The following is a 72,089-nucleotide window of genomic DNA, read 5'->3' on the forward strand; positions in this document are numbered from 1 at the left end:
TATACTGGTATATAGAATTTCAAAAGAGTTAAATCCTTGTCCGGGTTTATGAGTAATACCGAGGTTATCCTTATAAATTACTGCGACGCCACCTCCTCTTCCAGTTAAGCGAGGTTGGTGTACATAGCTGTATCCAGGAGGACTAGACTCGTTCAATGCTACAAATTCATTTTGTTTTAACCAAGTTTCGGTCAGGCACAGTACATCGAACCCCTGATCTGTAATCATTTCATTGACAATGAGCGTTTTAGGTGTAAGGGATCTAACATTTAATAATCCTATTCTTATGTTGGGGGTGCTGGTGGTAGGTTCAGAAGGAGTGATAGTAACGGGTAGTAAGTTCCCGAAACAGACACCCCGCCCAGTCCGTGGAACAGACACAGTGTCAGCATATTTATGAGTTTTATTAATGTTTCTTGTAGAATCTCTTGTTTTAATAGAGCGAGGTACAGACACAGTGTCAATATTGTACACGATGGGTGGCGGCTCTACGCGAATGGCAGACACTCAGTTTAGCCGGTCTGTCTGCTGCCTGGTCTCGGCTCTGGCGAGTCAGTTTTGTTTTTTGGTTCTAAGACTATGAGCCAATTTTTTAGACAACTGAGTGGCACCCGCCCAGTTGGGGTGGATGCCGTCTCGCCCAAAAAGACCAGGCTTCCCCCTAAATATTGGCCAGTTATTAATAAAACCCACTTTATTTTTTGGACATGAAGGAATAAATTTGTGAGATTATTGGTCTTCTCCGCGGGTCCTTCAACCCAGGTTCTTTGTTGGAGGATGCATTGCTCAAGGCTGAGAAAGAATGAAGACTCAAGACTCAGTCTGCGCAGAAGGGGGAATCTTTAATGTTCACAGAAGACAACCACTAGCACTCTGTGTACAGATTCCGATGTTTCAGTGCGTGCTCAGCTCTTTTATAGGTACTGACAAACAAAGTCTTTTGGGGTGGGGTCTTCTTTTGGGGTCTTCTGGTTGTTTGTACTGTCTTCTGGCAGGGGCAGATAACCCCTTCAGCAGGGTCAAACCACAAGGTGCGAAGTTGACAGTTTTAACACGGTCGGGTACGGTTGTCTTGTTTCACTTCCTCTTTGAGTGATATGTTCCACTTCCTCTTTGAGTGAGTCTTTTGTTCCTTTGTTTGCACAACATCTGATAACAGATGTTTTACCAGTCTTTAGCAAAGTAACATATGTCAAAGCAGTATATTTCTACAATTCCCCCTTTTGAACTATATTTAATAGTTCAATAAAACAGAACGGACATATAGTCAAGCTGGAACATCTCCTCTGGGTCTTTTAAGGTTATAGTGAGGAGTAAACAGACATGACAGCCACCCTGCCCTGGGTCGGCCTGAATCGTCCGTAACCTAACAGGAATACATGATAAGAAAATGACCGTAATGATACAAAAAGAAGGAAGAAACAATCAAAAGAGTATTTAGACATAAGACCACATTACACCTTCTTCGTCATCACTGGCATCCGGCGGTGGGGTGGAAGGACTGGTAAGCAAAGTTATAGAGAAAATATATAAAACAATATGAACACTGAGTAAATGCAAATTAAGAGTAGTAAAATGTAGGAACTAGTATAATAGGACGCGAAGTAAGGTAATCCCCCTTTGGAAATGTACAACCAGCCGGTTGTATCTTGGGGTCAGTTGTGTCCAGCATCTGCTCTTAGGGCATCCTGGATCTCCGGGACAGTCCGGCCTGGTTCAGGTGCAGCCGCACACTGGGAGAGGTGAAACCAGGTGTCTCCTTTTCCTTTGAGCCGAACAGCATGTGACGTCCTCTCGGTGATCTGGTAGGGCCCTGTCCAACGGGGTTCACTCCATTTCCGTTTGGTCACCTTCAGGAGTACGTATTCTATCCCTGGACTCGGGGGGTTGCCTGCAGGCGGCTGGGACCCTCGGCCTGTGACCTGCGTAGAATGCTGGGAGAGAACACTTTGTAAAATGTTAAAATATGCTTTTGGAGACAGTTTTTCAGATGCTTCAGTAGTCATAAACAGTCGTGACGAAGGACCAGGAAAGGGACGTCCATGTTCTAACTCAAAAGGCGTGTACCCCGAGGTTTTATTCACCGAGCTACGAATAGACATTAAAGCCAATGGTAACGCGTCAACCCAGGACATTTTGGTCTGTGCACAGATTTTTGCCAATTTAGTTTTGAGTGATAGGTTCATTCTTTCCACTTTACCTTGTGATTGAGGATGGTAAACCGTGCCAAACTTGTGTTTTAACCCTAAGGCAGATTCAACTGTTTGCAGATCCTTATTTTTGAAATGAGTTCCATTGTCTGACCTAATGGTTTCAGGAAACCCGTGTTGCGGGATGTAATGGTTAATCAGGCACTTGACCACCGTTTTGCTATCTTCTCTAGTCACGGGCCAGGCTTCTGGCCAGCCCGAGAATGCATCTACCATGACCAGAAGGTACCTATGTCGTCCTACCCGTTCAACCATATCCGTGTAGTCAATCACAATTTCTTTTCCTGGGCACAGTGGAATTGGGAAGATGCCCAACATGGGTTTCAATGTGGGTTTTATTCCGTACAGGTTGCATTCCGTGCAGGTTCTCACTAGGTACTGGGCCATATCATGTAATTGCGGATGCCACCAGGTGGACAGATTCCTCATCATTTGGGTTGCCCCCACGTGTCCCACCCCGTGAGCTTCTTCCATGGCCGTTTGTCTTACGCCCGGAGGTAAAATGGGTCTCCCATCCGGGCCTCTCCATAAATCGGTGTTGGTGGCTCCTCGGGCCAACCAAAGAGTTTTTTCTTCCGGACTTGCTTTCTCCTGTAATTCTTTTAGGGTGGCTTTGGTCAGATCGAGTGGTGTGTCATCCACAGGAGGTTGTGGTTGGGAGTCCATTACCATGATGGATGAGGGTATGTAACCTGCAGTTTGTTTCGCTATGAAGTCAGCTTGTCTGTTACCTTGGGCAATCAGGTCCGTTCCAGTGCTGTGACCTTTACATTTTATGACTGCCACCTTTTCTGGCTGTAACAGGGCTTCGGCTAATTCTTTCATTTCTTCCTCATGTTTTATCGGTTTTCCACCAGCTGTGAGAAATCCTGCTCTCATCCACTGCCTTAGCTCTACATGGACTGCCCCTACTACATAGGCCGAATCACTGTAGATGTTAACCTTTCGGCCTTGTGCCAATTTCAATGCTTCAATGACTGCTCTTAATTCTGCTCTTTGTGCGGATTGAGGTCCTTCCAGTTTTTCTGCCTTGACCACTTCCCATTTCATTTCCTTCTGTTCTACTATTGCCCATGCTGCCTGCAACGTTCCTTGGTCTGTTCTAAAACAACATCCGTCGGTAAACCACTCAGTTGTAGCATCTACAAGTGGTTCAGCTTGTAAATATGGTCTAATGTTCTCCTCTTTCTGTACATTCTTCTCACATTCGTGTGGGGTATCTGATGCCATGTGATCAGCCATGTTTATACCTGCATGTGAGTAGCTAATGTGTGGAGCAGTGAGAATGTCCATTAATCGCCTTTGTCGTAGTGGTGTGAGTGTGAAGGCCTGTGAGGTTACATAGGCTACGACGCTGTGTGCCGTCAGTATTTTCAAAGGATGGTTCATGACTATGTGAGCTGTTTTAGTGATGATTTTAGCTAGTCCTGCCGCATGTTGGGTGCATGATGGATGTCGTTGTTCAATATTGTCTAGCATGACACTGACATATGTGAGTACACGTCTCTCTCCCCCTTTTTTCTGGAACAGTACACCATTGACGTGAGTATCTGTTCCAGAAACATCCAAATGAAAAGTCAACGCATAGTCCGGGATTGCTAGGTCAGCGGCCACGGAAAGTCGTTGTTTGAGAGTGATAAAACATTGTTCAGTTTCATAGGTCCATTCTAATGGTGCGTGGAGGTTTTTCATGCCTTTTGCGTTCACAAGAGCCCTGAGAGGGGTAGTGAGACCCACGTAATCAGGGATATAATTCCTACTAAAGCCAGTCAGACCTAAGAAGGAGAGCATGTCCTTGACAGAATGTGGACGTGGATGGTGTAGAATAGAATTTCGATGGTCTTTAGATAGAGAGACCCCTGTCTGAGCAACCATGCGCCCCAAGAAGGAAACTTGTTTGCGGCAACATTGTAGCTTGGACCTACTAACTTTGAAGCCGACTTCTGCTAGAAAGGTCAATAGTGAGCGAGTTGCTTGTAGGCAAACGTCTGCCGTGGGGGCAGAAAGTAGTAAGTCATCAACATATTGGACCAGGAAACAGTCAGATGGGAGTGGGCATTTAGCTAGGATAGCCTTCAGATGTTGATTGAAAAGACCGGGCGAGAGAGCAAACCCTTGGGGTAAGCGAGTGTAGCGCCATTGGTGGCCCCTGAAAGTGAATGAAAAGACATCTCTCAAGGACTCCGCCAATGGAAGGCAGAAGAAAGCGTTGGCTAAATCTATACATGAGAACCAGGCGTGTGACGGAGGCAGGTTGGCCAGGGCAACATAAGGATTGGGCACCGGGAGAGATGTAGTTCCCAGGAGAGAATTGATTCTCCTGAGGTCATGGACCATACGATATTTATCCGTACCCTTCTTTTCGACTGGGAGAATAGGAGTGTTCCAGGGGGATCCAGACGGTTCGAGGACCCCAGCATCGATTAGACCCTCAATGGTCTCGGCAATGCCGGCTTCCGCCTGGGGTTTGTGTGGATATTGAGACTGCCACACGGGAGCGGAAGTATGCAACGTAAAAGTGACTGGAGGGATGCCGACACAACCAACGTCGGTAGGTCCTTGAGACCACAGGGAACGTGGAATGGAATCAAGAATTGACTGTGAATCGCAATGGTCCGTCATTTCTCTACCATGAGACCGAGACAAGGTGTCATGATGCAACACAGCGGAGTTGATCAAGGACGAAGTGGGCAAAATTTGGTAAGTTGAAGTGGATTCCGAGAATAAAACATATGGTAATCTAGTATTGACCCAATCGGTTGCTGCAATTGCTCGTTTTACTATTCCACCTAATTCCTTGGCCTGATGTCCAGGGTTTAGGGCTAACGAAATGTGTGGGACTGCCTCAGCGGACATCATATACCACTGTTCCTGTTCCGGTGTGAGAGTAACAGCCGCCGCAACACCCTCCGGAGCCGCAAAAAGGCATGTACTAGTGACAGACCACTGATGACCCTCACAATTATCCTGGAACTGGTGCTGATACCAGGTGGTGTCATGTCTGTCATAAAAAAGAGTGAGATGGGGTGGGTCAGGAGGAGGCACATAAGGATGGAGTTGGGAGAGCCACGGTTGCCACTGTTGGAACATCGTCAGTACACCTGGGGACGCACTTGGTTCAGAGTTCAGCATAGCCCAATAGATGTCCGCTGTGGGAGACACATCCTGAGCGGGATGTAGAAGAAACTGTCCATTGCCTTCAACCATTTCGCGACACGGAAGGATCGTTCCTGCTGGCAAGGACACAGTTAGGCCCTGTGGGGAGCAAGTGATACTGGCCCCCAGTCGTATCAATAGGTCTCGGCCGAGGAGGTTGACCGGTACGTCCTTGGAACAAATGTAACTGTGTAACAGTGTCTGGTTGCCAACGACTGTAGGAAGTGGTGTGGTGAACGGCAGAACCCTTGGATCCCCAGAGATGCCCACGACTGTAGTAGTGAGGTTGGAAAGTTTACCTCGCGATACGGACCGGACTGTGGAGTGTGTAGCCCCTGTGTCCACCAGGAAGTCTTTTTGCAGTCCGTCTACAGTTATAGACAGCATGGGATCCGCCGTAGGCACCACACTGTCTAGGGCAGTCTGTGGGGTGTCCTATTGGGTACCACCCTCAAAGTGGTCCCAACTTGTCATGGGCATTTGTGGGGCCGGAAAGCCTCCCGGACCTCCACGCGGCTGTTGGAATCTCCCTCGCTGTGCAGGACGGTGCTGATATGGAGTTCCCCAGGCTGGCGGGCCAGTGGACTTGTGAGGGCAGGCTCGGGCCCAGTGACTGGGATCTCCGCAAGTGAAACAGCCTGTGGTTTGTCCCCCGTTTCCACCCCTCCGTTGACCTCTCCCTCTGAAACCACCCCTTCTTTCCCCCCTAGGGGGACCAGCCTGTCCATAAGGAACCGGCGGAGGGTAAGCTGAATGTTGGGGGTACTGTGGTGGAGGCTGCCATCCACCAGAAGGGAAGGACGGCATTGGCTGAGGGGGGTGCGGTGCAACTGCGGCCACTAACTGCTTTTTTGGTTTTTCTGGTTTACCACCTAATTCTTTTTTTGCTTGTTGTATTTGCATTCGGAGTAACTGTTGTTGCAGGTCTTCCACAGTTTCTCCCTTACTGGAATCCTTATCCTGACATTTGTTGAGATTAAATAGCAGGTGTTTTTTCCATGTGGAGAAATCGCTATCCTGCAAATCAGGGTTGTCTTCCATTTTGTCCGATGTAGCCTCTGGGACCCCCTTTAACACTGCCTTCCTGAACAGAATTGACATTGGACCCGGTGTCCCTGGGTGTTGCCCTGTCCTACCCGTCCAATCATCTATTGCTTGGTCGAGGTAAGCAGGTGGGTTCTGTTTGCGGTCCCATTTAATTCTAGTCATTCCACCTGCCGCGTCTTTTAGTGGAAAGGACTGTCTTAGGGCGCGATTGAGGTTGTTGAGGACATTGTATATAGGAACTTCATTGGGGGTCTCGAGGGTCCCGGCGTCTCGTTCTACCGCTAACAGTTGAGATTTGGAGGAACACATGGTCAATATTGCTCTAATGTCACCCAAGGCTAGGTCGACGCCGGCAGTGTGTTTTTCCAAGGCCACTAACCATGGATGTGCTCCGTCGTGTATGTTTGGTAATTTGTGAACTAGCCCTGTGATGTCCCCTAAAGTGTATGGCTGATACACAGGCCTTTCCCCTGGTTTTCTCTGAATCAGTGGATAAACCCCTGCTACCCTTACCAACTCAAGTCCATTATTTTCCTCATCTTCCTCTTCTTCACCTTCGTTCCTGTCTATGTCATGCCCTTCCCCCTTAGGTAGTTCCCAGCCAGACCCTTCAGTTCCAATCCTCCCTCTAGTTCTATGAGCTATTGGTTCCCTGATCTCATGTCCTTGTCCTGCCTTAGCTTCCTCAACTGCCTGGATCATTAAATCTGCAATTTCTTCTCCCGTGGTGTTTAGGCTTTCGAGTGATTTTGGTGCCTGCTGTACTTTGAGGCATATTGTAACTGTTTCAGGTTTTTGACCTTGTTCAGGTTGTGTTGTGGATTGTTCCCTGTAGGTAGTTTCTGATCTTTCCTCTGTCGAAGGAACCTGTTGGGGCTTGCTATGTTTGGCCTGGTACCGGGCCCTTGCATGTTGGAATGGTGCACCGGGTTGCAGTACCAGTGGATCTGCTTTTACGGTGTCAGTTCCTAATGAAGGTGTGGTAGACGATACACCTTCAGCGGGACAGGTTAAGATGCCCCCCGTGACTTCCAGGACAGGATATATTGATGCAGGCACCCTGGGAGGTGGAGGCGCTGTTGGGTCAGGGGTATATGGAGGTGGTGCCTCTTTTTCCTTTTTCATGCGAACTTTGGCGAGTTCCCACCATCCCGCGAATTTATTGTATTTTATCCTTTTGTTCTTTTGTGTTTCTTGTTCCTTCTTATGTTTTTGTCGACTAAACAGCCCAGCACTTTCCAACATTCTTCCCGCTTCTCCCTCTTTTTTCTTAGCTTCTCGCGCTATGGAGCGAAATATTATGCCCCAATTCCCACTACTCTCTTTGGTCTGGCCTTTTTCTATCAGTAGTTTTGTGGTGGTAATGTCGAGTAATTTCTTTTGTTCCGCTGCTTCCTTAGAAGGGTAAGTGACGTCTATCACAAAGTGCATCTCGATCAATTGTTCGCCGAGCGTACTGAGAACCCTTCCGGGAGCCCAACCATCTCCTACATCTTTATCCAGTTCTCCTTCCATGTTATTTCCACGGAAAGGCTTGTCTTTTTATTTTTTATGAGAATTATGTCCAGCTGGGGTCTTGCCAATAGGTGGCACTAACAGCTGGGGAGTACCGTTTTTAAGTCAGTGAGTCAGCACTTGAAATATCCCCCTTTGGTGGTATCAAGCTTCTACCTGGGAGTAAGACTTCCCAGGCGGATACACCTTGCCTCTGCTTCCAAATGGGGGTGCTAGTTGTTCTCACTGTTATTATTCACAATCATTCATTCCCATGTGGTGCAGTATGTAAATGTGATTATGTGTTTTTACACTTTTAACATTAACAGGGGAATACCTGATATTCACCCTTTATTGAAATGAATTGGGAACAAAAAGGAATCTAATTCCCTTTATTATGTAATCTGTGAACACGGAAGAACAGACTGTCTTTCCCAGTGTTTCACAGCATTCACACCGTTGTGTATTTATTTGGCCATGTTAACACAATATATTCATATATCACATGTATAAAAACCTCTTCATACCTTTTAACTAATATTCTGGAAATTTAAGTAACAACCTGGGTGATTACTAGGGACTCCAACCCGTACGATAATTCTCTTTAATTATTCCTCTGGTACTTTAAGAAATAACTTCTGGTATTTCTAGGGACTCCAACCCATAACCTCTGGTAATTTAAGAAACAACTTGTGTTATTTCTAAGGACTCCAACCCATAACAAAACACCCTTGTATTTAAATTTATTAAGGAATTTAGAAGTAATCTAAAATTACTCCAGGGCCTCCAACCCACTACTGAGATTTCACGCCGGACCCCAAATTGGACTCGTCAGTGCCAATAGTGGTCCGACCTCAGTATTCTTTTGTCACCGTTCTTTTATTGTAATTCCAAATTTTCTATCGTCTTTTAACTCGTATTCAATTCAGTCTTTTTCAGCCTTTTAGAACAATATTCTAATACAGGATACTCGGAGTCTGGACACAAAGTTTATTTAGAGTAGTCAATTGAAGCAGAATGAAAGGTCTGCTTACCTTTTGTGATTCGACCGGTCGCTTTCTGTCCAAACTCCTTTCACCTGGCCCTGTCCAATCTCCTCTGTTGATCCAGAAGAAGATCCTGTTCGTGACGCCAATTTGAAGGAATAAATTTGTGAGATTATTGGTCTTCTCCGCGGGTCCTTCAACCCAGGTTCTTTGTTGGAGGATGCATTGCTCAAGGCTGAGAAAGAATGAAGACTCAAGACTCAGTCTGCGCAGAAGGGGGAATCTTTAATGTTCACAGAAGACAACCACTAGCACTCTGTGTACAGATTCCGATGTTTCAGTGCGTGCTCAGCTCTTTTATAGGTACTGACAAACAAAGTCTTTTGGGGTGGGGTCTTCTTTTGGGGTCTTCTGGTTGTTTGTACTGTCTTCTGGCAGGGGCAGATAACCCCTTCAGCAGGGTCAAACCACAAGGTGCGAAGTTGACAGTTTTAACACGGTCGGGTACGGTTGTCTTGTTTCACTTCCTCTTTGAGTGATATGTTCCACTTCCTCTTTGAGTGAGTCTTTTGTTCCTTTGTTTGCACAACATCTGATAACAGATGTTTTACCAGTCTTTAGCAAAGTAACATATGTCAAAGCAGTATATTTCTACAGACACCACTCCGACAACCAGCGATTTATATCGAGGAGCCTGCTACAGGTCTCGTCGCTACGCCGAAACTGCGGTAATGGGCCAGAGCAGATTACTGTATCCGACATCGTTTTAGCCAGTTCAAGCATCTCTATAAAATTATCTTTAGTTATTTCCGACTGGCGTAGCCGGGCGTCGTTAGCGCCGACGTGAATCGCTATACTAGAGTACCTGCGGTTATTTTTTGCCAGCGATTTTAAATTTGCGCGGATGTCGGGCGCTCTGGCTCCAGGAAAACACAGGATTTTATTCGCTGGTGCCTGTATCCTCACGTTTCGAACTATAGAGTCGCCAATGAATAGAGCCGGTGGACTGTAGGACCCAGCGGATGCCTCGCTGAGGGGGGAGAAGCGGTTCTGAACAAAAACTATTTTTAATGACAAGGGGAAAGCCTGACACCAGTATTTATTGGGCTTGGTAAATGAATGCGATAGTGAGTGTCATCCAACCTACCACTGCAATGATCCAATAATGTGTGTTAGGATGCACAGTGAGGAGCTGTGAGCTGATGGCCAAAATCAGACTGAAAAGCCATTAAAGGTTATCGACACCTCATTACACTGCCATTCACTGCCCATGTGTGTATCTATACCCAACCAAAAAAAAAATGCTGGTGTGTGTGAAATTTTGCTTGCCAACATCCGTTTGGCAAGCACACACATATCAACAACAACAACATTTATTTCTTATTTAGCCCAAAATCACATACAGTATGTTTAATCGTCAACAACACATATACACCAACTCAGCTGAGCAGGTCTGACAAATTTCTCTTAACACCACTGAAAAGTGTGCCTTTTGAAATACATTTGAATAAAGGGGAGTGATGAAAGGCCACTTAATCACATCAGTTCTGTCAAACTTTCAACTGAAAAGTAGACATAAACACGTTTGACACTTACAGAAAGTGCTTTTTTTCCCAGACAAATGACTAAATATGCATCCTTGGTGGTGGTCTAATACATCCAGGAATATAAATATCAAAGTAAGTATGCATGTGCTTGTACATGCTCAACATCAAATCTCATTTAATATTCATACATATAGTCAAGCAAGTACAGATAGGTCATAATATGATGACCATATGAACTGAATAACATTGATCACCTACAAACCAGATTCCAAAAACGTTGGGACACTATACAAATCGTGAATAAAAACTGAATGCAATGATGTGGAGGTGCCAACCTCTAATATTTGATTCAGAATAGAACACAAATCACGGAACAAAAGTTTAAACTGAGAAGGGAAAGGGAAAAATATTAAGGGAAAAATATCCAAAAAAAAAAGTTTGGACAAGGCCATTTTCACCACTGGTTGGCATCTTCCTTTCTTCTTACAACACTCAACAGACGTCTGGGGACTGAGAAGACCAGTTTCTCTAGTTTAGATGTAGGAATGCTTTCTTGTCTAATACAGGCCTCTAACTGTTCAATCCTCTTGGGCCTTCTTTGTCGCACCTTCCTCTTTATGATGTGCCAAATGTTCTCTCTGGACTGCAGACTGGCCATTTCAGTACCCAGATCCTTCTCCTATGCAGCCATGATTGTTGTGATGCAGAATGTGGTCTGGCATTATCTTGTTGAAAAATGCAGGGTCTTCCCTGAAAGAGATGACGTCTGGATGGGAGCATATGTTGCTCAAGAACCTGAATATATTTTTCTGCATTGAACGTGCCTTTCCAGACATGCAAGCTCCCCACGCCACCCCATACCATCAGAGACGCAGGCTGAACTGAGTGTTGATAACAACTTGGGTTGTCCTTGTCCTCTTTGGTCCAGATGAAATGGCGTCCCAGATTTCCAGAAAGAACTTCGAATCGTGACTTGTCTGACCTCAGAACAGTCTTCCATTTTGCCACACTCCATTTTAAATGATCCCTGGCCCAGTGAAAACGCCTGAGCTTGTGGATCTTGCTTAGAAATTGATTCTTCTTTGCACTGTAGAGTTTCAGCTGGCAACGGTGGATGGCACAGTGGATTGTGTTCACTGACAATGGTTTCTGGAAGTATTCTTGAGCCCATTCTGTGATTTCCTTTACAGTAGGAAATCCTGGTTGTGGTGCAGTGTCGTTTAAGGGCCCGGAGATCACGGGCATCCAGTATGGTTTTACGGCCTTGACCCTTACACACAGAGATTGTTCCAGATTCTTTGCATCTATCATCAGCAACTGTGTATAACATCATCCGAAGATTCAAAGTCTTTGCAATTTTTCGCTGGGTAACACCTTTCTGATATTGCTCCACTATCTTTCAGTGCAACATTGTGGGAATTGGTGATCTTCTACCCATCTTGGCTTCTGAGAGACACAAATTTACTTTTTCCATCCTGTTATGGCTACTTGTCCCAACATTTTTGGGATTTGTTGACACTGTGAAATTTTGAATCAACATATTTTTCCTTTAAAATGATACATTTACTTGGATTAAACTCTATGTTCTATTACAAATAAAATATTGACATTTGCCATCTCCACATCATTGCATTCAGTTTTTATTCCCAATTTGTTTAGTGTCCCAACTTTTTTGTAATCCGGTTTGTAGAGACAGTGGCAGTTTAACCCTTTAACTTGATAAGTCCTTGGTCTGTGGTGGTCAGTACCTTTTTAAAGTGATCCAAGAAGATATCATGGGTGGTCAAAGTTCACTGATGCACACAAGAAGTGCAGTATGGAACCTATACTTTATATCACGTCAATGGTCTTAATGTCATGAAAGATCAATGTATATGTTTTTCATCCTCTATTAATCACTTCTTAATGGTGACTAAATAGGAAAACACATAGAAATATTAAATATTTTAGTAATGCGACCATGGGTTTAATTAAAGGGCACAGCTGGGATAAAATGGGAAAATGGTCAATTTAATAGAATTTTACATAAAACAACCGGAATTGCATCTAGAGTTATTATTCTATACTTTTAATCCATCAATTTTATGTAAACTCTTTTACAATTATTCCAACTTACATAAACTTGTCATAAATAAGCATTAGTATTGCTATTTTTCATAACAATTTATAAATATAAATGTTTACTAACATGTTAACTCCTTTATTTCTATAATGCTCATTTTTATCAGGTGATATTTGATTAACATTCTGCATCATAAACATTTTTGTACTAGTCATGAGCAGCATTCTCATTTCAGATTCAATTCACATGCCAAGAACTATTTAAAGAAATCTCTTCAATATCGTATAAGACCTATAACTGATCAAAATTATTTTGTTTAACTAAACATGGATAAAGTTCTCATTCGATACTCGAAAGGCTGGCAGGATTTGTCAACATTCACCAGATCCACCCTCCAGCAACTTCCTTTGCATGAAGATATAAATAAATAAATAAATAAATAAATAAATAAATGCATACATACATACATACATACATACATACATACATAAAGCTCTCATGATAATTTAACAGGTTCTCCATCATTTTCTGCCTCATTTTTGAATCCAACATCACACTGCTGGGATGGTGGGATTTTTAATGGGCAAGAATCCCTTTAAATTGAGGCTGTTGCAGTGAGAGTGCTTGACCTTGTCTTCCATAAGAAAATGAGAATAGACAGAAGGGGATTTTTTTCCCTGCTCTGTTTTCCCTGTTGTTATAAGTGTGATGACTGCTTTGTTAGCCTTTAACAACAGGAGGAAATGTTTGTACAACCCCAAATCAGAAAAAGTTGGGTGAGGATGGAAAAGGTGACTAAAAAAATAAAGCAGTAATTCAAAAATTTCCCTTAACTTTTATTTCATTGCAGACAGTATGAACACAAGATAATGTTTTTTTTGGTCAACATCATTTGATTAGTAAATAAACATCCATTCAGGCTTGCAACCCATAAAAAAAAAAGTTGAGATCGGGGCAATTTAGGGGTAGTAGTAAGGTATTATAACTAAATAATGATGTGATTTGAAACTAGTTTTGCCATCAAGTGTGAGCAAAAATCTTTGAAATGATTTTCAAAGACAGATAGGAAGAGATTTGGGCATTCCTCCCTCTACAGTGCATAACATAGAAAAATTACCGTGCGCAAAGGCCAAGGGCACAAGCCTAAACTGAATGGCTGTGATTTGTCTTCTATAGATAATGTCTCCTATAGAGAATGTTTTTAGTTTCAAAATGCATCAGCGAAGACCCCGTACAGATGTTGCCGGACCCTTTTTCCACCTCTGTCACTCCTACTGTAAGTAAGTCCCAACATTCAGCCCTTACACAGTGGCCACGCCATCCCCCCTGAACTGGACTCTCCCTTAAATGCAGAGGACACTGTCATTGTGAAGCCCAACGAAATATCACTTCACTTTCCCTTACTGGATGCAGGATCACTTGTGGAGCTGTTGTTCTAGAATTGGAATACAATTAGAACAGTATGTGTTGTGTATATATATATATAATCACTAAGAAAAGGCAAATTCAAATGAATTCATCAATTTGCATCATTTGGTTTTGTAGCTGGAAGGTGAGAGCATCAGTACACCCACTCTTCCCTTCAACATGCCGATGTGCTGTTGTGAATTCTTTCTGGAGACTTTCAGCATAAATGCCTTTTAAGTGAGCTGCCGTTCTGACAAGCACCATAAAAGGTTTTGACAGAAGAATTTGATTGACCAATTGCCTGGTGTCAGCTGCCCGTACCAAAGGCAGACAACACAGCGCCACATGCTAATATGTACAAAAGCACAGAAATTGAGGACAAATATTTCCAAAATCCGTTCTCATATTCAGGGGTGTGTGTGTGTGTGTGTGTGTGTGTGTGTATGAGAGGGAGCATGTAGCTTACTTCAGGCAGTCAGGTTGGTAAATGAAGATTCTTGTCCTTGTTGGTGTTAAGTATGGTTGGTGTTAAGTATTCAGACCCTTTGCTGTGACGCTCATATACTCTACTCACAATAAGAGTGATTTTTCTTATTTGCTCTGAATTTTAATGACATAAGTAAGTTCATTTTGATATTATTAATAATGTATGAGAAGAAAACACAATTTTCATTAGTTTAATATTTATTACCAATAATGTTGACAACAGGGATAGCCCCAAACAAGAAAAAAAAATAGTAGAAGATGTTTTCACCATTTGCCACAATGAGGTTGAAGTTTATTGTCATATGTACAAAGTACAGCATACAGAGCACAATGAAATTCTTACTTGAAAACCTCTCCCACGTAGACAGAACATAGAACATGATACATAGAAGACAAAGTGAAGCAGCAATAAATAAACAAGTCACAGATGGGTGAATATATCTAAGTTGCATAAGTGATTGTGCCTAATTTAAGTGAGCATACTATGTGTTGTATAGCCTGATGGCTCTGGGGGAGAAACTGTTTCTGAATCGTGATGTGCGTGTGTGAATTGTCTTGATGGCAGGAAAGTAAAAAGTGACAATGGAGGGTGGCTGGTGTCCTTCAGGATGCTCTTTGTTTTCTTGAGACAGCGTGTGGTGTAAATTTCCATTATTGCTGGGAGTGGTGTGTCTGTGATCCTCTGAGCTGTTTTCACCACCCTCTGCAGAGCTTTCTTGTCCTGAGCAGTACAACTGCCGTACCAGGACGCGATACTGCCAGAAAGGATCGACTCCACAGCGCACCTGTAGAAGCTGGTGAGGACAGAGGTGGATACACCAGCCTTCTTTAGGCGTCTGAGGAAGTGGAATCGTTGGTGGGCTTTTTTGGTGACCACTGTAGTGTGTTCTGAGGACTTGAGGTCGGCACTGAGGGTGACAGCTTGACAGCGATGCCTCATGCTCCTCACTAGCCTCATGATGTTGTTCTGAGTCAATGCATTCCACTGTTCCACAAGTGCTACATGCAGTTCTACCAGGTCACGTGGGGGTGGGGTACATTGCACCTCCTCCACCAAAGCAAACCCTGAGGACCATGTTGACCTCAGCCTATTGGTCACCTCACCTTCTCCACAATGCTGATGCGACACTCATTAGTGAACAGGATGGTACACCACTGCTGCATTGTCCAGGTCACATGGTCTTGTGCCTACTACAAATGTTCATGGCGGAGTCTTGGTGTCAGCAGTTACCTGCAACTGTCGTCGGTGGAGTCTGTTGTGAATGGTTTGTCTGGAAATCCTAGTACCCTCGCATCTTGTAAACACGTCTGCAGCTGTGTGGCAGTTGCATAACAATGTCTGAGTGCATAGGTACTGGTCATCATTGTTGTCTGTCACTCGTGGGGCTCCACTCCTGGGTCTGTCATGTCTGTCAGTAGTTCTGTGTGTTGAGTCGGATGATGAAACATTGAGACACACCAAGTTCTGACTGCCTACCACCAACCCGAAGGCGCGCCATGGCCAGGTGACGCTGCTCATCCGTTAAGTGACGTTGTGTGTTTGAATAAACTTGGAATGCTTTACTGACAATACCAGCTTTTTATACCCACAGAATGTTAAAACTGATGCCACATTGAGAAAGGTTGTCTCTTGGTATTGGCCCCAATATAAGGCACACCTGTACACAATAAGACCATTACATGGAAAACACAAAATGAGCTGTGTCTGTCACCCCAATACAATTGCCTTCCTATCCCAAAATTGTCTGAAGTGAAGAAACATGTTATGTATGACATCCACTAAGTCCTTCACAATATCCTTAACTTTTTTATCCTCATACTTGAGATGGTTCTACAACTTCATTTGATTCCAGCTATGTTTGATTATACTTGGACTTTGACTTGATTAGGAAAGACACACTCCTGACCTTACAGCTAACAATGCATGTCAGAGCAAATTTGAATCATGAAGTCAAAGGAACTACCTGAATATCTCAGAGACAGAATTGTGGCAAGGCACAGATCTGGCCAAGATTACAAAAATTCTGCTGCATTTAAGGTTCCTTTATAATCTCCTCAGACACATAAACACCTGCATGGAGTAAAAAACACCTGAAGGACTCCAAGATTCTGGGCAGTGGTGGCCTAGTGGGTAAGGAAAGGAACAGTAATCAGAAGGTGCCACTAAGCAAAGCACACTGCTCCCTGAGCGCCTTTCACTGCTCTCCAAGGGTGATGGGTTAAAAGCAGAGGACACATTTCGTTGTTTGCAACATGTGCTGTGCTGCAGTGTTTCACAAAGACAATCAATTCATTTAAGATGTTTTTTTCCCTGACAAGACAGAAACGCTTGTACTTGGGCCTCAAGCAGCCAGGCATAAGATGGCTGACTACACAATAACCCTGGATAGCCTTTCTATCTCACCGAGTATTGAAGTGAAGGATCTAGGTGTCATCATTGATGCAGGTCTTTCATTCAATTCACACGTAGACAATGTCACTAGGATAGCATTCTTTCACCTTAGAAATATTGCGAAAATAAGAAATATAATTTCAATGCATGATGCAGAAAAGTTGGTCCATGCATTTATTACATCAAGGTTAGATTACTGCAATGCATTACTGTCTGGATGCTCTAGTAGGTGCATGAGTAAACTCCAGCTAGTACAGAATGCTGCAGCCAGAGTTCTAACTAAAACTAGGAAATTTGACCACATCACCCCAGTCTTACAATCACTGCACTGGTTACCCATCAAATTTAGGATTGACTACAAAATCCTACTTTTAACCTATAAAGCTCTAAATGGTCTCGCCCCACAGTACCTGAGTGAACTTTTGGTTCTTTACGAACCGCCACGCCCCCTTCGATCAATGGGTGCGGGGTCACTACTGGTACCAAAAGTACAGAAGGTCACAGCTGGGAGCAGATCCTTCTCCTATAGAGCTCTGCAGTTGTGGAACGGCTTGCCTGTCAGTGTCCGGGACTCAGACACAGTCTCAGTGTTTAAATCCAATCTCAAAACCTATCTGTTTTCTCTGGCTCTTTGTTAAAATCCTAGACCCTCATTTCACTTCACTTTGACGCAGTGTCAATTACAAAGTCCAGTTTATCACAGTCCCCCTGTTAGACACAGACAAAGTTAAATTCACCAGTTAGGCTGTCCGAGTTAGGGTACCGGGCCAATATACCACCAATATACCACTATAACCACATATTTCAGTATTGTTCGTACAGTGCAACCGTCTGCCGCTGCTTCAGTTTGTTTTCGCCGAGACACAGAATCAAGCGCCCAGACTACTGGCAGACCCCAGTGAAGAGACCAGCAAATAAATCCTGGTTCCTGACAACTGCTAAACAAGGACATACCATGAAACAAACCAGAGGGTCACCACAGCCACCACCACCGTTACAACTACAGCTTCAGGGATCTTCAAATGGACCAATAACATCATTATGGACACATAATCTAGACCATGACACTGACTACATCCTGGACTCCTCCAACCCTAAAACTGTAGGACTTATTATTATATCATCCCCAACCCTGCACTGACACCATTTGTAGGCTCACTATACCCTGGAAGGGGGTCCCTCTCTGTATCACTCCTTCCCAAGGTTTCTTCCTTTCTTTTTTTCTCTCTCCTAGAGTTTTTTGTGTGGAGTTTTTCCTTGTGTGCAGAAGGGTCAAGTGTGGGGGGTGTCAACTGTAGGGCCTGTCAAAGCCCATTGAGACATACTGTATGTGATTTTGGGCTATATAAGAAATAAATGTTGTTGTTTATGGACTTAAAGTCCAAGTGGTATTTGTGGAGAAAACCAGGCACTGCTCATCATCTGTCCAATACAGTCTTAAGAGTGAAGCATGGTAGCATCATGCCATGGGTGTGTTTTGCAGCTGCAGGGACAGGACAACTCGTTCCCAATTGAGGGAAAGATATCCTGGATATATCCAAGGATATCCTGGACTAAAGCCTTCTACAGAGTGCTAAAGAACTCAGACTGAGCCGAAGGTTTATCTTCCAACAAGACAATGACCCTAAGCACACAGCTAAAATAATGACTAATCTTAAATGGAGCCAGAGCCCTGACTTAAACCCAATTGAGGATCTCTGGAGAGACCTAAAAAGGGCTGTCCACCAACGTTTACCATCAAACCTGCCAGAACTGGAGAGGATCTGGAAAGAGGAATGGCCAAAAAGTTGTTGCATCTTTCCTAAAAAGAGTAATGGCTGTATTTGATCAAAAAAGTGATTCTACTAAATACTGAGCAAAGGGTCTGAATACTTACGACCTTGTGATATTCCGTTTTCTGTTTGATAACAAATGTGCAGAAATCTCAACAATTCTGTGCTTTTTGTCAATATGGGGTGCTCATTAATGAGGGAAAAAATGAACATAAATGATTTTAGCAAACGGCTGCAATAAAATAGAGAATGAAAAGCTCTGTGTGAATAAGCTCTAAATACTTTCCGTACTCACTTGGCAAGATGGACGGACATGCCGGATTTAAAATGGGGCTTTAATACACAGCTGACAAGACAAGAGGAACATCACCAGATCAGATACAAACAGGGCAGTTTTATACATTTAGACACAAGTGATAACACTCAAGAAACATAATAAAACAAGACTAACATGAAGCTCTGGTCCGAACTCCGCACCCGGAGTAACCCCTGCCAGACCGGATCATGACATTATGTCGTCCGTATGCGTCTTGCTTCCTTGTCATGTCCAGCCATCATGACAGAATGACGCGACCATATTCAGATGGTGCGGACGCCACCCCGCAGAGATTCAAAGAGCCATGGTTCGTCGGGAGGACACCTGACCCATGTCTGGTGATGTTCCCTTGTCTTGTCAGTTATGTATTAAACCCCCGCTTTGTGATGTCGTGCGTATGCGTCCTGCTTCCTTGCCATGTCCAGCCAACGTGACACCGCTGTATTAATTCTAATGTACAGCTGGTATGATGGTAACACATTTAAAATAACCTATTCGTTTTAATTCAGCTTAAAACAATTTATCAATAATACACCAGAGGGAGTGCTATACCATGAGTACGACTAAATAAAATGTCAGCACACCCCTGGCAACATATATAAAACTACCAAACTCCCTCTCATGCATGAGGTTTTAAGGGTTTAAGACAGGGGGTTTTATATTAAAACTACAAAAGGACAATCATGTGCAGACCTTTAGAAAATCAGTCTCCAACTGTTTAGAGATTTGCTGTAAACATTAATGAGCACTTTGAAGCAGAACATGACATAGAAAACCTCTGTAAACACATTTATGACTTCCTATAAAAATGGATCTGCAGATGAAAAAACCTACCAGATATGAGCTCAGAAATGAACCTCTAAAAAACAAACCTGGTTGAAGAGATCTTGATCATTTCTTGATCATTTCACTGAATAAAACATTTGCAATTGTTCAAGTGTTCAGTGCTAAATAATTAGAATGAATTAATAATTAGAACCATAAAAAATAACCTATGCACTTAATTTCACCTCTGAAGGTTTGAAGTTTCACAACAAAGCCTTTTGAATTCAGATTTGTGCAGACATATTGCTAAGGATTTAGTTTAGTTCTTGATAGCTATGTTGTTGTTCTTTAAATTCCTATTCATCTGACACATTAAAGATGAATTCTGCTTGATGTGGACCCTCTAACTTATATCTTGTGGTTCTGTTGTAGCCCTTTTGAAATCTTCATTTCGTTGAAATTACAGCAGCATGTTAAGCGCTCTGTCGCTTACTTGATGTGGAAAGTTGCACCGACGATTTTCAGATATTCACTTACCTTTTCAGAGATGTCACACCCATTTGCTGGTGAACCCTGCCTTAGGGAAACTGGTATCTTCTCCAGTAAATAAAATCAGATGAGTAAATAATTGGCCTTTCATTGTTTATTCACTCTTTTTAGAGACCTATTGTACAGTGTAATAACTGTATCCTTTATTTTTACCACTATAATTCAAGTACAGCATAACAAAAAAGGGCCAACTGCAAGCTGTAGCCATCCAAACAATGAGCCTACAGAATGCACAAAAGTTATTACGTTATAAAAAGCAAATTGTCAGCATCGGTAATGACCAGAGTACACTTTCTTCCAAACACAGAGGCAGCACAATGAGCAGGGACAGCAGCAGCGTCGTTCTGGGAACAGCATGCATATGAGGTGAGGGACCTGGAAGCGATTGCAGAGGGAGGCACGGCTCATCCATCCTAATACTCTGAGCACTACAGCAGAGCGACTCAGCCATCTGCAGGATCTAGCGGTGGGGAGGGGTTCCAGGCTTATTCATCATTGGCATTTAGCATCCTGCTCAAAACATGATGGCGCGGCATTGCATTCCAGGCCTTTTGGGGTTTAATTACAGGGGGAGAGAGTGCGGGAGGGAAAAAATGACTTCTGTTCCTGGCAAAGTTTCAAATTCAGCATGACTCGCCATGGGGCTCAATGGAGACAAACGGTCCCAATCAACAAGAGCACTGGAAGAAGGCAGATGGTGTGTCTGTTGGTACACATGCATGTTATTAAGGGGAATGAGTCCTAAATGAATCTTGTGCCACTCGGGCCCAGACCTACCTCTTTAAGGGGCATAGCCACAGGAAGTCACTACAAGTGACTGAGTGACCAGAATTTGTACTGACAACATCTGGGGATGAGAAGTGGGTTGGCAACAATAAACTGAGAGGTCCAATACAAACCAAACTATGATATGTAAATTAAGTATTTTTTGTGGTGGGGGAAAACATTTCCCAAATTTCCATTCCTTGTATCTCCTGTTAATTTTTAAGCCTTTTAAAATTACAAATACAAATTCAAGACCATTAATCATACTGCACATTAACTTGAATGACAAAGAACAGGAAGCATTTTTCTCTCTCTCTCGTGTCACTGCCTACACAGCTCCAGAACCTCCATGACAACAGAAAAAACACAGGTATAAATGCTGGTATTGTTGGCTCATAGACGAGCAGCACAAAGAGAAAAAAAAGGAATGAAATGGAGCATGTGGCTCTCCCCCAACTCCCACTGTTTAGTGATGGTGCAGGCCACCTTTTCCAAGGTCCCCAGAGCTCTAACAATAAGAGACTCCCATGTCGGCTTACAGTTACACGCTGCAGAACTTGCTAGACATTGAGGCTTTCCACCTCATGGTGTCATTTGCTTGTTGTGTTCTGCATACACCAAAACTACAATACAGCTCAATGCAAGGTGGGTAATGAAAGGTTTATCAGATTATTGACAGATTCAAGTGAAATCACAATCAACCATTGTGAGCTGGGTTATACTGGATGGGTATTCCAGAGCAAAAATTTGCAGATATCCAGACATGCATCTGGATATATGTAGGATGTAAATCTTGAGCAGCTCCACAAGAGCTAAATCTTCAGTAGGACCCAACAACCTTTACCAGTCATGCTTTCCATTATTTAGCACTCATTAAAGGACTAAAATCCTTACATTTGTCCATTCAACACACACATCAACCTGAAAAGACAATGTTCACTGCTGCCACTACCAGGTTATGCTCCGTCCCTTCACCTGTCAGTGGACATAATGTTATGGCCAACCACTACACAAACAGATTCCCTACAAAAATCATTTCGGCAACCAAGGATCAATTATTTAAAACAGAGCTGGACTGAGGGCAGGCTGGAGTCATTTTTGTTTTGAACTCTGGGTAGCTGTGTATTCTGTGGCTTATTGTGCTACATTCATGTACATGTCATTTAGAATTAATTAAGCAGTGCTCATGTATTATTTCAGCACTTCAAGCACAGTTATTCAGATTCCAGCCATTCTTGGACTGACTGGCTTATGCATCAGTCAGTTGGGATGTGTCAGAATGACACATCCAAACCAAGGCCTTACAGAATTCTGGCAGTTCTGCTGAATAAAAGTGAAATAAGGAGCCCAGCATTGGTGAAAACACCTTTAATACAAGATTTCAACATACAGTGTGTAGTGGCATAAATAAAACAATGCTATTAAAACACAGAAAAAATGCATTTCTATGCATTCGCTGAATTGCTTGATACAAAAGCATTCAGTAGACCCTCTTCACTAGGCAGCAGGCTATGGTCAGGCTTCAAATGGTGTACCATACAGTTCCCCTGCCCCTTTACCCCTCGGATTCAACCACTTCCCGTTTCAGCGGCACACTGCAGAAGAGCCCAAAAAGGCGCTGGCCTGCTGTAGCTGCCCTGCACCAGGGCTCAGTGCAAAGAGCAGTGAAGCATAGGAGACCAACTCCACAAATGTGTTCTGGGAAGTGGGACAGATGAAGTGGGGGCTGGGGTTGACGAACACAACTTTGTGTATATATATATTTCAGAAAATGCTGCAGAACATAAGACAGATTAAACCAAAAACACCATTGTTGTTACTGTTGCTGTCTTTTATGAACAGTATTATTATAGAATTATTATTAATTCATCTTCAAAACAAAGCAAAAAGACATTTCAGTTTGAGCAGTCATGTACCATGGGGAGGGGGATTAAAAAAATTCTAAATCAAACCATGACCCTCTACACTACAAACTGAGAAATTTGCCCACTGACAAGAGGAGCACTGCATAACTTACAAATAAGGCGTGGAGGATTTGACATTTTTTCTATTGTATGTATGTTCAAACAGCCAACACCAGGCCAAAAAAAAAAAAAAAACCTTCTAGCAATTGGTTGCTTCCAGTCTGGCTTTGAAAGACCTCACACAGTAGTTCAGGAATGTTCCACCATCTCACACTGGGGGATGAGGTCTACAGTAGTTTGCAGTAGAATACTGCAATGAAGAGGTCAGAAGTACATGTGTTTGAAATTGATTATTTGTGCTATCATTTGTATGCAACTAAGATGAGAGCATGAGCATTAGTCGAGGGGGAAAAAAAAAAAATTCAAATGACAATCATTTATTTTTATTTTTCTATATTTTACATAACCCTGCCGTATGAACAGAGAAACGAAGCCAGGTATTGTGAACAACAACTACTTCACATATAGCATCTTTGGTTTCCCACCTTGAAGCTTCGCAGCAACAGGTCCTTCACACTGGATTATGTGTAAAATTGTGGAGGTGTTACGTACGCCGACTCATCGCTAGCATGATGACGCAGCTCTATGCATAATAATGAAGAAAGGAAAACTGTAAAACTACACTATTAAAAAACCAAAGACAATGCACATTCAGTCCCCCAAACTCAATCTCTGAGAGCGTATAGCTTGCAGCAAGACTCTCCAATTATCTAACCTTGAAACTGAACTTGAACCAAAGCCTCCTGTTTTCCGTGGAAGTGTTCATGACATTCAGTAACAGCTTGGCAACAAAGATGCATTAACTTAACAAACATGGCACAAATGTCAAAACCGTGGCAGAAAGAAACTCAAGAGATAAAGAAAAAAACATTAGTGAACAGTGACCTTGATGGTTACAAACACGTGGAAGTGGTAGCACTAAAACTGATACATAAAAATAAAGCTATGTAGATGTTAAGAACTGTCCCTAAAGAACGGTTATGCTGGCTACAGGTGGGAATATACTTGAAAAAACATGAAATGCTATTTAGGATCTGTCATCTTCTGAGCCCAGCAGCCACCTCACCTGCTGAATGGTCAGTAAACTTGATGCTGCACCGTTCATTATTGCAAAGGGTCACTTTCAAGAGGAAAACCAAATTACAAAAGCTAAAAAGAGCAAATGGTCAGTCGGTCAGTCAATTTACCAACTCATTATTTTAAATTCAATTATATATAAATTAACAAAAAAAAGAAACTACAAATTGCTTACCTATAAAGAAATTTTGCAAATGGCAATGAGCTATTTTTAATACTAATTCTAACACAATGAGGCTGTAAAATAAGGTTATTGGAGATTTTTGTTTTTATGACTGACTTCTTCAGTATCCTTTCCAGAAACACTCACTGAACGGTCAATTAAATTTAGTTTGCCTACAGGTATTTCTTAATAGCACTGAACATTTTGTCCACCCATAAAAATGTTTAGAGCATCACTACATAAAAAATTATTATCCCCATCTAAAATAATCTGCAGGATACTTTTTCCGCCCCCCTCATTTGCAGAATCCTTTCTATAACATAATACTATTTGAACAGGCAGGACAATATGTACAGAAGACACTTTGTTGCATTACCACCAAGGCAAAAATGGCACTCTATTGCAAATATATTATATTCACCTGAGGATGCCATTGGAAAAAAAAAAAAAAAAAAAGTAGCCCATTTCAATCTTCCAAAATGTATTAATGCGTGGGATTTTATTAGTTTTATTGTCTCATTTCAATCATGAACTATATGTTTAAAATCATAAAAATAGAAAAAGAACAAAAAGTAGTCAATTGAAGTACTCAAGTCTAGACCATTATGGGGTGGGGAAAAATGTATAGTAGCATTACAGTACCATTATTGGCAGGGAGAAAAATTCCTGCAGGTTATTTCAGTCTTGTGCCTCCCACACCTAATAAAAAAAAATACAATCTAGCAGAACATCTCTCAAATTTACAGTGGATTAAAACAAACAACAACAAAAAAAATTCTCTATATACGGCTTAATCTTTTTGGCTACCTCTTGTTATTCTCATCTTTACTAGATGTGTGAATAAAGATAAAAACAGTACAATTAGTGTTAAAAGGCAAACCAAAACACCAGCCCATTGTTTGTTGTCCAGGCTCCCCATAATGACCTTTTTTTTTTTTCTTCTCCATCTCACACCCACTTCCCCCACCTTTGTTATTCATTGATTTTCTTTAAGAAACCCTTCGCCCAGTCATATTGTCTTCTCATATTATTTAAAAGTAAGTGTTCAGAAGATAAAAAGAGTGCGGTTAGGCAAATTGTATTGATTTGAAGTCAGTCAAAGAAGAAGAAGAAAAAAAAAAAACAACATAAAAGACCAAAAAAAATAAAAATGCACTCGGATAGGAGGGTGCGTCTCCCAACTAATGGTTCAGCGGAGGCCAGAGCAAGCTGAGACTAGAGTTGTTCTTGTCGCCAACTCATGCAGGCCACCACTCCATTCTGCCCATGTATTCCAAACATCCACCCCATCCCACCCCACCCAAAGCCCCATGTTACAGTGTCCTTCCAATATCCCATAACTCCAGACCAATAACGCGGGTGTGGAACTGCACATGTCCACTCTCCTTCTCACAAGGAGGCCTCTGCAAACATTAGGGGGGTACGTAAGGTGGAGGGGATCTGTAGGGGGTCATGTTCTTTGGCCGAGATCCTTTGCCTTCCATAGGGGCTGTGAAGGGGGGCGGGGGCTGATAGGGAGGGGCGTTAGGATCCTCGTCCCGGAGAGCCGTGTACTCTCCCAACAGGTCCTGATTGAGGGGAGTGGTCTCCGGACTGGCCATGTTGGGGTACTCTGGTGGAGGCAGTGGTGGTTTCTCCTCCTGCAAAATTAGGGGCATACTGGAGGAAGGAGGAGGCTTGGAGTCATCCAGTTCATCTGCAAATATGATTGGCACTCCCTTCTTAATGAAGGTTGCCTGGTCCTCAATAGTAAGCTTGCCTTTGCGCTTCTTACGGTAGCAAATCATTGCGATGATGCCGGCGATTAACAAAATGGCTGCAACCACTACAGCTGGGATGACCGTGTGAAGGTAAACATCGTCCGGTCTCTGTTGTCCTGTGGCAACGGATGGAAATGTGGCAGCAGGTGTGGTTAAAGGGATCTCACCTGGAGGCACAAACATAAACATGCGGCAACTGCCGGTGCCTTTAACGGTGATGTTGATGGGTTTGAAGTCAGGATCCATGGCATTGTTGAATGCAGGAGATGGCCTGCCTTGGTTATCAGAGATTCTACGACTCATTGCCTGGATTTGCTCCTTTGGACAGGGGCTATGCGGAAGGCTATTGTTTGTCCACTCTACCACAATGGAACCCTTGGTGATGTTCTTCAAGGTAACGGTGCTGCTGTTTCTATCCCCAAAGGAATAGGCCAACTTCTTAACTAGGAGAATCTTCTTGTGGATGTCATGACTGACAATGCGGGGCTCGCCAAAAAAACGAGCAGCAAACACAACTGGTTGCTTGTCACTGGGCGCCACTTGTTTGACACGGACCTCAAAAGCATCAATTGCATTCAGTCCACCCTTGTCCGTTGCCTGCATGAAGTATTCGTGTTTGCCAATGTGCTGCATTTCAGGCAATCCATACAACAGCTGGCTTGTGCTATTGAACTGTATCCAGGAGTCTTCTCCAACCAGATCACTGTGGTTCTTTTTCAGAGTCAACTTCAACTTGTCTGTTGTGCCATCCTCCTTGTCAAAGAATGTGTCTGATGGAATTTTAACTTCAAAATAGGTGCCAACCCATGCATTTACCTGATCAATTGGGTTACGTAAGACCGGTTTGTCATTTGCACCTTCTGGTAACCGAGGCGAAGGAGTAGTACGTCTGGGTGGCTTGGTTGTGGTTATTTTTGGAACCGGGGATGTCTTGGGAGGCTTCTTTGGTCTCTTGGGTGGTTTTTTAGTGGTAGGTTCTGGTGGTGTGACTGAAGGTCCAACAGGAATAGGCCTGGTCATGGTAGGCTGGATGGCAATAGTGCTTGTTGTCTCCATGATTCTTGTTGGTGGATCAGGGCCTAATGTTGGCGTGTGGGCAATGGGGTCTCTGATACGGAAGGTGGGCTTCACAGGTAAGGGCATTGGCCCTCTGACAGGAAAAGAAGAGGTGTCTGTGGTGGGGGCAATTGAGGGTGATGTGGGAGTTGGAATAATGCGAATTGCGGGTTCAGGGTATGTGGTGGGAGGAAGTATGGATGGCACAGGTGTTGGAGTGTTGTTGATCTGTCTACGCACACGCTTGGGAACATGAGGTTTCTTGTTAGCAATGTGCCATCCAACAACAGGGTAGCCCAGTTGGGCTGACATAGTTCCCTCCTTTGCTGGTATTTGAACGCTGCTAATGTTTGGCACAGAACTTTGATCAAGGGCACAGCCCAGTTTCCAAGAAAGAAGGGCACCATTTTCCACCACCTTCTTGGCATTTCCTGGGCCTGCCATGAAGGCAGACATGTCAAAGAGACGGTTGTTGACTACAGGTAGGATCTTCATGTGCTGGAGCCCCACACCAGAGAACTTCTTCATGTTGGAAAGCAGTTCTACTCGCTGCCTGGAATTCATTTTTGTGAGGTCAGCATCAAGAATGACTGTGAGCACGGTCACAGGCTCCTCATTGCCACAGACAAAAGACTGCATTTCATTGCTGGCAGACTGCACAGCAAACTGAATGGGATCTGTGTCTGCATGCTCCTCGGGATGCACCTCAATAGAGAAGATATCTGGGTTGTGGACAGGCTGACCACCACTAGAGATGAAGACTGATATGTAGTGGACACCCTTGTCTGCTTCCAGTGGAAGGCCCTGAAGGGTGCTACTCTCTACATCCCAGTGTAACCATGAGGGTAACGTATCCTTTCCAGCCTCAACAATCTGCAAAGAGAAAAAAAAAAAAAAAAACTAAATCAGACTGACTTTTTACAAAATCTCTCATCAGAATCTGTAATTACAAGACCATCTATGTGTACATGTAAAGCCTGATTACACTCAATAGTAATAATGTTCAATGAGCCCATGCAGTTAGAAAATTGGCATAATGCATCAGAACATGACAAAACATTTAAACAAAAAACAGGCAGAAAGCAGAAAAAGTTTCCATTACTCCAAACCCTGTTAATTCAACAGTTAATAAATACTGGTTGATAAATTATGTAGAGCTGGAGCTCCCAAGATAGATCATTAATGCGCGTGCTCACCAGCGCTCAGTCGTCACAAGGGAAGCTTACACTACAGCAGCTGTGCTTTTTATTCCCATCCCTGAGCTTTCAGGCTTTTAGAATTCGACCCTCCTCTACCCCACCCATCTAGCTTTCAGAGACAGAAAAGGGCCATTTTGGCATCTGTTGGGAATGCAGTGTCACATGCTGGATGTATAGAGGTTTTCTGTTGATTCATGGGTTTTGCAGAAGCCTATCGAGCAATGACTTTTAGAGTCAACATTCAGGCAGCTATAAATATCCAAAAGCACAAAAGACGAAAAAAATTATATATATATATATATATATATATATATATATATATATATATATATATATATATATATATATATATATATATATATGAAAAAGTGTATCTCACACACACACCTATACAGCAAACACAAGTAAGAATATATCTATAGACGACCATGTTTTCTTACTGGTAGCTATACTGCATAAACTGCTGAAAAATAATTCTAAAAGTAATTACTGTACACTTTTTCATGAACACTAATTTAGCCAAGTATGACGGGTATTAGAAAAACAAGCATGAATCAATTAATTTCTCCAGAAACGGTCAGTAACAATAAACAAAACAATAAATAAATAATTCAGCAGTTTGTCTAACTGATGGGTGCATTCATAAATATTTGAGATTTACTAAATGTATGACCAAAAAAAATTACAGTGGAATATGAAAAGCCCTCTGGGCAGGGTAAACAAAGGGCCTTGTTGTTGTTGGAAGGTCGAAGTGAAAGGAAGCCATTGTCACTGTGACAACACAGGCAGGATGATTTGGAGGAGGAGGTTGAGGCACATCCTTGTACTCGCCCTGTTGAAATGTAGGCTGTGTAACGAATTAGCTCAAGAGGAAATATCTAGAATTAATTATAACTGGTTATAATTAATAATAGACATTTAGACTAGATTTGGGGATAAGCTGTAGCAGAATTAATGTTACAATTACTTGATCTGTCCGTTCACGGAGCAGATAAATTAATTATCCATCAATTCTGGGAACGATCATCCCCCCTTTTGGCCAGGAAAGGTAGCTTTCCTGACTCTGCGTGCTAGCAGTAACTTAGCATGTAGCTTAAAAGGTCAACGTTCAGTGACTCAGCTGTGAGCAGCACACAGAAACAAACGATTGTGAATTTAAAGATTTTAATAAACACGGCTATAGCTAACATACAACAATTAGACAAACATATACATACAGGGTAAAGGAAAGTGATGAAAAGAGAATGGCAGTATTACACATCAATTAACCACAGCCTAATGAGAATCGTCAGAGAATTCTTAAGTTCACCTTAAAAAGGGGTTTACACGTGCATCTAAATAGTTACTTGCATTGGTCCTTGTTTCATGTAAGGGAGTCCTGATGCGGTAGGGTCACGATCCTCGATCCTTAGGTCTGGCGCTGGAAGTTCTTCTTGAAGGTAAATTTTGCCAAAAGAGTCAAAGTGTTGAAAGAGGTGTCTCGGAAGGAAGAAGAGAAAATCTGAGCATTCGTGCCTGTGTGACGCTCCTTTTTGAATGTTTTCTGGCACGCCCATCATGTGGCCTGAATAGCCAATCACAAGTGTGACATTTTGGCGGGAGAAGTTCCCTTTGTCCGGGTTTACGACTGACCGGAATGTTTATGGCTGGTCCAGAGAGAGACTGTAGTTTGTTGCAGTTACAATTTCTACCTTATAGAAATTGTATGATGTATTTTGTGATCACATGGTATGCATCACTGTTCCAGTAGTAACGAGAAGTTCCTTCTGACACCAAGAAAGGGACCTTTAGGAGGTAGGAAAGTAGAGATACACTTATACACTTAATTATAGGTAATTAAAGTTTACCTAATGTACAATAGAAAGTTGTAACTAGTATAATTCATACAAGGGAACGTACACACAACGCGTGCATATACGGGATCCACTTATAATCACATATTCCTAGCACAAGATACAGACAATATGTTTTAAGTGTGTGCGTGATTGTGTATTGCGACGGTGGAGCCAGGCAGGAGGTCTTTGGAATGCTTTGAAGCTTGGAGCCCCGATGAGCAGTTTGCAGACCCCGTCTGTTTTGCATCGTCTTGGTGACAGTGGGGGCAGACGGGACAATCAGGCTGAGGGTCCAGGTTGTAATTTGTATGTAAATGTCAAAGGTTAAAAGGTTCTTTGAAGATCAACCATCTGTGATCCTACGCAGACGCTACAAATCCCCCCTTGTGGCTGAAAAGTGTTCAACTAGAAACCTTATCAGACACATTGGATCATGAAGGTGGGATGACAGATGGATCCTGTAAGTCAGATGGCAGGTGGACCAGCAAGCCTTTGGGTCTTCCACCCGGGTGTTCCCTTGGTCAAGTTCAGCACTGCCTCTGCCTGGGGTACTCTCCTACGGCGGTTTTTCTTGAAAGGTCCGGGGAAATGCAGCCGTGCACCGGTTCATGGACCTTTGCACCAAATTTACTCTGTTAAACAGGACGGAGGCAAGGCCGAGAGTTAGGGTGCAACTGATCGCTGTGGCGAGGCAAAGAGCTGTGTCGGCCGCAGTCCAGGATCGGGCAACAGGAAAGTTGGTCTGGACAGGTTGCCTAGACAATGCTTGGAGGGCTGTGTCGATTGGGGTGATATCAATTATCTGAGACCCCCCCTTCCTCAATGCTCTGTTCCAATTCGGGCTCCAGGGTGAGACTGTGATCCTTGAAAAAAAAGATGGAAGTTCCACCTCGGACTGGTACTCATCGCTCGGAAGGTGGTACAACGCCAGGTATACTTGTGGGTTACGGTCGTTGGTGATGAGAAGTCCATGTTGGTCCCTCAGTGCAATGCCGGATGCTGGACCTGGGGATGTGATCTCAGGTTGTGGTTGTCCTCTGGTTAGCTGGAGGCATAGCAAGGACAGCCACAGCAGCACCCCCCTTTGTCTTTCCCTGCCAGAAGCCACATGTCTCTTGATCTGGTTACGATGGAACCATTTGAACGCTGGTTCTTTCTGTCCACGGCTTTGCTTGATCTTGTCGCCCACGTCCAGTTCTTGGTGTGATGCCTTCCAGTTGTAATATGCTTTCTGGCCGTCTGCACTCTTTTGGAGTCGTTGTTGGGCAAAAGCAAATGCGGTTCTCAAATGCCGGTGCGGTTCCTCAAGGTACTGGTGAGTGGTGTAGTTGGTGTCTCCTGGCTGGTATAGCAGGTGTACTTGTATTCCCAGAAGTTTCCAGGTTTGCTGTATAATCTCAGCTGTGAAGTTGGTGCCCTTGTCTGAGTTGACTCTCAGTGGCAGCCCGAACTTTGTGAACTGGAATACGACTGTGAGGAAATACTTGTAGCCTCTAGTTGACCTAGGCAGGGGTCCAACCCAGTCACTTTGGAGGTCTGACCAAGGAGGTGTGACTCCTCTGCGCTGCAGTGAGGCTCTGTGGTTTGTTTTTGTTGGTTGGAATTGGTAACAAGGAAAGAATTCTTTCACATACTCTGCCAAATCTTGCTGCATGCTGGGCCGGTATGCCGCTTGTTCTAGTGTCTCATACGTGGTACTTGTGCCGTGGTGTCTCGCGCTTGGTGTGTCGTGAGCATATATTAGCATGACCCCCCTTAGGCACTGTGGCACCACAAGCCTTGGCGCAGTGACGTCATCAGGGCAGTACCCAAGAATATTGTGCGTCACACACCGCATAGGTTTCACGTTGAGTAGTGCTTTGAGGGTTGGCGTATTGGCCATTTGTGCAGCTGTGATAGGGCGGTTGGAGGGGTCAGAGAGGTGGTGAGGGATAGTGTGTATAGCTGGGTCAGAGGCCTGCATGTCAGCAATGTCCATGGTGGTGATTTGAGGAGCCAGCGTAAGCGGCTGTGAGGCGGTCATTGAAGTGGGCAGAGTCTGTTTGCTGCGGGTTATGGCAGCCACATTAAGGGTGGGTGGGTGGGAAGGTGGATGCCATAACTCGCCGTGTAGTGCACCTGCTGTAGCCAGCTGGAAAGTGCATAGTGATGACCTTGAACCTTGCTCTTGGGTCGGTGTGTTCCCGCAGTTGTTGGCGAGACCTTCTGTGGCCTTTGTGACCTGGCAGTCTGTCTGGCGTGATCTTGGTGACTGAGGAGGCAGAGGTTCTCGCACTTGAGCCCAAATTTTTAGATGTTTGAAGTCCAATAGGGGCTCAAAGCGGTCTAGCAGGTCTTTTCCAATAAGGAGAGGGTATGTGTCAAATGGAGAGATGTACACCGGGTGTACTAAGGTCATAGGGCCGATGGTTAGGTGAATGGGAGCTAGTTGTTCTAGTTGTACATCATTTTGGCTGTATGATTGTACGTTCAGCACACAGTTCTTATATTCGAGAGTTCGATTCTGTCTCTTGGCAGCAATCTGAAGTCTGTCGAAAAGCTGGGCTGACATCAGAGTCAGGTCTGCTCCCGTGTCCACCAGGGCCTCTAGCCTTACCTCATTCTCCAAAGTGGTGGTCAGGTACAGTTTCTTGGCTACCCCCCTTTCAATTAGGTTCCCCAACAGTCTTGGTATTGGGGCTTGTGTGGTAATCGGTAAGCAGTCAGGACCAGTCTCCCGTGACTCTTCCGGCAGACAGACCACCAAGACAGCACTCTCAGGTACATCAAGGTCCTGGCTTGAGGTGTGATGCTGGGAGTTGGCTGGTTCTGATGGTTCCATAGTAATCTGCTGTGGTTGCGTGATATCACTTGGTGGTGGGACCTCTCGTTCTGTGGTCAGCAGAGGATTATGTTTGAGTTGGTTAGGAGGATTATGTTGAGGGGACTTTGATTGGGTGATAGGGTCAGACTGCACGCTTAGTCATGCCTGATCTGACTCATCCTTTTTGCCCCCCCTCTGGTGCCTTTCCTGGAGGAGTTCCTTCAAAACTCTCATGATCTCTGCTGCTTCAGATGTGGCTTCCCAGTTTGGTCCTGCTGGTGATTTAAATCTGGACTGATCCAGAGAGTGTTGAGAAGGGTTCGGCTGCTGCCAATCTGATCTTGACGCTTGTGTTGCTGAAAATTGGCTCCTTCTGGGTCGTCTCTTTCCTTCCCATGTGGCTTCATCCCTTGGGTTGGAGGGTGGTTGTGACCTGTCCCAGGATCTTCCGGAATGACCAGTTTGGTGTTTGTGTCGGGCCCCGTCATGTCCACGCTGCCCCCTGTTGGCTGGAAATCGTGACCATCTGTTGTCATGGTGGCTTTGCTCGGCGCCCTCTAGAGTGAGTTCTGCACTCTGAGTGGAGACAGGATAGATGGTGTGGGTTTTCGCTGTCTTTTCCGAGACAGCTCTTTGTTTGGCGAAGGCCTTGTGGGCCAAGTCTCTCAGCTGTTGGGTGGACATCGTCCGTGGGCATGCCAGAACCCCCAGATAGTGACTTACTGTGGGGTGCAGGTTCCGGAGGAACAGGGATCTGAAATTGAAATCGTCCTCCATTCCTGGCTCGTTGCGTGCTCCGAAGTAGGCCTGTCGGAGTCTGTTGTAGTAGGCTTGCGTGGTTTCCTGTCTGCCCTGTTTAAGGTCCATGGCAGTGATCAGTCCATGCTCTGACTCTGGGTCAGAGAACTCCCTGATTAGCGCTTGCTGCAGTTGCTGATGATCCATTTTGACGCTCTCTGGCTGTCGGTCCAGGAAACTGCGCACCTCACGGCTAGCAGTGATTCTGAGCAGATAAAGTCTGTCGCGTGTGGTAGCGTTAGCGACAGTTTGCAAGTGGAAGTCCACATCATCGAGGTATGAGTGGACATCATGGCCTCCTGCAGGGTTAGGAGTGAAAATGGGAATGTTCCTCGCCAGCTTATCCAGTTCCTTGGTTGACACACCATGACTGGAATGTAGTCTTTGAGAGGGTTCCCACCCCCTTGCTGCTGGCGGGGGGTTTGGGATGCTGGCAGGTGATGTCCTGTGCACTGGGCTCTCCTCCCTTTTGCTGCTGGTTAGGGGAAACTCTGCGGGGTGCATCTCTCTTCTAGGGTCATCGTGCAGTCTGTATGAGTGCTTGAGCTCTCTGCGAACTGTGTCAAGTTCATGTTTCAAATAGTCTCTTTGTTGGGACAGAGTACTGACCTCGGCCCGGGCAGTTTGCAGGTGGCCCTCACAGGCCCTGGCCCTGGCTTCTCTTTCTTTAAGTTCAGTCTCTGCTCTCATCAGGAGGGTCTTAGCCTCGTTGAGTTCTTCCCTCAGCTCTTCTCTGGCGTCCTTTTCCTGCTCTTCCCGGTGTGCTGTGTCCGCGCGGAGATCAGTCAAGGCGTTCTGGAGTCTCTCCAATTCCTCCTGTAGCTCTGGGTGCTGTTTGTGTGCTGTCCTGTCCTGAGTCTCCAGTTGCTCCAGTTGTCTTCGAACGAGCGTCAGATTCCTCTGTGATCTCTCATCCTGAAGCTTTAGTGCTGCAGTCTGTCGTTCCTGGTGGTGGATTGTTGCTTCACTCAGTTTTGCCTGGCCGAGGAGGTTGTGAGCCAGTGACGCGGTGATCTTGGCCAGCTCCTTGTGGCTGTAGTCCTGCGTCGGATCGCGGGCCATCAAGATGCTCAGGTTGTCATCAATCTGCTCTTGGCTCAGGTTCTGCAGGTCCCCGGTGGGTTCATGAAGAAGATTGCTAGTCAGGGCATTCAGCCAGACTTCTAGACGATCCCAGTGGGCCTCAGGGCTGGATGATCGAGACATGTTGGCTTGCTGGTTAGGCGAGAGAGGGAGAGAAAGGGAGCGAGAGAGAGGGACAGCACAAAACAAAACCAATGCAAGTCCTACCAGTGTTAATGACTGCGCCTATAGTACTTAGATTTGACTGCGTGACAGTCTTAAGACTTTGGCAGCTTGGGTTGTCAATGTATTACTCAGCCTTCTCTGATGATTCTCAAAGGTTTGGTAAACAAACAGAAACCAGGTGAAGACAAACAAACAAATACGCCAAACACAGAGGAGAGGTATAGGATTGAGGGGGAGCACTACCTATGAGTAAACACACAGGTGTAGAATATAGAAATGGATTCTAAATTTAAATTCGAACACTGTTTAGACTAAATTTAAATAAATCTAAACAGGAGAGAGAGAGGCTTGACTCAGTAATAACAAGAATCAAGTTAAGAGGCAAAGAGTCAGAATAAGCCTTTCAGGTAAACTGGCAGGCTTGGGCCAACCAACTAAGAAAACCCACCTACTGAGACTGGCCACAAGGTGGCGTGGGTGAGCCCCAAGGGTTAGAACAGAGGGGGTGGAGTTGGAATTTAGGAGTGTTAGACAGGGTGTGGCAGGATTCCTTCGCTGCCTTTCACACACTAACAATTAAAAACAGGAATTCTTCGCTGCTTTAAAACAAATGCAATTTAGCTGCACCAAAAGGGGTGTGTGGCAGGATTTCTTCGCTGCCTCTTACACACTAAAAATTAAAAACGGGATTTCTTCGCCGTTTTTACACAAATGCAGTTAGTTGCACAGCAATGTGTGGGCAGGATTTCTTCGCCGCCTCTTACACACTAACAATTAAATACAGGGTTCCTTAGCTGTTTCTACACATATGCATTTAGGGCTCTCATTTACGAATAAGGCCTATAAAAAGATGACAAGAGGAACGTCGCTCAAATCAATCTTTATCGCGATGAAGGAAGATTTCTTCGTTCCAACAGGCGATCTGATAATATTAAAATGTACAGCAAAGAGATTTCTTCGTCTTTACAGCACAATTTTAATATTATGAACTAATGGCTGTGTACTTTAACAGACAATGGCTGTTGAAATACACATATGGAGGTGGTCTTGAACCAACCAATCACGAGAGTGAGTCTTGCCTCACTTTAAGCGTGCATAAAAACACAAAAAGATTGTTACTGAGTTTGCTCACAAAATAAGTTTGAACGTGCCCGCATTCTCCACCATTAAATGTAACGAATTAGCTCAAGAGGAAATATCTAGAATTAATTATAACTGGTTATAATTAATAATAGACATTTAGACTAGATTTGGGGATAAGCTGTAGCAGAATTAATGTTACAATTACTTGATCTGTCCGTTCACGGAGCAGATAAATTAATTATCCATCAATTCTGGGAACGATCATCCCCCCTTTTGGCCAGGAAAGGTAGCTTTCCTGACTCTGCGTGCTAGCAGTAACTTAGCATGTAGCTTAAAAGGTCAACGTTCAGTGACTCAGCTGTGAGCAGCACACAGAAACAAACGATTGTGAATTTAAAGATTTTAATAAACACGGCTATAGCTAACATACAACAATTAGACAAACATATACATACAGGGTAAAGGAAAGTGATGAAAAGAGAATGGCAGTATTACACATCAATTAACCACAGCCTAATGAGAATCGTCAGAGAATTCTTAAGTTCACCTTAAAAAGGGGTTTACACGTGCATCTAAATAGTTACTTGCATTGGTCCTTGTTTCATGTAAGGGAGTCCTGATGCGGTAGGGTCACGATCCTCGATCCTTAGGTCTGGCGCTGGAAGTTCTTCTTGAAGGTAAATTTTGCCAAAAGAGTCAAAGTGTTGAAAGAGGTGTCTCGGAAGGAAGAAGAGAAAATCTGAGCATTCGTGCCTGTGTGACGCTCCTTTTTGAATGTTTTCTGGCACGCCCATCATGTGGCCTGAATAGCCAATCACAAGTGTGACATTTTGGCGGGAGAAGTTCCCTTTGTCCGGGTTTACGACTGACCGGAATGTTTATGGCTGGTCCAGAGAGAGACTGTAGTTTGTTGCAGTTACAATTTCTACCTTATAGAAATTGTATGATGTATTTTGTGATCACATGGTATGCATCACTGTTCCAGTAGTAACGAGAAGTTCCTTCTGACACCAAGAAAGGGACCTTTAGGAGGTAGGAAAGTAGAGATACACTTATACACTTAATTATAGGTAATTAAAGTTTACCTAATGTACAATAGAAAGTTGTAACTAGTATAATTCATACAAGGGAACGTACACACAACGCGTGCATATACGGGATCCACTTATAATCACATATTCCTAGCACAAGATACAGACAATATGTTTTAAGTGTGTGCGTGATTGTGTATTGCGACGGTGGAGCCAGGCAGGAGGTCTTTGGAATGCTTTGAAGCTTGGAGCCCCGATGAGCAGTTTGCAGACCCCGTCTGTTTTGCATCGTCTTGGTGACAGTGGGGGCAGACGGGACAATCAGGCTGAGGGTCCAGGTTGTAATTTGTATGTAAATGTCAAAGGTTAAAAGGTTCTTTGAAGATCAACCATCTGTGATCCTACGCAGACGCTACAGCTGGCTGGGAAAGAATGTACTGCAAAATTTGAGTAGGGACTCGATCATTTAAAAAAAAAAAAAAAAAAAAAAAGTAAAATTCAAATCGAAAAAAAATTAATTGAAATGCAGAGCAATTTATTCTGCAAGTTTTATTTAAATCCATTAAACCTACAGAGCTGAGCTACATTATAGAGGCGTGGAAAGCCCACTACGCACATCTTTCAGGTGTTGGTGGAACAGGACAGGTGAGTGGATTGGTGGGCCCTGTTCCAGGTTTGATTCAACTCCCTCAGCCGTATGTGGCATCAGAGTCACCCTGTCGATGTGCTGCTCATTTAAAAATCTTATGCAACGTAAGCCTAATGATGCAAAGCCAGAGGAATTACTCTGTCAGAAAGTAGACGACCAGAAAGTAGAAGGCTGTGTGAAAAGGACTGGATAAAACAGATGACAAATCCTGTTTAGATTAATAGGAGGGTTTGTTTATGGAACAGGAAGAGGCAAGGAGACCCACCAAGGTCACACTTTTTTCCATCTATTGCACCCTCTTCTGGAGAAAAATGAAAAGTTTGTGTGCAAACTGGGGGAAAAGAATCAATAATTCTTTGTTCCAGCCTTTAAAAAGGAGGTCCCCAGAGTGAATGTCTCCAGCCTGACATCCCCCAAAATGGAAACAGCCCAACACGCCAACCCTAGTAGCAGACACCAGGGCAGCCAAACCGGTTGCTATGCAGAAAGCATCACAATAAATACAGATGCATGTGTGTATTTTAGTCCTTCCACACAAGCCTTCACTAATCTGAAGTCAGTCATTCGATGCAGACTAGGATATAAAAATAAAAAATAGCTCCCACCATTTTTAACTGTCATTCCAATGAGACCATTTTCTTTCCACTGTCATGGACACGGAGCTAATTAGATTTCAGTGCCAGTCTTGGAGTTAAAAAAGGGAGGAGCCGAAAAAAAGATTCCTACTCTCATAACAGAACAGTATGACAGTGCAGAAATAGAATATACTGGACAGAATCAAAATTGACATCCCAAAAACAAAAATTGTCAATTTATGAGCACCCAGGAGATCGTTCAGTTTTTGACAGTTTTTACTGACAGAATTAACGTGAACTCAGCCAATTACATTTAGTTAATTAAGACGCAACCAAAGTATCGCTCTCTTTTTTTAAAACAAGATCTGAACGCTGCTGTTTCAGATGAAGGAAACAGATAAGAGCTATACATGTTCAGCAATCCTGAGCAGAAATGAACACATTCTTGGGTGGGTTGGCACAAAGATGTCATTCAAATTGCTGAGAATGAATGTGCATTGGAGACAATTGTGTGTCTTGGGAGAAGGGACAAAAGCAAGTCTCCCTCATGGGCACTGTTATAAGGTGACATTGGTGGGTTTTGACACAAGAGATGAGGGCGGATGCCCAGTTCGACTTAACAGGCATTTATAATTTCACAATTATTATTTTTTTTACATCATGATTGCATGGGTACTGATCGGTTTTCTATTTCCCATTTGCGGGAAGTAAAGGCCGTAGAGGGAGGGGGCGGCAGAAGATTCTCTGACTGGCTGGAGAGGCTTTTAATAATCAGCTCACAATATAAAACATGACACTTAAGTAGCTCCTTATTCGAATGATCAGTTCCACCCTAAAAGCTGCTCAGTATGCTGCAATATCGTATTGCATCTGTAGGTGGTATAGTTCAGCGAGGCTGACAGCCAGGTAATCTGTTTCAGAAATAAAGAACATTTTAAATCTGTATATGATTATGATCTCTGTGCCCACTGAAAATTCTCAGCTATTAGAAATGGTTTTATGAGTTACCTGTCCGGCAGAACACTTCTCACTGAAAATTTCACATGGGAACTGTGCACTGGATTGATGAATTAGATTTTCTTACAGTTTAAAACCTGCCGATGTACCTGCTGCTAGGGTAAAGTCTCAAACATGTCAAAAGGTGAGGGGGGAGGGGACAGGGTGATTCCAAATACTGCATATTTCATTAATAATATTGTCAATCCAAGGTCATTGTCACCATTTTTCCTGGGTTGTGCGAAATTGCAGAAAGAAACAAGACACTTCAGTGTGTGTCAGTTTAAATTGTGATGGAGGATGGGTGTTAATTTGAACAGATCAAAGCCCCAAATATGTTTATCTGGTTAAATTCAGTATGGCTCCGAGAACAGGTTTTATAATAAAATGTGTTAATATATAATTCTTAATATAAATATTATTTATTTTCCTGTGTGTGTGGAGGGTGGGGAAACAAACAGGCTAAAACCGCCCCTGGTGGTAGAGATCATTGGTTTGAGCTGAAATTTCAGGGAGAAACAACTATAGCCCCTGTAAAGTGCTGGGTGTTAACATCCCCTTCCACAGCTGTCAATGGAGATCTTTCCCAAACATGCACAAAAGGATCATCGCCTGAACTCAAAAATGTGCTTGACAGGGCTGAAAATGATCCTCAGCCTATAGGATTAGGTGGCAGCTTTACGAGAGTGGCACATAATTGCCATGGGCCAGGGGGAAAGTACAATAGTGGGGTGTGTATTTGGGGGTCACGCTTGCACAACATTCCAAAAGGGCTTGGGAGACCCTTTCCGTCAGGGTCCTCGTCTTTCCTGAGATCTCTGGAAACCCTACAGATTACACAGTTGTTCAAGTACCAATAAACAGGCTAGTTTGCATTTCAAGGTGTTTTTCTAAGAGTCTAGATGCCTTGTGTGTGTGTGTGTGTGTGTGATGGCTATAGCAATAATGCACCCTTCATAGAGAAACCTATTTCAAGGTGCCGGGAAAGCATGGAATAAGATTTGAGAACTACTGTAAGGAAGAGGTCACATGCTGTTGGACACTAGCAGGGATATTGAATGGGTCTGACACTGTGAGTAATGCAGAGAAATTGCTGTTTACCTTGACTGTAGTGCTTGAGTCCACCACCTCGATCGGCACCCGCATTTGGAACACTCGTCCCACCACTGCTGAGGAGTCTGGGAAGCCGGAGGGCTGCACTGCTGCAGCCACGGCCTCCATCGCCATGGTTGCCTCCTGGAGCTCGGACAGCACAGAGGAGCGCATCGACGCCTCCAGATGACCCACTTCGTCCAGCACCTGCGGCCAGGCGCCGTGCACCCTCCCCAGCAGAAAGAGAACTACAGCCAGCACGGGTGTAGTCCTGCCCGGCCACAGAGCGGGCATGGGCCCCTTCCCTGGCTGTGTCCGTTTATTGAGCATTTTTCTTTCAGGTTGCTCTCTCACACACAGCAATGAGGGTGTCCTGTCACAGGGGGCAACATACACCCCAGGTAAAGTCAAAAGAATGTAAAAATCCTCTCCTCTTCCAGTCCTCTCTTCAGCGCCTCAAAACCCCGCTGTTAGGGCTGTGGCGTCTGAAACCTGTCAGAGAAAAAGTGGTATTCGTTAGAGCACGGGAAATGTTGACAAGGCTGCTTAATTATGGAAGACTTTTTATTTTGGAATTTTTTACTTCTCAAACACAGGAGCACAGCTTTAATCTTTTTTTTTTTATAAATACAGCCGGTAAGCAGCTATATACGCATGAGCCAGCATGGGCCGAGAGCCACTGGTGAAATGTGTTTGGACAGAGGTCAGCCCTCCATGACCAGCTCGATTCTGCACTCCAGGGGGATGGGGGTTGAATGCATGCCTGGCCTATTGTTCGGGCCAGGGTGGTAAAAACCCAACCCCGGGCTTTGTTTCATTATTCATACAAGGATTTTTTCAGGAGACGGGGAAAAAACCAAAAACTAAAAGACAGGGGTGGAGGTTGGGGGAGGTGTGTGGAGTTGCCAGATTCACACAACGCCGCTGATTTCCCCCAGGTGCACCATGAGACCCTCTCTTGGGCCGACTTCTGTGGATGAGACCAAAAAAAAAAAAAAAAAAGAGCACGACTGAAAGGCTTCGCTCTCACTGTCCCCGGAGACAACAGTCCCTGGCGAGCAGAGACGCCAACTCCTTCAGAAGAGCCTCCAACAACAATTACATCTCCTCTACGTCCCCAGGGCTTCTGCAGCCGCTCCGCTCGCCTTGGGCAAAAATGGCTGTTGATCAAACTGAGAATGATCAATGGCATTCGTGTTTTCTTCTGACCTGCAACTAGAATTCTGGACACACACTTCTGTATCTTCAAAAAGACCAGCTGACTTGGCCAAAATATTATATATATATATATATATATACACACACACACACACACAGCTTATTAAACAAACAAACACACAAACCACACACACACACACAGTTTTTGAAAGGCATAATAATTACAGCTGGACAAGCACTACAGAAGTGCTGTTGGCAAATTATTCTGGCACGTGTAACATGAACCTTGCACAAGACTCCAGGTTTTCCATGTTCTGTACATGTTGTTTCAACCTGTTCTTTAATAAATCACCCAGGAGTCTCTGATTGTTGTTAATGTCCACCGTGGAATAGAAATGTAAGAAAGAAAAGTCACACGAAAACAAAATAGTGAGACCCAGACTACCCCACACCCCAGAGAGCCTGGGTCATTTTGCATTAATGCAGAACCGTGGTACTGACTCTGCTCTCTGGTTGGATTGTCCAGAATAGTTGACCGGTAGGGTTTGAGCACCGACACCAACAGTGGACCTTTCCCCAATCCCTGGCTCCCAGTCCCTATTCAGCTTCAACAATAGGCCTGATGGAGCTGGCATTGCTGGAATGAAAGGAGTTCTGAACCATCTCCGGTCCTGGATAAAGAGTCCTTTCAGGGCTCAAGGCAGTCAGAGCTTTTCAAAATAAAATGGGGAAAAAAAGAAGAAGTGATTGTTGTGGGGGTGCATTCCTCATTTCCCCTTCCCCTCCAATCATCTACATAGGACCTTGTCTGAGGGCCACCAGAAGAGAGATCAGAGTGCTGCGAGAGCCACAGGAAACTGTAATGACACAAGCCTTTGAATGAGACCCAGACGCTCAGTCAAGGTTGCAAAAAAGATAAAAAAAAAATACAAAAAAACGTGGGTTTTATAGGGGTAGTAGTAACCTACACACTTAAAGCAGATGAGCAGAAACCCCACCTACTACCACTGAGTCCCTAAGCAAGACACTTAACCCTGAGTGTCTCCAGTGGGACTGTCCCTGCAACTACTGATTGTAAGGCGCTCTGAAAAAGGGTGTCTGATAAATGCTGTAAATATATCGCCTGCGGCTAAAAATAAAAAAATGACGACAGAAACACAAAACCCGCCTGGTCTTTATTTGGACAGCTTAGCCTAGTTGTACTCTGCACTTGTGGCTCTATATAGACCAGCCATAAATTATTAGTTAAATGCAGCTGTATTATCGAAACGATCAAAATAAAATAAGCTGTATGTAAAAATAAAGGCTTTACAATTTGATCGTAAAGCAGAGACAGCATGCCATCCCAAGAATGGGTACAAACAACACCTGCGCACGCTCCAGCCATTTCAGATGCGAGAGGTGGTGTCAGCCAGATCAAAGATTCAGTCATCGTGGCTGCACATTAAAACACTCCATCCTGGCCATGGCGCAACGGCAACCAAGGCTGCAAAAACATAAATAATTTTACAGAATAGATCCCTGAATGGGACATTTACAGGGATGATTTCAAAATGTTACATTAACTTTATTTCATAAAACACTAAAACTCCTGCAATAAGTCTGGATGTTCTCAGCACTCAAAGTAATATTAATCACCCGTTATGTCCGCCTTGCTACAGTATACCATGTGTTATATCCATAGTAAACAAATAAGGCAGCAGAAAATGTTGAAGGTGAGATGTGCATCATGTGCATCATGTCTGGTACTCCTGGTGTCTTTGTGGTTTTGCTACAAATTATAAATCTGACTTTTCACAGCCATGCAATATTCATGGCCTCAAAAAACATGACAGGGACTGACCAAATGCTATAAAGAAAGAGTGCTCTATACATTTCAGTAAAATGTTTTGTTCTGGCATTTCACATGATCCATAAATATTTTGTCATTATAATCAGACAAATCTTTCAATAATTGATGTACTCTTTTAGAAACGGCTCCCTGAACGAACAGACAGAGCTTACAGGAATTCCAGGGTCACCATGCTCCTATTTTGGCATCTTGCCACTGATAGTCAGGGTGATTAAGGGTCACCTTACGGCGCCAGTGTGAAGCTTTCCCCAGTATTATGGTCTCTCTGAAACCCGACAGTAGGGCTCACGCCCACCCTTCCCTGGTTCTTCTGTTAATAGCAACAGCAGGGCAGATTGCCAAGCGGACAGTCATGTTCCCACTGGTTTCAAGCACAGGAAAAAATAAAAAAAATCCACCCCAAACACACATGAATGTTCAACACACGGTGGAGTACATGGATTGCTCAAAGTAAAAAAAAAAAAGCTAATAACTGGGGAACTGTAGGCCCATTTACAAAATATATTACAGAATCAATTTATCTAACTTTAATGGAATGAAAGTCCAATATCAGTGGATCAATATGGGCACTACAAATAAACTTACATACAATAAAATTTCATCTCCTTCTGTAACCACCCCCACGCCCCGTTTGAAGCTTCTTTGTTTTAAAAGAAACCCACATGTCGTCTCATGGTGAACATAACTGGGAGGTTATTAGGGCAGGATGCACAAACAGACCAGATCAGCAGATTTGAAACAGGAATAGCACCTCCACAACTGAAAAGGAAATTAGGACATAAACGTCTGAACGTGTTCATGTTAGATACCATGCTTAAATACGAAAATCAAGGAGAATGGAGGGAGCGCTTCAGCAACAAATTGAAAGAGGAGAGCTTTAAGCTTCTTAAGTGGCTTTTTAATTTGGAGTCTAGAATAAAGAATCACAGGGAAACCAGAGTGGGGAACAGTGCTTCTATCACAAATGCACAGGAAAAGAAAAACATGTTAGTCAACGTCATTGCTGTCCTGTACAGAATCGCAAAAAAATAAAAAGGTGCTTCTCGAAATACAAGTGGTCACAAAGGAAAAACTGTCATGTTTGATTCCTTCTAGCAATGTTACCTATGCAATTTCTCAATCTCAAGTCCGTTTTTATACATAAACTTTTTCCTGAAGACTTCCACATGAGAATAACCGTGCCAAAGCGCTACAGAATTATGGCCTGGACACAAGTACACAAGCCGCTAAACCCAGCATCAATAGACAAGAAGAAGAGAAGACAGACCACCAACAACTCACTCCACGCCACAAAGACAGGGCCAGACAGCTGGGAGCGCTTGGAGGGAGGTGACAGCGACAGCTGGCCAACCCCAGCAGGTGCCACAGGCATGGAGATAGGAGGACCGAAGAAGACACGTCCTCCTCAACTTACGCAACAGTTCAGACCAAGCCTAGGTGTCGAGTTCTGCTTCAGTTCGACAGAGTCTACTCTGGATACCAGCTTGGCCAGTGAGAGACAGGCTGGACACATGGAAATAACATCGCTGTCTCTTGTCTCACTTCCTTATCACCAACGGAGCTATTAATAAACAGGTTCCCCTACCCCAACCTAGCCCTACCCCGTCTACTCCACATATCAGGAGAAAAATAGTTCTCACTGCAAGGTCACAGCAGAAACCCCAGGCTCCAGTTCATACCATACCTTCACTGTAACAGTAAGATAAAGCTGCAGGATGTGCTTTATTAATTTCTTTCATAAGACTAAACAGCACGAATAAAAAAATGCCTTTACACCATCAAGGACAAAGAGACAAACAAGGACTGTCCCTCCATTTCTGAGGTCATGAGTGAAGCCTCCAGACCACCAACCACTCAGAAAGGCCTTCAGCGGGACTGAATTAGCACAGCTGGTGCAGGCTAAGCGAATGATCCAATTACACTTGGACAAGAACTCACGCGGAGGAGGAAATGGGGGACCAGGGTGTTGACAGAAGGGACAGTTCGATCTTGAGAAGTGAGGGAGTTTTAGAAAATGATCGCATGCAGCAACAGATGACAATGGCACTCACATCCCACTCAGTCTGAGGAAGCCTCAAGTGGGCCAGCCAAGGGCAGGTTCTGCTACTGATAAGCAAAAGTGTGTGTGTGTGTGTGTGTGTGTGTGTGTGTGTGCGCGCGTCTTTGAATGAATGAAGCTGCAGTATGGAGCTTGGAAGCAGAGGGAGGATAATGCAGTAGCTGGATACTCTTTCAATGCATGATCCAGGAACTTTGGCACAATTGTAATACTATATATTCATATGCATGCGCGCACACACACACACAGACCCACACACACTTTTGCTTGAGTCATACAGTATCCAAATACATGGTGAAATGGTGAAAGAAAACTGATTTATTACCAATTCGATATGTAGCAACCATATTGCTAGCTTGGCAATTGCGGGTTAAAATCCCAAAGCACTGCTGCTGAGGTCCTTGATCAAGGTACCGAATGCAGCACACCAAAGTGCAAATCCTGCACAAACCTCTGCAGATTTTACTGAAAATAAATTGGCACGTTGTGATGTATTGAACGTCAACCAATAAAACCAGAGTGTTGAAACCAAGATGGAGCTTGATTATAGCAGTGCTTATAAGTTGATTAATAAAATCACTATAAACCATAATCTAACTGCAAGGAAATAGAACAATGTCGCCTGCTGTAGGTCTGCCAGGTGCATGTTGAATGTTGCTTGTTGTTGAAAGTGTAGAAATACTATGTGATATTATCTGGTGGGATTGTGAGGGTGGTGCACAGTAATGACTAACCCCGGCTTTGAGCTGAACCTCACAACAAGAATTACATGGCAATTTCATGGCTCTGGATGGCTGGTTTTACTGTTCGGCCTGAAAGCAAAAGCACAAGCAACAAAAGAGCCAAGGGTATTAAGTCAGTAGTCGGTAAATTCTCTTCATGCAGAAAATGCTGTTGAAAAAATCTTGCAGATAAAATTTAAGTATACTAAGGTAGCACGGGGAAAAAATCAGATGGCTTCAGAGCCTGCGCATCACTGCCAAATGCAGGAGCACATCTGCCAGCCCAGTGGTCAACTGCTGTCAACCAAACAGACAAAATAAAGCGACCAAAGGGCAAGCCAACAGTGTCCAAGACCGGGGCTTCAACAAAAAGCCCCTGGAGAAGCGGCAGTCTAACCACGCCTAGAGGCGTCAGAGACCGGCCCGCTTACAACAATGGGCAGAGTTCAAACAAGCTGCTGGGAAACGGCCAGCCGTGTCATACAGCTCAAAGGAATGGGGGACAGCGCACAGATGAAAACATTTTGGTTATTAAATTCGGTATTCCAAAATATTCCAAAGATTTATGGGAGGGAAGACGTTTTTGACGGGCAGAACTGTAGAAAAAGCATCTCGGGAAGAAACAACTGGCCAGAAGAATGGCCTGATGGTGACAGAACAAAAACCGTGCACCGGGCATTGCCCAAAACTGCCCAGCTGAGACCAGCCTTACACAAATATGATATATGTAGTGATGGAGTTGTGCAGTCACTCAATATTTGCTCCCCTAAAAATATTGGGGTCAATTTTTCAGAGATTATGGCCAACGCTCTGGAAAACACCAATAGCTCTTTTATAACTGCCTGGATTACAATGGCCAGATTCTCCCAATATGCTTTCAACTCTGGTTCCTGTGTGTTTTTTGGGCTACAAGGTGGCAGAATGTTGAGAAATGTGCTCTGACATTTACATGTGGGTTTCACATAGACTTAACCGACCCGTCTAACCATCTGTGCACACAAAAAGAAAAAAAAAAGACGGGGGATGGGGGATGGGGGGGTTGGGGGTGCTGGGGTTCCTTTGCTACATCAAGGTTTCCGGCACAGAGCACACTGTCCTGTTCACATTTAAACACGCAGACCACATGGTAACAAACTGCAAGAAAAAAAAAAAAAAAAAAGGAATGGCCTCGTTCCCCTTTTCAGTAGTTTACCAGGTCAGTGCGTTCAGAGATAGAAAGCCAGGTGTCAAATTTTCACTGTTTGCCTGCACCAAACACACATGCTCCCCCATCCTCCCTCACAGCCGGTCAAACGTATCTGTAGCAGACATCTTGTCACCTCAGGGTCGTGTGAAAACAGCACGGCAGAGGATGTTGGTAAGAGGTTTGTTCAGTAATTGGGCTAACCATGCTCATCTACCAATCCTCCCACCACTAAAATAAAAAAATAATATAAAAAAACAGAATTCAGGAAGACAAAATCTCAGAAACGTCGGAAAACACCACAAAGCGATGCTCCTGCCATACCGTGCACTCCCAATGGTAACCATACTGGTAAGTCCAGACTGACCACAGTCAAACCATCCAGGAGACAGATTGGTTCAAAAGGCAAACTGATTGAGAACCGCAATCTTTCCATTACCTGTGCTTAAAGGAGGGATTTGGGAGAAGTGGTTCACTTTCGGTGTTAAAAAGTCAAAGGTTACTTTCATGACAATGAGAGAGAAGGGTACCCATAATTCAACATAATTCCCGGTCTGATATTCCACGCGCAACGCACTGCAGCGACGAGGGCTGCATAGGTCAGTGGCATTCGAGGAAAATTAAATTGACGGATTTTAAATTCGCCAAGAGTGGACTTGGCCGAGCGCACGGATGGAATTTTAAGTGGCTGAAGGAGACGCGCTCGCCTTCAGACGACACGCATGTCTCCCAAACTGCATTGCTGATTGCAGCTGCCAATCAATTCACATAAAAAAAGGATACAAATATTCTTCTAAAGACTAAAGAACCCAAACCATGCCAGGCTGGGTAAATACTTACTCTACCTCTACAGGAGCCAATATAATTAGGATCCTCCTTAAAAAGAGATTTATTTTTACTACGAAGCTTAGAATAGATCAGTACTTTTCCACAGCTTTTATAGCTTTTCCACAGGAGCCCTCTGGACTATTTCCAGTGTAGTACATTGCAACAAATGGTGAAAGAGCTTTGAATTCAGCCGACTGGTTAATAAGTAACAGGTCTGGCCTGTACTTAAAAAGTGAGAACCACTTCAAGTCGGCTTAACAATTAACCCACTTCGGCCCACTGCAGGCAGGAGTGTGGCAAGGTAACCTCATTAGAAAGTGTTGGCATTCTGTAAACATGGACTTTTTATTGGAGAAAAAGTTCAAACACCACCAAAAGACTTGCTGCCAAATCCCCCCCACCCACCTGCCATCTTCTCTAATGTTCGTTAAGATCGTAAGTAATTGCAAGTGGGCTCTCTAGCTCTCTCTCTATTTGACCAAGTCACTGAGCCAAATCAGCCAACACCATACAATCCCCCTGATAAAACATGGGCTGCTCTGTTCAGACATCAGCACCTCAACACTCTTCTGTGAAAACAGAAACTGGTGCAATTTGTGGAAAAGGTCAAAGGGCATCTTAAAATCTCCACCTGCTGCTTGGTTATGCATTTACTGGAGCCTGCCAAGAATATCAAGTGGAGAGGGATTCAAGAAGATCCTCGACTTCGACGTACAAGGACAGGAATGTGGCATTAATCTCAGCCAAATATCCGCAACAGAAATAGAGCACCATACAGAAAACGCAATGTCCTCAGGCAACCACACTCACTTTTCAACACAGCAAGCAAGTGCCTTACGCCTTTAAGGTGCCGAGGCCTTGGCGACACCTAGGCCTTAACATCAAGGCTATTCCACCAACTTCCCATGCCCCATTAAGCTATCTCTAATGTGACTGGCAGAAGCAAGCATGCAAATCAGTTTTTTCCTCTCAGTAGCTCAGTGCAGGAGATTAATTACTGAAGACTATCTCCACATCTCCGGCTCTCTGAAGAAAAAAAAAAAGAGAGGATGCAATGCAGGAAGCTAAAGTCAAGGAAGCAACAAATACGCAGGCTACAGGAAGTAGAACTCTGCACATTATTCTGTTGAATTCAATAGACTTGGTGTAGTTCATTTATTACATTGCTTTTATTGGTATTTGATGAGGTTACAGTAGAAATAAAACCACACATGCACACAACCAGTTTTCACCTCAGAGCTCTAAACCAGGAGGTCGTTACTGTGTTACAACTACATTAACTTATTAACTTGTGTTAGTATTTAGGCTGTTAAAAGTTAACATCAACAGCTAAGCACAGCTTCCTGTGCAGACCTATGAGAAACATCTACATGATTTTTATGGCATTGTTTTGGTGAACAGATTGCCAAAAAGTAGCTTTTTAAGCCATGGCATGTCCAGCCTCAATGTTTCCCTGATGACCTTTATGAAGAACCAACACAAAAGACATCCATAGATTAGAGGCTGCATTGACTCTGGCTCACTGGGGACTAATTGTCCAGAACATTTGAAGCCAATTCTGCTAATGGTAACAGCACCCCGGGAAGATACGGCACCACCAAAGCGTCAATGAAAAATGCTGTACAAACATATGTTTCGTATACATTTCATTAACCCTTACACAGAGACATCTCAACCTTTATGGCAACTTAACAAGGATGCTTTATTTGGTCTTCCAGAAGGTCACATCCCAGCTTGTCCGTACTCATGCAGTCTGAATGGCATTGATTTTTCTCCCCGATGGAAGGCCTGCTTTTGAGGCGCCTCAAAAATGTCCACAGCAACAGTCCCATCTTTCACTGTGTAACAGCTGAGACTCCATGATGCTGCCACCTTGCTGGTTATTTACAGCAAATCTGGGTTAGAGCTGCGACTGAAGCGCGAACTACGATACCAAACAGAGGCTGAAACAGCTCTAACACGTCACACCAAAACAAACAGAAGGATCAGTGTATGTGTGCACAAGAGGCAGAGAGACAGACATGTAAGAGAGAGAGACAGACAGAAAGGGAGACATACAGAGAAAGGAGAGTGAGAAAAAGAGAGGCGGACAAAGACACAGAGACAGAGAGTAGGGCTGCATGGTATAAATGGAATGGGATATAAACATGATTATTCCGGCCTGCAGCAGAAATATCAGCGTCACCTGCGCGAAACCACGTCTACTTGCAGCACAAGCCATTAGTTTTGTGCGATAGAACAGTCCATAGCAGGGTTTTCCCAGATCCTTCAAAAGTTATCAATTCAAGTTACCAAAAAAAGGGCCTTAAATATGGTTTTAAAAGACAATTCATCCATAAATCTAGAGTATAAAGGTGTTAAAAATACTGCAGAGCCAATTAATAAAAAAGAAGCAACCATTCAATCTGTAAGTAATCTGCTGGTCCCTGCGCACTTCCGGGTTTACAAAGTGCACGTGTCTGTACCCAATCCGGACCACTGCAGGTGCGGAACCAAGCAAGCATGTGGTACCAATTGGGAAATTAGCAGGGTCCTAGCCTGTTTGGTGGCCTGTTCAAAAAAAATAAATAAAAAACTAAGAAAACTAAGATCTTGGAATCCTAGAGGGGCAGACAGGCACACATACAGAAAGAGTACACATAGAGCAAGAGAGTCAGACAGACGGGCAGAGACAGGCAGGCAAACGGACATATAGAGACACATGTACAGAGAGACCGAGAGCAGTGTTGACTGTACAGTACGTACATGCACACAAACCTTTTCACTGTGAAGTGAGAGACCTCAGTTGGTTCTCATGGCCACAGTCTAATCTCCAATCCAATCATGCCACCAGATTATGTGACTCATTACAAGAGGCGAGGACATGGAAGCGCGTTCCTGGGCTCACTTCACCTTCGCAACAGGACATGAGGCAAATCACCATCCTAAAAAGGTTCATGTACTCCATGAAAGAGACTGTTACAATGGCCTATACCCACAAAATAAATCAACATGAAGTTGCTATTAGTTAAGTGACAAATCTTCAAAGCCAGAAGATGAATATGTGCTGCAAATTCCAACTGGCATCATGTGAATTCAATTGAAAGGTCAAGCCTTCACATGGAGCTGGCCCCGCCCACAGGCCACCCAGAGAGAATTCCTCTTCCACCTACAAACAAGAATATGCTTGTAGTTTTTGCCATGTGGGGGAAAAAAAAGGTCAATCATAAACACGGCCAGTCAACTAAAGCAGCCATTACAAACAAGTCAAAAATATCACACCAGTTACAAACTGAAATACAATTTTCAGAAACAAAGCATGAAAAACACTATGCCAGAAGCCAAGAGCACCATACCACCACCGTACCATTATTTTAGTAATAACCATAAAACTATACAGACAAAAAGCAGACACAGATGAGCAGAATTAAACGTAAGGGTTTTTATAAACGTAACCCAATGCTGTAAAGCATGAACATTAAATTGATCTCAGTAATATTCACAAATAAAAAATCCATAATGATTATCTGATCAACCCTATTCAAAACATAATGCAGGACGATAAACATATATTCACACATAAATAAGGGAGAACAGTTCAAAGGCCTGACTAACCGTTAGGAGCTGAAGGTAAAACAGAGTACAAAAGGTTCCATACAGAGCCATTCAGAAATCGCTCAAATGCATTAATTCACCTAATGTTCCATTTGGCTAAATGGAAAAAAAGGGTTAATATCAAAATAATTCCAAAAGGCGTGATGCTTTCTCTGTTTTAGTGATAAATTGGTATTTGTAACATGTTAGCTACACTACTGGTATCACAATATAATTGAATCATTGATTTCTTTTTGCAAATCTAATGAACCTTTGAATCGATTCACGGTAAGAACATAATTCATACTAGACAGTGGCCCATTATTCTGCAATAATAAACAGAACATTGCTAACTTATTACATGCTTCTGGTAAATCTCAAAGATCGTGGGATGGAATGTGAGGGTTATTTAAAAAAAAAAAAAAAAACACCGCCATCAACGCGAAGCAATTTCAACTGCAATGGCTGGTGCATCAATGGGCTTCCATGCGAGTGAAAGGAAAGACGAGAAAGGCGAGCCGGAGGCGAGGTCTTCTCACTCCTCTCTTCTCCTTCCTTTCACTCGACGGGGGAAAACGTCTCCATGGAGCACAAGACGTGAGCTACATGATAAAAAGCCCGTCCATCACGGCCTAATTATAGCAAGTGAACAGCTCAGTAACTGCGCTATCAAGAGCGATTGCATCCGATTGTTGCCATCTTCCCTTTATAACAATGTAACTCTACACACACACACACACACACACGGCACAGGCATTCGTATGCGCCCTCTTTTTCGACTCCTAATTACCAAACCAGCCGCAGTCCACAGACTCAGTGCAGGGCTGGTGAGACTGGGACCATGCAGATGAAGTCATGTGTAATTAATATTTTAAAAAAATAATTAGAATCTCTATTGCTTCTGCGTCGGCTGCTGAAGTAGGCCAAATTGGCAAACGTTCGGTAACAGGACCACATTCACAAATACATTCACAGTGGTTGTGAGCAATTTAATTCCAATTTCTCACAACAGTGTGGTGGGCGATCGATTCATCAGCCTGTCGCGTTTGGAGCCCAAATTCTAGTGCGGTGACTCATAAAAGCTCAATAACTGCTGCCTAGCAGTAGATATTATTTATAAAAATAAATACGTGTATATCTATATATATCGCAGAACACCCCTCAGCGCCCCCATTCCCACATTACCGGGACCGTCACTCGGCCCTTTACATCCAACAGCCGTCGACCCGACACCTCCACCGCCAAAATTAGCCCGCCTGCCCGCCTCCCACCAGCAGGCTCCACGCAGTGCACCTGTCTGAGGAGGAGGAGGAGGAGGACGACGACGAAGGCTGAAACCACGGCTTACCTCGAGCATTACGGCCCGGCCCGGCCCGGCCCCCCCCTCCCTGCGCGATAATTCTCGCAAGAAAGGCGGCCGTCGAGAGCCGCTTCGGTCGAGTATCCAGCGAGAGAGGCGACAGAAGCTGCCCTGCCTCTCCTTCTCCTTCCCCGTCAGCTTTCTCCGCGTCTGCGGGCAGCGCTGCGCGGCGCAGCTCCAGACCCGGGCAGCCGAGCGCAGAGTTGTCGATGGTGGCGGAAAAGAAAGGTTTCAGAAGGGCAAAAGAGACACTAACCGTGGTGACATGGCCACTACTTATTCCTCCGCTCGTTCTTTACCAACGACGGTGATGGCGACGTGCGCCAGAGTCGGTTTTTCTTCGCAAGGTGCCCGTCCCGGGTCCCCGTCGTCGTCTTGATTCCTCCTTGAGACAACAGAGCGCCACTCAGCCGCTCAATTATTTTGCTCAGTTTTTATTCATGTGTATAAAAGCTGCATCCTCGCCCGGTAGCCCGCTGTCTTATCCGTTAATCCGCCGCCGCTAGCGCCCTGAGGAGCGGCGTTTGATTAGACGTCCTACTTGGGCTGTTTGCGATGGGTAAATAAAATGGGGGAAGAAAGAAAAGAAAATAAAAGAAAGCCAAGGACGGTCACATGACGCGATCGGCTGCCAAAAAGAAAGCCGTCCTCAGCTCTGCGTGGCGTACGGAGACATTACAGCGGCCGCGATAGATCCACTCCGTCACGTCGAGGGAAGATGCGGCTCCCCTGAAGTAAAGCCTGTCAGATGTGAATGGAGGGGAAGAAGCGGCCGGATTCCTTTCTGCTGGGGACTCCGCCCCCTACCGCCAGCCCGCCTCCACCTTCCCGGTAATCTGACACCAGCGCCGTCCATTCCGGCTCTTCTCACTGATCCGGATCTTTCCGATCGGTTCACATTCAGCCGCCAGATCTTTCCTGTCCTTCACAGAGCACTGCTTTGGTCGCATTTGGTTGGTTGGGCAGAGTGGTCTGAGCGCTGATGGTCTTCTGCTTTTTCTCTTGTTCGACATGATACTTGATGCTTCTCAAGCAGATGACTGGATGGATTGTATTTATTCTTTTACAGTTTCACTCACAAACTCAGGGCAGGGAGTCTGCCCTGCTAACATCCACCTACTTTTTTTTTCCTGCCATCCTCGCCTTTATCACACGTATGTGTCTCGCTGTTTGCACATCACACCTTGCACAGCAAACCTAACATCTAGTTGGAAAGCTTGCACCGTTTTGGCGTGTTAACAATGAAACATATGCAGAGGCTCTCTTGTAGCAACACGGAAAGGCACAATTGAATAATGTCAGTCCTGGACATAAAGGTTCCTGTTTGTGGATTAAGCCTAGTTCTACACTAAAAGCATGAAGAATTCCATGAACAGGAAACTGGCCCTTTACGTCCAGGACTGAGATTGATCAAACGGGAAAGTGACTCTTTGTGTTTGGGAGATTTTGTCATTTGTGCATCTAGACGTTATTGAGACTTTCACAGAGCATTATTACTCATTTCTGAGTGGGTAACTCTGTCTCAATAATACAACTGCACACCTTCAGATATATTGTCCACAACACTCATGATATTCTAGACAACTGTTCTACAATACATCAATTATATCAGAATAAATTGTACTGATATATTAGCAGTTTTGTGAACAACATAAAAGTTGAAGTCAGGCAGGACCACCGACTGCAGGCCATTTAATGAAAGCCATTACACTAATTGTGGTATCTGCAATCCATCTATGAGTATGAGTATTTTAACAAAGTATTGCGCCTGTTGGCCCATTACTGGTATCGTTATCAGTGCAACCTTACTCTTAATTCTATTTATGATTTTACTCTATGGTGTTTGCTAATTTGAGTAAAAGACAAGTCCCGCATATGAAATCAGCGATATTTGAACTACAAACATTTCTTTGTGCAAGAAAGGGCTAGCGCAGTTTCAATCTAATGTTGCTTCATTGATTAAACATTTAAGAATAATAAATGGACCATTCCATTAAGAATATGAATATTTTTATCAGGTTGTCATGGAAATCCAACTAAATGGAATTCTGGAATGCATGGTGGTGCATTCTTGCATTATCAACAACAAATGTATTCAATATGCTGATGCTTAATTTTTATACATCCCATTTTTTACTATTATTAATAAAAAAAATAAGACATTCATTTCATTTGTTGAAAGCTTTCATATGTTTCAATGAGTATAATTAGAGATAAAAAAGGCAGTCATAACAACCAGTGAAGTATTTATAAGTGATAAGACATATTTTTAAGTGGAATTATTTCCTTAATTTTGCTTAAATATATAAACTGGAGTTTATGCATTGATGTATGCATAGATTTGAGATGCTGACCCTAAGAGACACTTCATGACACTTACAGAAAAGGTGAGTGTGCTTCAGGCATCATTTTTGCAAACCATCCATGATCTGAAGAGCAGTTGGGGTATGTTTTCTTCTTGTGACTCTGAAAGTGATGCATTGTTAACTAGTGAGGACCTGAGATCGAACAGCTAAATTTGAATGTCCTGCAGCACAAGTGATCAGGCTCTTTTGAAACAACACAGGTACAGAAAAAAAACTGCTTAGTTGTGCACTTTCAAATGCTGCAGACATTTTATCCTTAATGTATAAGTATATACATTACATGTATAGTTTTTAAATTGTAGCTCAATTAATCATGCAAACACTTTCCCCCAAAAATGTCTGTTATAACAATGCCTTTCAGTATTGAATGATTAGCCAGCCCAGGAGATCAGCAAAAAATGTGTGTCTTCCGATTCATATTTTATTTAAAACCTTAAATTGAGGGGTTCAAATATGCTTTTCCCTGACTGTATATCTGATAAGTGTGGGCCAGATTCTGACCCAATGTGTCATTGCCGCCTGCTCCAGACACACTGAATACATAACCTTATCCCAATTGGAGTCTTCACAGCAACTGAATAACAGTCCACTAGAGAGCTGTGACGGGCTTGCTAACTGCCAAAGGTACAGAAACAAGGATCTACATTTATTGAGCATGATTCAATTTTAGAAGAGTCTGTTGGAGTCTGCTGCCTCATATAGGATGCCAAAACCAATAAATCATTGTACATCCAGGTGCATACAAAATCAGTACAAATCTTGTGGACCTGAAATTGTGTTCCCAGGGGCAGGTAATAGGCCTTTGAATGTTCCCTGAAAACAACGTGCAGCACAGCAACATTTTTAGGCTTTATTTAGCCGTGCGTGACACAGTTAATGCCCATCAAATGGTTGCAAAACAGACCACTCACAATATTTAAAAGTATAGGTCTTTCCTACACATAAATTGCAAAGGAAATCATGATATCATCAAAAGGCACTCAAAATCTAGGGCAAACATTTACAGGAAGGTGCCTTGGAGACCATAAGCCAGAACAGCAACAGAAGTCAACTTTCTGAGAGTTGACAGCTTGTGTGATATGCAGCTCACAGGACAACAGCCGGAAGAACAAATAGAGGTCATAGTAAGCAAGCCTCAGTTTCTACTGTAGAAGAAGACTTCGAGTTGCAGGTTTGACAGGTCAAGTTGCTAATAAGCAAAGTCAGAATAAGAAAAATAGGCTTTACTTGGTCATGAAAATCTGCAAATAGAATACTGAAGACTGGAAGAAAGTTTTATGGACTGAGATCTTCAGTGTGTGACATCAACTGTCAAACATGGAGGAGGAAACACGATAGTCAGGGGCTGTTTTGCTGGATCTAGGGTTAGTGAGAGTGACAAGCACCCTGAACCAAAGTGCCCTCTGGTACAGCAAGATAATGACCAAAAACATAATTTCAAGCTATCCCAGAACTCTTTCTTTAAAAAAAAATCCAAGATGGTCAGCTTGAAATCAAGGAGTGGCCCCATTGAGCTGGTTCAGGATGAATTTGACATGATCTGTCTGAAAAGAAAATCAAAGTATCATGAAGTGCCTCACCTTTATAGGAATTTCTTCAACAGATTTAGGAAAAATATTCTGAACGAACTGTATCTCACTCTATATTGTGCCAAAGGCCAACTGGAGCAGGTTATAGTTCAAGTGTTAAAGTGAAGTTAAAGTGAAGTAATTGTCACTTGTGATATACAGCAGCACAGCACACAGTGCACACAATGAAATGTGGCCTTTGCATTTAACCCATCACCCTGAGTGAGCAGTGGGCAGCCATGACAGGCGCCCGGGGAGCAGTGTGTGGGGACGGTGCTTTACTTCTGATTACAGGGCCGCTTCCTTAACCATTAGACCACCACTGCCCTAGAGAAACGGATTCCTTGATTTCAATTTGAACTTTAATTGTTTATTTATTATTATGTTTTTTTATTTATTTTAAAGTACAATGAGACATTTAACTGCTTGAATATCAATAAAAAAATTGTTATTTTAAGACTTTGACGTGTAGTGTAATACAAGAAAGTAGTCATCTGTATCTTGTTTTCATGTAATTACTTATGTTTAATACACAATACATTCTTTAATGATGTTTTGTAAACAACTTAATGATTGACAGCTGTCACACATGCTACTTCCTCATTATGGATGATTTAAACCAGTTCCTGTCTATATGTCATATAGGCAAACATGATAAAATAGCATCTTTCTTTCTTGTTTTTCCTTGATGTGTAGCGCTGTACTTAGCAGAAATATCACCCAGAGTGTTTGTAAAAGTCAGATTCACTTGTTAGCACAAGCTTAGCACAAGTCCAGAAATATCACCCAGAGTGTTTGTAAAAGTCAGATTCACTTGTTCATCAACAAAAAAACACTTTTTGAATTTGTACCAGACATGGTCCCAATGTCCCAATGTGCTTTATACAACAGGCCTGTAAACAGGCCTGAATTACAAGCAATGAAAACAGAGGGAAGGGAGGAGTCTGTGCTGCATCTAGGCATGTGTTGACAGGACAGGGTTTTAAAGCATCCAAAATGTGGACCAAGGGTGAGTGAAAGCTGTCAATCATCCCTATTGGCTAAACATATTGTTTTAAAATTATTCTTGTTCAAGTTCATATTTTTGGGTGTCTTATCTCATTTTATTTTCTCAAATTTTTCTCTGAATCCTGAAGAAATGCTTGATGTGAAATTAGTAAACACAGTGTCCATTAGAATGCATTACTACCATTAGCAACTGTTTCTTATAAAGTAAACAAAACATCACACTGGTGATTCATAGTATGTGTGTGTGCTTGTGTGCGTTTGTGTGTGTGGTTGTGTATGATGTGTGTACCTTATCCAGCCATTCTTTCTGCACTGCATCAGAGATTGCTTGCACTCAGCTTCCCTTCATCAACCATGACCTGAAGGGGGATGGGTGAGCACAATTTTACATGTGATATATTTAAGTCATGCCATGTTTTCAAGCTGCTTCAAGGGGACACTGAAGCGCACTCATGGCTATATTGTTTATTTCCTCAATATTTATGGATGCCATTGCTCAGTGTCGTTCTTGTACTGAATAACTCTGCTCTGAAGTGTTGGTACACATTCAGCATAAAATCAGTTTTATATCCATTTGTAACTTTTTTGTTATTAAGAAACTTACGTTTGTTGTAGCATTAATAAGCGTGTTGTGACATCACCTTCTACCTGATGACTGTTTACAGCTACTGCTCTATCAATGGACATCAACATACATGTGTCACTATTACAGACCATAATATTGCACATGTCTATTATAGAAATGCCTTATTTGGATCATTAGGACACAATATTTAGATACAACTACTTAATAAATCAGATTTTCATAAGTATTTTCTAAAAATGAATGGTTTTGGCTTGTATTTGAAGAGCTTTTGAACAGCTGTTGGAACATCTAGTCTCCAAGACATAGAAGAGTTTAGATTAATGCTTTCCAAGTACCTTAAGAGATACCAGGTACCAGAGGAGCAGTGCTGGATTATTGAAAAGATTGATGTGCAAAAGCGTGGAGTGATGAGAGATCTGTGGTAGGAGGGTGCTGACCCTTGGCTTTGTAGGCAAGCATCAGTATTTAGAATCTGATGCAGGAAGCTAAAGGGAACCATTAGAGGGAATGTAGAAAACACATAGTGAGGAGATATAATAATAACTACCATATGCCCATTGATTCTTATAGGACATCCACATGGGGGGAAAATAAGAAAGGAAGAGAAGACAGATTTCAAAAGCAGCTGAGCAAACACGGCATGAACAACAGACATTGCCTTCACAAAGTTGACACATCCTTACTAAACAATGCACACACATATGCACTCTCATACAAATAAGTTCCTTTGGCCATTTTGCAGACCTTGGGAGGTTCTAAACACACAAAAAGCGGATCTCCCAGAAGGGTCTGCTTGGTGACCCTGTGTTAAACAGGAATATTGTGCGACCAGGGCCCAGACAGGCGTATAAGTGTCCCCTCACCTGTCGGCCACAGGGTGCAATCTGGGAAGGAGGGGTTTAGCTTGAAAGGGTGACACCTGTCTCGTTTGGTGATTAAAGACCCCTGGGTTAGAGAAGGGTGTAACAGGAGAAGGCTTTCAGTCCCCAGGGTGGTTCTCTCCTACGTCACGTTCCTTTGTGGAGCCAATGGATAGATAACAGCACCTGGAGCAAACGGCCATGACCAGGCCTCTTTTGACCCCTTCCCCGCCCACCTGAGGGCATGGGAAAGTTGGACAAGACAATCTGTCCCTGTATCACTGTACTCTGACTCCTCTCCCTCTTAACACCCCATGGCCATGCAGGTATTTTCAAGTGGGCTGACATGAAAAGTCATGCTGTTAGACTATTGTCTGGTTAATTATCTTGAAAGAACTTCACCAGGGCCAATGACTAGGTAGTTGTAGCATCTGAGGGAAAGGGCTATCAGCTACCTGCCCTGGAGCATAAAAAGCCCCAGACGAGAAGTACTTTGACCCTGCTAATCTCTGGGATAGATGCCTGTTTATTCGAACACGTAGGCTTTTAAGGAATGGCAGGCATGCGGGCGGAGTGAAATACCCAGCCAACACCTGACAGGGCACCACGGGAATGTTTTTGTGACAGCTGTGATGAACCACAAAGCCAAACAACAAGGGTCTTAAGCACACAGCCCAGGGCTCATGCTCGCTGCAGACACATTCCTGTGTGATTGTAAGTTGCTGAGCAGTGTTTGGATATTTAATGACTATATATCTAAATATCCAGCTAGCTAGCGTGCTACGTTGTGATAACACACTGCTCCTCTCCATACTGCTTCTTTTTTTTTTCAAAGAGGGAACTTGGCTCCCATGCGGGAAGTTACATGTGCAGAAGGTTAAAAGTGTAGTGATTGTCACATGTGATACACAGCACATGGTGCACACAGTGAAATTTGTCCTCTGCATTTAACCCATCACCCTGAGTGAGCAGTGGGCAGCCATGATAGGTGCCCGGGGAGCAGTGTGTGGGGACGGTGCTTTGCTCAGTGGCACGTCAGTGGCACCTTGACAGATCGGGATTCGAACCGGCAACCTTCTGATTACGGGCCCGCTTCCTTAACCGCTAGGCCACCACTGCCCCTAGAGTTCAGAGGAAAAGCCAGAGATGAGGGTATTAGCCAGGCACAGATGATGCAAAGGGCAGCAAAATCATTCCCTTTTTGTTCACAGACAGTAATATCTAAAAACAACTAAGCATATTGGTGAAGCATCACCATCCCTGGTTTGATATTAATTTTGTCCTGCTTGTCCATGCTGCTGTGTCCAGGGACAATCCTGGTGAAGAAAATTATCTTTCACATTACACTCCATTGCCACATTTCTTCAAACAGAGATAGATAGAATAGGATAGGATTAACCTTTATTAGTCCCACAAGTGGGAAATAGCATTTGTCACGGCAGAAAGTGGATAGAACAAAGGTAAGAGTGGCAAAAAATAAATATGTATATGTATTTATCTACACAATGTACAATCAATATCTACACATGTACAATGGGTAAACCTGTACAATTGGTAACTACTGTGGTGTATTTGATGTGTGTGTTTGCGTGTGTGTGTGGTCAACTGTGGGATCTTTGTTGTACAAAAAGACTTCACTCTGGCATTGTCGTGTGAGTAAGTATTTCATTAACAGATTCTCTTACTGCCATTTTTGTATAGCTTTCTGCAACCACAGCTATGCTGATCACAGGCCTGCTTTTCTTTGATTAGTCGATTCATGGATTAGTTTAGTTTTAATTAAATAATTTAGTTTGCAGTGTGCATTTCACTGTTAAGAAAAGGACTGTGCTCTCAGGGTCAATTTGTTGTAATGTTGCCTAGCAACATATAATCTAATTCCGTTATCTTGCATGCATGTCATCATCCCAAATGAGCCCTCTACATTCTAATTATGTATATAATTGGCGAGTATGGCCACAGCTCTGTAGCAGGACAGGAGTGCATGTCTTTCTGAGAGGGTCACTGCACCCATCTGATAAATACATGGCTAAATCACCATTAAAATAAATAGATGACATCAAGCATTTCAAACGAAGCGACAAACTAAATCTTCTTGTTGACCAAGTAGTGTGCGCTGTGTCTTTGTGGCAGATGGTTAATTGCTTAGAAGCAGTCAGAAATATTTTTGGTGCACAGGTCAATTATCTTAAAAATCACATTTTGTTCTTCCTGTAACCTGTAGTTATGGGTAGCTTTATATCATCAACAGGCCAAAAAGAAGAAATGTTCAGGTGGTGGAAATGTTAAATTGAAATTGTTATGGGCTTTTACAGCTAGAAGCCATGCTTTTTCTAACCAAGGTGTAAATTATGTGCTATAGAGCAAATCTTGGCTAACAACCAAATAAAACACACATAGGCCTTATGGTCACCTATGTTTTTTTTTTTTTAATCTAGTCTATAGGGTGCTTTTCCTAGAAGAGGTCATAAAGAGACCCTTTTGTTCCCCACATCAGCTTACAGTGAAGTTTTCTCCAGTCTGAGATTTGGCCCAGTTAACTTTAAGCACATATAAGAAGGGTCAGTCAGCACTTTAAAAATGTAGCCACCTGCATAACCTCTCATTTTCTACCACCCCAAGGTTATGCTATGATACAGTCACTTAGAGTCTAGTGAACCATTTCTAGCAAGGTCAGTCACTGGGAAAGGTTCAGGGTTGTTGATGGGCTGAAGAACATGTTAGGGGTTGATTGAGAAGTGAGGGGTTGAGCGAGAGTGAGACCTTTATCAGACCCTGAGACAGCAGGAGAAAATTGTCCCATTCCTTTGGTTTCTTCCTCCCTTACCTTCAAGCCTACCCCAACCAGATCAATGGTGCTGCCTCGGGTGAGCAGATCAATGGTGCTTGCCCAGACCCCTCTGCTCTCCATAATTGCAAAGTGAGGAGAGATTGGCAGAGGGCCACAGGCCACCACCACCAAGGCTGCTATTCAAAAGCCATTGTTATTTAGATGCGCTGACAGATCCAGAGTTGCCCAGCCCCCGCATGCCCCCTTCGGCTCCTTTATGCTACGGTTCAATTGTGTCTCTTTGGTCAAACAGATGCCTTCTGTGCCCTGCAGTTAATTCTTCAAGAACAATGCGCCTCCCTCTCCTCCCATCTCACAAATCATCCCACTCAGGTTTCTCTCTGCTCGGTGCTCACCGGGACACTCAACAATAAATCCTCAGAGTCTGCTGTAAACATGAAGATTTTACACAAAGGGCTTTGAGACGAGGGAGGAGAAAGGCTTATGGACATGTGCTGATTTTGACTGAGCAGCTTGTCACACAGATTCTGATGCAAATGTGTTTTTTAAGAATGTTGATTTTAAATACACATCAGCTGGTCTAAAACTATGATTGCTGTCCATCAGTGAGTCAGCTTCATGAACTATAAAGTGTCGTTGCATTTCCACACAATGCCTTGCAAATCCATTGCACCTTCAGTAGTAGACCAGTGTTATAGTTGCAATGTTATTCTGTGCCGATTTACATTCCAAAGATATTTGTTATATGTTATATGACTCATGTAAATGTTATAACATCGTGGCAAACATGAAGTTATGAATGGTTATAAACATAAAGAAAACCGTTTAAGTCTACAGGCCTCATCAGGTCAGGTGGTAATGCTGTGCAAATCCAGAGATTTGCACAATAGAAACAAATCATTCATCAGTGGAATTAAAAAAAAAAAAACTCTCTGCCTACATGGAACCAGCACGGCTAATTATTTTTTATCAAAGATAGCTAAAGCATTAATAAGGTATAAAAAGGTTCTGCTAGAATGTGATGTACTTAAACAGCTATACCCATTACAGGAAATTTCTGTTTTGGCACAATAAATAAGTGGAATGTTATTCTCTAGAATCCTTTCCATATGAGCTCTCTGTGCAATCACATAACTATACAGGGCTCAGCAGGCCACTCCCAGGTAGTTTCTTCTTCCTGACCATCTAAGGCACAGCCGTGGAATTACATCCTGGCTCCTGGTGACGCACTTGTTCATGAACTATCATGCTCATACATGCCCAGCTGTTGTATGACATTCCCCTCTCTCATTCCTCCACCATGATTTTCACTGCTGAAGCACTGATTTCTCTTGTGTGAGCATATGCAATTTTATCTCATTTCTGGTGCAGCTTCATTTCTTTTCTATTTACTGTATGTATTCATTGATTTAGTTTCCATTTAATGCGTGCACTGATGGACATTCTTTTTAATGCAGAGCCTGGGAAGTGATGAAGAATAACAAAGTCCCCTAAGCCTCAAAGGATCCCCCAGTTTCCTTGCATTGTTTTGGTACCAAATGCCACTAAGCGTAGTGCAAAGTGGAAGTTCTTATTTCACAAAGCGCACTGGATGAATTAGGACCCAAGAACTCAGAGGCATTTGGTTGAAAAATTGCCTGAGTGAATTGACGGCATTGTTGCAGTAGACAGCTGGGCCACAGGAGGTGGCTGGATTTCAAGAGGCAATCTGATACCCACTGACATCAGTCAAGAAGAATCTGCCATGAAGACAGCAGCTCTGAATTTACAATTTACGTAAAATAAAACTCTATGCACTGCCGGACATTTGAAGCATTTCTTTAGGGGCCTGAAACAGCCCCAGCAAGACCTCCAGGTTCTGCTAGTAGATGTAACAGATGTATTGATCATAATGTCAAAGCTCCCTTAGTGTCACATATTTTACAGATGCAAATAACACAAACATGAGTCAAACTAAGTAGACAATGCTGCATTATCAGGGATGATGTCAGGTGAAATGACATCACAATGACAAAAAATTATCAGAATATCAGAAAGTGCGGTACAAGTTAGAAAGTCAAGGTTATTAACAATAGTAGCCCATACAGACCCATTGTCAGAGGCTGAATGTGAATAATTTCAGAACATATGACTGATATATTGAGAACAATGACAGAAGATCTTATAAACGAAGTAAATTACCACTGGAGCCTTATACATCAGCAGTGTCTGTGAGCCCAATTCCTTTCAATCCAAGTTGTAGTTTAGGATTTGAGGGCCACATCTCAGGTTGTTCTTCTACTATGACACCCATGGGTACAGCAGTCTCTAGCTATGATAATTTTTTTATTTTGGGATTGGGGTTTGTTTAGCCTTCAGTAGGAATTGTGACTTGAGAGGACATTTCAGGGGACGTTTCCACTGAAAATTCTGACCTTCCAGTTTTCATGGAACACACCATGATGTCTTTCATAGACAGCATCTCAGCATCTTCTACAGCTTGTCTGGGCATTATATACATGATGAAATGACAAATCTAAACCATTATTTTATTGTATAGTTTTGTGTATTAATGTTTTTACTCATTTTATACATTTGTTCCAACTATTTTATTGTACAAATCCCTATATTCTAAATAGAAAAAAAACATCAAAATATTCAGTCAGTAGTAAGGCACTACCACCTGGGAGTGCCCACAAAACGGTCCATGAAAGGGGGGAGTCCATAAGGACGAGTGGCGGCTGTCCTGCACCGGCGACGTCAGGCCCGGGCCAATCGCACGGATTCGCCGTGGGGGAACATGGACAGCGTGACAGATCCTCTCGACCCCACGGTAGCTTTCGTAGGCCGTCGAGAGTCTGTCACGCTTGGGGAAACTTAAAAAACATGGACTGGATCTTGGGCAGGGCACTGGCGATTTCCGGAACTGCATCACTGGAATCGCCAGGGGGGACATGGACAGCGTGACAGATCCTCTCGACCCCACGGTAGCTTTCGTAGGCCGCCGAGAGTCTGTCACGCTTGGGGAAACTTTAAAAACATGGATTGGATCTTGGGCAGGGCACTGGCGATTACCGGAGCTGCGTTGCTGGAATCCGGATGAGACGGCGGCGTCGGGGGACATCCATACATGGAACCTTGAACATGGATCTGTGGGGCAGACGTCCTCCCGACCATCCACGGCTCCCTGGATCTCAGCGAGGCGTAGATCGGCTGCGTCCACATGGTCGGGTCATTCTTTCACGGGTGGGCTGGACATGGTGATGAAGAAGGACGCATTCGCACGATATCACAGGACAGGGGTTTAATACAAAGTACACGAGACAAGGGAACATAAACACGCACAATGACCCGACAGCGAACAGACACCAACAGGATAGTTTTATACAATTATATAAATAGAAAGCAGGTGAACACGATCAGGGAACATTACACAGGACAAACATGAAACTCCGGTCCGGAGTCAACCCCTGCCGGTCCGGATCATGACAATAAGTCATTAGAAATTAGCAGTCCTTGATCAGTCAGTGTTTTTCCCAGTATATTTCCATTAGACTAAAATAATATCTGTTAGCTTTTAAAGACTCAATAACTTACACGGTATTTGCACAAGGAAGCTAAACCAATTTATTTGGGCTTCAGGCAGTTTGGAAGCCCCTCAAACACCACTTCGGTAATAATCAGCATGAAATATGTCTGCTAGAGTCAATTAACCATACACGTGTTGGAATTCATTTGCCGAACTCATCAGAGCCGGACAGAAATAAGATAGCATATCATAGATTCTTAAGCAGCATCTCTTATGAAAGCCGATTGTCTGCTGGCATTTTTTGTATTGAAATGATTTGTTTAGATTTCAGGTCAGTGATGCAGTGGCCCTTGGGTGGTATAGCATTATTACTAATCACAGACTCTGAAGTCTAGCTGTGACATGTAACTTGTGAGAAGTGGTGTTACACAACCAGTAGCAGCGGCAGTATTATAACCACTAAAACATAGAAGTACCCGGTACTGCATTCTGGTGTGTGCTGGTCTACTTCAACCACTGGGCTCATTATGTTTTTTGATAAAATGAATCACAGTTTACAAAAAAAAAGCTCTTTATCGATTGACTGATTAGCTACATTGCTGCTCTCATGTGAGCATAGATTCCCCACAAGGCTATCAAATGCAATACATTTAAATATCACTCCAAGTCACGTGAACAGGTCATTAATATGCTGTTCTTCCTGAGGCAGCCACCACTAAATTTCACTGTAACAGCACTGCAGAGAAGAGCCAAACTTCCCCCCAGTGGAGTGGGGTGATAATGGCAAATCAATGCCAAATGAGCATTTTACCCAAACTATTGATGATTACCAAGTGACCTTGTTACTGATGCAGGAGCAGTTTCCAGGGTCAGGGGTCACAGTGTGATTTCTTTAGGTAATATCTATTAGGGCTGTGATGCAAACCGTGATGTGACACCGCGATTGTCAGCAGAACAAATGCGATAACTGCGCTGCCGCTGCCATGACAACGCAGCCAAGATCAACCTCTGAACTTGTCTTCAGTAAAGCAGAGCTGTGGGTTACATTTCTGCACTCGTCTCCCGGCCCACGATGACTCCAGTTTATTATCTACATGACATTAGTGTGTGGCTGGAGATGCGCTGACCCTTGAGGCTATTTGGTGACAACATTTCCCTTATTTATGTAAGCCCTCTGGTCCCTTTCACAGCTATTACAGCATCTGGGTGAATGGTTTGCAGATAATTGAGGACATCTATGAGAATAAACATGTCTTCCTCTCGCGATTTTAGCACAGATTTCTCTTGCTTTGTTATTATTTCTGATGTAAGGGTCAGAACTTTCACATCTTGGCCTTCTCGGGACACTAATGAACTCATTTGTTTGCCCTTTCCTGGACCTCTAAGGTCTTGGATCAGGTACAATGCTGACGTAATTTCAGAAATATTCTCTCCCTTGCATCTGAGAGGAATGTATCTGCATACACCAAATTCCCTCCAAATATTTGTGCATAATTTTATTATATTCTTTCTAAGAACAGTAGAGAAACAGATAAAATTACTTCTTTTTTTTTGGTACAAAGTGCCCATGGCTTTTTAACTCCCCTATAGGGGGTCATTAGCAACATCTGTTTTTTCCAACTCTACATCTGTTCCACAAACGCCATGAGCAATCTGAATTGCATGCTACCTTCCCCACGTCCTGTTGAGCAAGACACACTCTTTTTCGTATCCAGATAGCAAACACCCAGATGTTTTTGTTAGTTGCCCCTCATTCCAAAGGTCTTGGCTGAATTCAAGGTGAACGTAGAGCATGTCTGGTTCTGCCTGTTATCAGTGGATAAGGCTCATTTGTTTGCTTAGTTTTACATGACCATTCACCTTTATGAATACACACTGCACAAAACGCTAAGTTATGGGAGAATTAATATATATATACAGTACAGGGCAAAAGTTTAGACACACCTTCTCATTCAATGTGTTTTCTTTATTTTTATGACCATTTACATTGGTAGCTTTTCACTGAAGGCATCAAAACTATGAATGAACACATGTGGAGTTATGTACTTATGTACTTATGACATAACTGAAATGTTTTAAAACATGTTTTATATTCTAGTTCCTTCAAAATATCCACCCTTTCCTCTGATTACTGCTTTACACACGCTTGGCATTCTCTCGATGAGCTTCAAGAGGTCGTCATCTGAAATGGTTTTCCAAAAGTCTTGAAGGAGTTCCCAGAGGTGTTTAGCACTTGTTGGCCCCTTTGCCTTCACTCTGCGATCTAGGTCACTCCAAACCATCTCGATTGGGTTCAGGTCCGGTGACTGTGGAGGCCCAAACTTTTGGCCTGTGTGTGAGAGAAAGATGCTTCCGAGACAGTGTATTTATTTGTATATTTGTATGAGTGTGTATGTGCAGGAGCTCCACTTTAGCATCTACAGAGCCCTGCTGTAAAGTAGGTTGCATTAATGCTGGTAAATGTAGGGAATTTTCTGAATGCATGACTGAAACCCAACTTACTTCACAGGTGATAAGTCCCATTGAGCCCACCTTTGCAATAATCACACCATGACTACAAAGCAGTGTAAGAAAAGAGCTGATGGCTTCACCAGTCCATATGATTGCCTGTCCCTGCCTCCAAAGTGTTATTTACTGTTGCCCTGCTAATCTAAAGAATAGTGAAAGATTAAATTATTTTTTTACTACATTAATTTGTGTTTCAAACTGCAATTATGACCTTAAGGTGTTGTGTGGTTTTAAAAAGCAGGAAAATGGTTCCTACTGCTCAGGCATGGCTCTGATCTGCTTATGCAGTCAAGTCCAGGTAGACTGACTCAATCACTTTTGACATAAAATCATAATTAATTGGAATTAATTCTGCTCCTGTGTAGGAGATGGAAATGAGTCAGGGCTTCAATTATAAAATACATTTCCCAACATGTGCACTATATTTCTGTAGCTTTTGGACTTATTCATTTATTCATTTTTAAAAAGCCCAAAGATAATATTGCACTTTTTTCAAGGACAAGCTTGTACAATTTTAAATTCCAGCCAGCTCTTCTTTGAATTATGATGAGAGAGCAGGAAGCAATTGTGCACAGCATTGTAAAATATATTAAACAAAATAAAAAAATAACACAGCACGAGGGCCAACATTAATACCAATGGACTAACCTGGATAACCATTTAGTGTTCAGTTCATGTTATTAATGTAGGACCATTGACATTTTTAGCATTTTTCAGATGCCTTTATCCAGAGTGCCTTACAAGCAGTAGTTAGAGTGACAGTCCCCCTGGAGACACTCAGGGTTAAATCTCTTGCTCAGGGGCACAATGGTAGTAAGTGGAGTTTGAACTTTCTAGTACATAAGCAAGTGTGTTAGGTAACTTCCTTTCCCTTATAGTCAGATTTGTAGTTGAATGTCATGCCTTGTTTTAATGATTTTAAAGTTATGTAAAGTAACATTTGGATTCAGGAAGGCAATATGAAATATGGCATATGCATAAACCCTTACGAAAGGTAATTAATGGTTAAATATGTCTTTACAAGCACTAATACCAAACTGATCATTTGTAAACAGTTTTACTTATTATTTTCCTCTCTACTTATTCTTCTTACCCTCCATCCACAAAATTAGGTATTAAAACTGTTCATAGTTGATCTTAACAACATTTGCAGAAATGATCTCTTCCAAATTAATGTTCCTACTTAGCAAGCAAATCAGCAGGTTTAAGTGTCAGCGAGTCAGTCAGCATCAATGACTTTGAGGGACAAACTGTGATCATGGTCTAGATATCTTTAGTTCAGAGAGACAGAAATTTCCAATAAATATCTCACTGGCCATTGATGTCCAGAAAATGAAACTTTCAGCAGAAGGATCTTGCTTTTTTTTTATTGCTGCAGTTTTTTTTACAGCCGACTGTGTGCATTCTGACTTTCTGTGTGAATTCTTACCTGCAGCAAGGTCGCAAGCAGTGTGTGTGTGTGTCTGGAGAAGAGTGACAGTATCAGGCAGCGGGGTGACTCGTGAGACACAGTTCAGTTCTGCTTCAGCAGTTTGAACAAATTGTTGGGTATCGCACCAAATGGGGAGAGCTGTGCAGTGGTGGTTTGGGGGACGTGAGAATACCTGCCACCATGAGAAGCTCAACCAATCAGAATCAGAATCAGCTTTATTGCCATGTATGTTTCCACATACGAGGAATTCGTTTTAGTGACATTACTCTACAGCGCAACAAAAAGACAGTAATTACTGCTTGTAAGGCGCTCTGGATAAAGGCATCTGATAAATGCTGAAAAATGTCAATGGTCCTACATTATTATTAGGGGCAGGATGGTGGCAGATTCTTCATTGGGCATGGTCAGGATAGGCTGCGGGGACTTTATATTCACATTACATTCACAGGCTCACTGATTCATGGGCAGTGTTGATGAGAATAAAGACACATTTCTCAAGGTGATTCATGAACATGTGGACATTCATGTGGAACTCACAGTGTCCTGAACCCAGTGGTCATCCATTGAGGACTTGGACCACCCAATCATGTCTCACAGTAATTACAAGGCAGACAAAGTCGGCGGGTGAGGGCAGATTCAGTATTTGTACTCCCTCTTGTCGTGTTCTTTGCACCAAAGGTAGTGCTGCTGCTGTTGGGTTGCTGCATCAAGACACAAGATACATTTTTCTTTTGCTTAGGCAACAGATTGGCTTGTGCCTGTGCAGCACTGCCAGCCATTTTTAGAGAATTGTGGTATACGTTGAGTAATGCATGCGTAATAAAACCACTGCAGGAATAAAATCATGTTCTTTCTTGCTTCTTTGGAGCTGCTCTGAGACACTATTTACATCATTCGCACTGGTGAAAGTGGCTGATGCATGTGATTGGTACAAAGTGATAGCCAGAAACGCAGACCTCCCAGGGAATATACAAAAGATAAAGAGAGTCATGCCAAAGTGAAACCGCCCCAGACAGCACATATTGTTCTGTCTATTCACATTGGCCTCATATCACCCTGGCGAGAGTGCACACCAGCCACAGAGGACACAGCAACCACATTAAAAATCTGTGATCTAAGAAGGAAATTAACCCGTCCATTGTTGGGATATTAAAGGAAGTCAAGCATGACATGGTGAAGTGTTTCTCTAATGACAGAAGACATTTTCATGGGTTATCGAAGCACCTCTCATTTTCAGTACACATTTTTAGGGAGACAGCCAGGGCCCTACAAAGATAAAGTGGGAGAGAAAGACCTCATATAACGAAAGGAATAGAATATTTTACTCATTTTCACACCTTTTCTTTATAGAAAAGCCTCTGATAGAAACCAATATGAAGCATTTTACATTTCATCCACATCCACTGTGCTGCTGAACTATAATATTTGCAACACAAATAATGCAAAACAACACCTGGTATACATAGTTTTGGATGAGGTACAATTTAGTGTGGTTATTATCCATTATGAAGATTAAGGGCATCATATAGTCAAAAACAGTTTAGGAATACTTTGTTTATGTTGGCTATGATGCTGAATCATGCTACAGCAATAAGTAAATGTGTAAATGTCATCAGTAAATGTGTGGTTGATTAATAAATTTGAACTATCTGCGGTGCTGATTGCAGTGTGGTTTTGACCTTGACAGCTTTTTGTACCAAAGAAACTACTTCACAGTTCTTAGAAATGTTGGCCAGTACCACGAGGAGTGGGAAGGTACTTTAAGCAAAGCCTGCATAGAGGGAAGATTTAGCACCTAGTCTAGGAAATAAAAATGTACAAAAACACATCTGACATGTTCCAGTTGTGGAAATAGCTGAGTCCCATGCTTACAAACACTGGACCAAAATATGTCTTATTTTGGAGGATCAGAGACTAGTCAAATTAGTTTGATTAGATTCAGGTGTCTGTACAAGTACTCTTGTTAAAATTGAGAAAGTTCAATCCAATAATTAGGGATTATGCAAATGGAAGAAAAAAAAGAAGTGAGTATAAAATATGTCATCATGAGAGTAATTCAGCCAAGCTGCCAAGCAACTAAATACAGGAAGCAGAAGGTGAACTGCTATTTGATGCGATTACAGTATGCTTGAAAAGCAGACTTCTTGCATTGCCATCTCTACACTGGCTCAATCAAGACACAGAGATTAAGTTCCCAGTCTCCAGGCTCTTGATGAGTTAAAAATATGGGACTCACATGAAAAAAACTCAGCTCTAATGTGCTGGTGCAAAAGCATTTCAGATTGTGGATTTAGAGTAATTTCATTCTGCATGAGCATTCTGGCATTGACATGAAATTGACAAGAAACACATTTCTGGAATGTGTTTGAACATGTAAGAACCTGCTGATAGTGATGCATTATGTTGCTGCTTCTGGTGTTTTGACTGGCTGTATTTGACCAAAG

At 43.2% G+C, this 72,089-nt stretch overlaps 2 protein-coding genes across 4 annotated transcripts; both read right to left on the bottom strand.

Moving 5' to 3' along the window:
- Positions 1-1,125: 1,125 nt before the first annotated feature.
- LOC114801294 (uncharacterized) lies at positions 1,126-4,847 on the bottom strand. Its single transcript, XM_028999396.1, has 2 exons — positions 1,461-4,847; positions 1,126-1,366 (listed from the first exon to the last, which is right to left on the bottom strand). The coding sequence occupies exon 1, from the start codon at positions 4,830-4,832 to the stop codon at positions 1,656-1,658; it is 3,177 nt and encodes a 1,058-aa protein (XP_028855229.1). The 5' UTR covers positions 4,833-4,847; the 3' UTR covers positions 1,126-1,366; positions 1,461-1,655.
- A 17,459-nt stretch (positions 4,848-22,306) lies between these two features.
- dag1 (dystroglycan 1) lies at positions 22,307-53,798 on the bottom strand. 3 transcript variants are annotated; one of them, XM_028998417.1, is made up of 3 exons: positions 53,275-53,798; positions 40,293-40,775; positions 22,307-27,847 (listed from the first exon to the last, which is right to left on the bottom strand). In XM_028998417.1, the coding sequence occupies exons 2-3, from the start codon at positions 40,611-40,613 to the stop codon at positions 25,571-25,573; spliced, it is 2,598 nt and encodes an 865-aa protein (XP_028854250.1). In that variant the 5' UTR covers positions 40,614-40,775; positions 53,275-53,798; the 3' UTR covers positions 22,307-25,570. The 3 variants fall into 3 exon arrangements, with proteins under 3 accessions (XP_028854250.1, XP_028854251.1, XP_028854252.1); XM_028998418.1 differs by lacking the exon at positions 53,275-53,798 and adding an exon at positions 53,007-53,195; XM_028998419.1 differs by lacking the exon at positions 53,275-53,798 and adding an exon at positions 46,087-46,101.
- Positions 53,799-72,089: the final 18,291 nt, after the last annotated feature.

The sequence above is a fragment of the Denticeps clupeoides genome, chromosome 12 (genome assembly GCF_900700375.1).
Source record: "Denticeps clupeoides chromosome 12, fDenClu1.1, whole genome shotgun sequence".
Taxonomy (NCBI): domain Eukaryota; kingdom Metazoa; phylum Chordata; class Actinopteri; order Clupeiformes; family Denticipitidae; genus Denticeps; species Denticeps clupeoides.

What these genes read in the sequence shown, in the direction of transcription:
- LOC114801294 (XM_028999396.1), bottom strand. Translation starts at nt 4,832, where the DNA reads ATGACGGACCATTGCGATTCACAGTCAATTCTTGATTCCATTCCACGT.
- dag1 (XM_028998417.1), bottom strand. Translation starts at nt 40,613, where the DNA reads ATGCTCAATAAACGGACACAGCCAGGGAAGGGGCCCATGCCCGCTCTG. An exon ending in ACTCAAGCACTACAGTCAAG is followed by an intron (nt 27,848 to 40,292) that starts GTAAACAGCAAT and finishes TTCTCTTTGCAG; the next exon opens with ATTGTTGAGGCTGGAAAGGA.